The sequence below is a fragment of the Oncorhynchus gorbuscha genome, linkage group LG05 (genome assembly GCF_021184085.1).
Source record: "Oncorhynchus gorbuscha isolate QuinsamMale2020 ecotype Even-year linkage group LG05, OgorEven_v1.0, whole genome shotgun sequence".
In the NCBI taxonomy this organism is placed as follows: Eukaryota; Metazoa; Chordata; class Actinopteri; order Salmoniformes; family Salmonidae; genus Oncorhynchus; species Oncorhynchus gorbuscha.
In genome coordinates, this window is record NC_060177.1 from 80,240,534 (window position 1) to 80,310,905 (window position 70,372).

At 42.4% G+C, this 70,372-nt stretch overlaps 5 protein-coding genes across 9 annotated transcripts; 3 read left to right on the top strand and 2 right to left on the bottom strand.

Annotated features, from left to right (window-relative positions):
* The first annotated feature begins 21,442 nt into the window (after positions 1–21,442).
* prxl2c (peroxiredoxin like 2C) lies at positions 21,443–23,866 on the top strand. Its single transcript, XM_046351276.1, has 6 exons — positions 21,443–21,926; positions 22,263–22,331; positions 22,781–22,834; positions 22,945–23,050; positions 23,156–23,290; positions 23,525–23,866. Exons 1-6 carry the CDS (start codon positions 21,747–21,749, stop codon positions 23,653–23,655), a joined length of 675 nt encoding a protein of 224 aa, XP_046207232.1. The 5' UTR covers positions 21,443–21,746; the 3' UTR covers positions 23,656–23,866.
* Positions 23,867–24,203: 337 nt separating this feature from the next.
* On the top strand, positions 24,204–42,041 carry LOC124036556 (dual specificity protein phosphatase CDC14C-like). Of its 5 annotated transcripts, none has more exons than XM_046351269.1 (17): positions 24,204–24,471; positions 26,261–26,351; positions 27,099–27,174; positions 27,431–27,523; positions 27,683–27,759; positions 30,877–30,943; positions 31,076–31,138; positions 31,224–31,311; positions 31,638–31,868; positions 32,029–32,167; positions 32,415–32,577; positions 32,732–32,829; positions 38,125–38,172; positions 38,269–38,355; positions 38,638–38,806; positions 39,220–39,285; positions 39,565–42,041. In XM_046351269.1, the coding sequence occupies exons 1-17, from the start codon at positions 24,363–24,365 to the stop codon at positions 39,583–39,585; spliced, it is 1,686 nt and encodes a 561-aa protein (XP_046207225.1). In that variant the 5' UTR covers positions 24,204–24,362; the 3' UTR covers positions 39,586–42,041. The 5 variants fall into 5 exon arrangements, with proteins under 5 accessions (XP_046207225.1, XP_046207227.1, XP_046207229.1 ...); XM_046351270.1 differs by lacking the exon at positions 24,204–24,471 and adding an exon at positions 25,444–26,010; XM_046351271.1 differs by lacking the exon at positions 39,220–39,285.
* Positions 42,042–42,535: 494 nt separating this feature from the next.
* Positions 42,536–46,123, bottom strand: LOC124036557 (intracellular hyaluronan-binding protein 4-like). Its single transcript, XM_046351275.1, has 8 exons — positions 45,683–46,123; positions 44,430–44,571; positions 44,090–44,200; positions 43,921–43,998; positions 43,724–43,810; positions 43,423–43,594; positions 43,115–43,288; positions 42,536–42,847 (listed from the first exon to the last, which is right to left on the bottom strand). The coding sequence occupies exons 1-8, from the start codon at positions 45,951–45,953 to the stop codon at positions 42,782–42,784; spliced, it is 1,101 nt and encodes a 366-aa protein (XP_046207231.1). The 5' UTR covers positions 45,954–46,123; the 3' UTR covers positions 42,536–42,781.
* Positions 46,124–52,661: 6,538 nt separating this feature from the next.
* Positions 52,662–56,878, top strand: LOC124036559 (zinc finger protein 367-like). Its single transcript, XM_046351277.1, has 5 exons — positions 52,662–53,314; positions 54,077–54,239; positions 54,524–54,643; positions 54,889–55,027; positions 55,163–56,878. Exons 1-5 carry the CDS (start codon positions 53,036–53,038, stop codon positions 55,413–55,415), a joined length of 954 nt encoding a protein of 317 aa, XP_046207233.1. The 5' UTR covers positions 52,662–53,035; the 3' UTR covers positions 55,416–56,878.
* Positions 56,879–58,263: 1,385 nt separating this feature from the next.
* Positions 58,264–69,738, bottom strand: slc35d2 (solute carrier family 35 member D2). Its single transcript, XM_046351278.1, has 12 exons — positions 69,538–69,738; positions 62,805–62,838; positions 62,528–62,614; positions 62,268–62,335; positions 62,015–62,086; positions 61,837–61,905; positions 61,579–61,681; positions 60,926–61,018; positions 60,745–60,812; positions 60,319–60,397; positions 60,003–60,085; positions 58,264–59,891 (listed from the first exon to the last, which is right to left on the bottom strand). Exons 1-12 carry the CDS (start codon positions 69,693–69,695, stop codon positions 59,744–59,746), a joined length of 1,062 nt encoding a protein of 353 aa, XP_046207234.1. The 5' UTR covers positions 69,696–69,738; the 3' UTR covers positions 58,264–59,743.
* Positions 69,739–70,372: the final 634 nt, after the last annotated feature.

Here is a 70,372-nt window from a genome sequence, read left to right on the forward strand (position 1 = left end):
ATACACAGATCACTCACCGCATCGGACCACTTGTCTGGTTTTAACTACACTGTAATGTTCACAAGCTGTCAGCCTATCAGGGAGGGAGATGAGGTATCTGTGACCGACCAATGGCTAAACAGATGCCATTCCATGTCACACCTCATCACCCAGAGCGTTCTGTGGTCCGTGTTCTGAGGTCCGTGTTCTGAGGTCCGTGTTCTGTGGTCCGTGTTCTGAGGTCCGTGTTCTGTGGTCCGTGTTCTGTGGTCCGTGTTCTGAGGTCTGTGTTCTGTGGTCCGTGTTCTGTGGTCCGTGTTCTGTGGAATGTGTTCTGTGGTCCGTGTTCTGTGGTCTGTTCACACAAATATAGCCGTCACACTCCACCCTCTGACAAGCTGGGAGGATTAGCCAAGATGGACAGGTCTCAGGGAAAAAGGAGAGGAAAATTCACATTTGCGACTAATTAGATCTAAATTGAGGGCACACGGTAATCTATTGTAGGTCATCTCCAAATCCATTTACACTTACACACATTTAAGCTAATTGAAACTGTGTTTAATCAGAACCGTGTGTGTGTGTGTGTTCATATTCTATCACCTCAATGGAGAATTAAAACAAATGTGCTTTGATTCCACCAGGAAAGGAGAGGCGGGCGGGAAATTAAAAGAGAGAGAGAGAAAAGTGCCTATGTTGCAAAATGTTCCTAAAATTGCGATATACTCGTGTTTAATTTAAAGGACTAATGGAATAGAATTATTCAAGCAGAAGAATGGGTGTGATCTGTTGAGAAGATAGGCCTTGTCTGTATTACATTTATAAAACTCTCAGCTCAACTTCCAGGACGTCTCTCTCCTAGGACACATTAATATGATGATGAGGAGGAGTTTGGTATTCTGTAAGTCTTTATCCTCTGAGGTAGACAGAGAGAGAACAAGAATTTTGCAATTCAACAAGAGCTCAAAACAAGGTCTGAAAACGGACAACAACAAATAGCTACAACTCTGACAGAGTCTAACTATGAACAAGTCAAATAGGAGAACATAAACATCTCTTTAAAAACCCACTTTTTGAAAGTTCTCTTTCTTCTTCCCACGCGCAGCATAGCAGAGAGAAACGTTAATCCAGTTCAAACCAGCCAGTTCACCTTTTTATGTGTGGACACAGAGAACCGTCAGGGAGAAGAGAGAGAAAAAGAGAGCGTGGGTGCAGGAAAGAGAGAGAGAAATAGTGAGAGAAAAAGAGATAGAGACCCAAACATCAGAACTTCACCTGAGGAACTCAGAAATCACTGGAGCCCAAAAATAGCTGTTCTCTAAGTCTGTTCAGACTCCTGGCTAATCTGACAGGGAAGCGGAAGGTGAGAGCTGGCTAACCAGCTGAGATCTGACAGGGAAACGGAAGGTGGGAGCTGGTTAACAAATAGAGATCTGACAGGGAAACAGAAGGAGGGAGCTGGCTAACCAGTAGAGATCTGACAGGGAAACAGAAGGTGGGAGCTGGCTAACCAGCTGAGATCTGACAGGGAAACGGAAGGTGGGAGCTGGCTAACAAATAGAGATCTGACAGGGAAACAGAAGGAGGGAGCTGGCTAACCAGTAGAGATCTGACAGGGAAACAGAAGGTGGGAGCTGGCTAACCAGTAGAGATATGACAGGGAAACAGAAGGTGAGAGCTGGCAAACCAGTAGAGATCTGACAAGGAAAAAGAAGGTGAGAGCTGGCTAACCAGTAGAGATCTGACAAGGTAACAGGAGGTGAGAGCTGGCTAACCAGTAGAGATCTGACAAGGAAACAGAAGGTGAGAGCTGGCTAACCAGTAGAGATCGGACAAGGTAACAGAAGGTGAGAGCTGGCTAACCAGTAGAGATCTGACAAGGAAACAGAAGGTGAGAGCTGGCTAACCAGTAGAGATCGGACAAGGTAACAGAAGGTGAGAGCTGGCTAACCAGTAGAGATCTGACAAGGAAACAGAAGGTGAGAGCTGGCTAACCAGTAGAGATCTGACAAGGTAACAGGAGGTGAGAGCTGGCTAACCAGTAGAGATCTGACAAGGTAACAGAAGGTGAGAGCTGGCTCACCAGTAGAGATCTGACAAGGAAACAGAAGGTGAGAGCTTATTGTGGCAGACTCCCTTCATACAAATATTAAAGTTAAACACTTCCAGACTAGACACTGCATGTTCTGATGAGAGCAGGAAGCCTTGAGCCACACCACAAGCGGAGTATGATAGAGAGAGAGAGAGAGAGAGAGAGACAAGAGAGAGAAGAGAGAGAGAGAGAGAGAGAGAGAGAGAGAAACACTTCCAGAGAGAGACTGAGTTCTGATGAGAGAGAGAGAGAGAGAGAGAGAGAGAGAGAGAGAGATTGTGAAAGGAGACAGAGAGAAAGAGAGAGCAAGAAAGAGAGAGGAGAGAGACCGCCCAAAACATCCCCCAGCTTTTTAATTATTCAATAAGAAGAAAGCCAGAAGGGGAGGAGGAGGAACAGAGCGAGTGAAGGATCATCTCCATTCCTCATTGATTGAAAGAGAGAGACAGGATCCTGTTACATTACATTTGGGAGAAGAGAGTGGAGGCAAGAAAGGAGATGGGGAAAGGGAGGCATGAGAGAGAGCGAGAGAGAGACCGAGGGACCGAGAGACAGACAGAGGGACTGAGAGAGAGACAGGGGGAGCAAGAGAGAGACAGAGGGAGCGAGAGAGAGACAGAAGGAGCGAGAGAGACAGAGAGAGACAGAGAGAGACAGACAGGCTATGTGCTCACTGCCCACAAAATGAGGTGGAAACTGAGCTGCACTTCCTAACCTCTTGCCCAATGTATGACCATATTAGAGAGACATATTTCCCTCAGATTACACAGATCCACAAAGAATTTGAAAACAAATCCAATTTTGATAAACTCCCATATCTACTGGGTGAAATTCCACAGTGTGCCATCATAGCAGCAAGATTTGTGACCTGTTGCCACGAGAAAAGGGCAACCAGTGAAGAACAAACACCATTGTAAATACAACCCATATTTATATTTAGCGAGAAAGAGACAGAGGGAGCGAGAAAGAGACAGAGGGAGCGAGAGAGAGAGGGAGCGAGTGAGAGAGAGAGAGCGAGAGGGGGGAGCAAGAGAGAGAGGGAGGGAGAGAGAGAGGGAGCGAGCGAGAGAGAGAGATCGAGAGGGGGGGAGCAAGAGAGAGAGGGAGGGAGAGAAAGAGAGAGGGCGAGCAAGCGAGAGAGAGGGGAGAGGGGGAGCGAGAGAGAACGAAAGAGAGAGGGAGAGAGAGGGAGCGAGAGAGAAAGAGAGAGAGAGAGAGGAGCGAGAGAGCGAGCGAGGAGGAGCGAGAGAAAGAGAGAGGGGCGAGAGAGAGATAGGGAGAGCAAGAGAGAGAGGGAGCAAGAGAGAGGGGAAGTGAGAGAGAGAGAAAGAAAGAGAGAGGGAGAGAGAGGGAGTGAGAGAGAAAGAGAGAGAGAAGGAGCAAGAGAGCGAGGGAGGGAGCGAGAGCGAGAGGGAGCGAGAGGGAGTGAGAGAGAGAGGGAGAGAGAGAGCGAGAGGGAGGGAGAGGGAGCAAGAGGGAGCGAGAGGGAGCGAGAGCGAGAGGGAGCGAGAGCGAGAGGGAGTGAGAAAGAGAGGGAGAGAGAGAGAGCGAGAGGGAGTGAGAGAGAGAGAGACAGCGAGAGGGAGTGAGAGAGAGGGGGAGATAGAATGAGAGGGAGTGAGAGAGAGAGAAAGAAAGAGAGAAGGAGAAAGAGAGAGAGAAGGAGCGAGCGAGCGAGGAGGGAGCGAGTGCGAGAGGGAGCGAGAGCGAGAGGGAGTGAGAGAGAGAGGGAGAGAGAGAGCGAGAGGGAGGGAGTGAGAGAGAGAGAGCGAGCGAGGGAGCGAGAGAGAGAGAGAGGGAGCGAGAGCGAGAGGGAGCGAGAGCGAGAGGGAGCGAGAGGGAGCGAGAGGGAGCGAGAGTGAGCGAGAGGGAGTGAGAGAGAGAGGGAGAGAGAGAGAGCGAGAGGGAGTGAGAGAGAGAGAGAGAGCGAGAGGGAGTGAGTGAGAGAGAGGGGGAGAGAGAGAGCGAGAGGGAGTGAGAGAGAGAGGGACCGAGAAATGTCAAATGTATCTCAAGTCATCTATCAGCGCAGCCGATATCCCCTTATACACAAGCTAAGGTTAGGGTTATGCATAAGGTTAGCAGTGTGGTTAAGGTTAGAGTTAAGGGTTATGTTTAAAATCAGATTTGAAGAAGATAAATTGTAGAAATAGGCGTGGTTTATGACTTTGTGGCGCTGGTAACTAGTGACGACCCTACTTTGCAAACTGCAAGTGTAATTTTTAATTGGTTAGCCTAGGCTAATAACCCCCCTAAACATAGGCTCACTATTTTGCATATTTTATATCACAGTTCTTTTCTCTTGTTTTTACTATAAAATAGGTGTGTCTTGACTGTGATAAGGGTTCAGCAAATAACAGCAGTCTGCTAAATGAACAAAACAAGGCTGTCGACCATCAAGCACCACTGCTGAGGTTACTGCCTTTAAATAGATTGTGTTCCACAATATAATAGAACCAGTTAATATTACGATTTGAATTAAGGACTCTTAAAATGGCACTTGTTTTTTTATTCACCAAATATTTTTGGGGCAATTTAGCAATTATGATTCGTTATCTGTAATGGTTATGATAAATTAGACATTGTTGCACACTGTTGGCATATGGATATATCAGCACATATTTTTTCCCCAGCACGGGCCTTGTGTTAAAAAAATGAAAACCAGCAGCCTAACTCTAATCAAGAGATAAGGACACTTGTCCCTAGACCTACAAGACAATTGTAAATAATTCACCTTGCCCACTTTCCTTTTTAACGAGGTGAAATCAATGCTTTAATCTGGTCCTACATTTCTCATTAGAAAAGATATCGAGCTATTAAATTTGATTTCTCAAAACAGTTGGGGAGAGAAACCCCAGTGAGATAATGAGAGTCTTCTACAGAGAGGAGAGAGGGAAGTTTCCCTGGCCTTCTTAATAGCAGGCCAAATTAATGACAATATCAGGCCAACACAATGAGTGCGGCTAGACATAACAACTCCTAAAAATATTCACAACCCACTTCTCTCTGGCACAATATAAAGAGGAAGCCAGAAAACCTTCCAGCAGTCTAATGTCTGAAAAATGACTGTCTGAAATTGATCCCGCAACATTAGAAATATTATTAGCGCCGAAATTAATCTCTCACCTCACTATAATACCTATTTTCATAACTATTATGGTGATGAATGAGATTTTAACCAACTGAGCTACTGTTAAACAACTTTAAGTGGAACTAATTAATCAAGAGCATAACCAACCTGAGAGGAGAGAGAATATTTAGAGGAAAAGAAGGCAAATGCATTAGGTTAGAGAATAATGAGGATTATGATGCAATGCTGCAAGACCAAGATAGACTTGGAAACAGAAGTCAATTGCACATCTCAATACATACAGTACATATCCAGGAAAACTTTGCATGGAACTGCCAAATGTAGCGGATTCTAGCCGGCCACTGAGGCTTAGTTAAAATCATTTTTAAAATGATCTGACCCATGTATCAAGCCTCTCACAGAGTAAGACCTGTTGACTGTCCGCGTTCAGTAGTGGAGTAACAGTGACCTCCAGTGGTGGAGGAGAGACAGTGGCAGGGATATTTCAGAAATTACACTGCATTACTGCCGAGTGCCAAGGCAACATGTAAAACTGGGTAGGCTATAACAGTCCTCAAGTGTTCCAGTCGTTCCTAGTCTTTTTGATAGCCTTCTTTGGGAAAGAAGTGGACATAAACTTAAAATGGGGCCAGAGATTCAGGAAGTCAGGATGTCCAAATCCCCTGCAGAACAGGAACACAACCTCGACACTTGCAGAGTAATGGTGTCTAACGAAAGTGACCAAGACCCCACCACAACACAACCAGCTAACACGGGAAGCTAGAGATCACAGTGTGTGTGTGTGTGTGTGTGTGTGTGTGTGTGTGTGTGTGTGTGTGTGTGTGTGTGTGTGTGTGTGTGTGTGTGTGTGTGTGTGTGTGTGTGTGTGTGTGTGTGTGTGTGTGTGTGTGTGTGTGTGTGTGTGTGTGTGTGTGTGTGTGTGTGTGTGTGCGCGCGCACTAGGAGATGAATGTAAAATCACAACAGTAGATCCGGGGGGTATTCATTATAAAGCCTGCATTGTCAGCTGGCCTGGCACACAACCCCAGGGTGTTGAATATTCATCTTTACTTGTTGTGTTTATACAGACCCCCCATCCCCTGTCATCACACTGCACTCTAACAGGGACTGTCCCCAAAACACCCTGAAAGCACCAGCCCAAACACACAGCAACAATCATACACACATTTAGTCATGGCCAAAAGTGTAGAGAATGAGACAAGTATTAATTTTCACAAAGTCTGCTGCCTCAGTTTGTATGACGGAAATTTGCATATACTCCAGAATGTTATGAAGAGTGATCAGATTAATTGCAATTAATTGCAAAGTCCTTCTTTGTTATGCAAATGAACTGAATCCCCACAAAAACATTTCAGCCCTGACACAAATCAAATCAAAATCAAATCAAATGTATTTATATAGCCCTTCGTACATCAGCTGATCTCTCAAAATGCTGTACAGAAACCCAGCCTAAAACCCCAAATCGCAAGCAATGCAGGTGTAGAAGCACGGTGGCTAGGAAAAACTGCCTAGAAAGGCCAAAACCTAGGAAGAAACCTAGAGAGGAACCAGGCTATGTGGGGTAGCCAGTCCTATTCTAGCTGTGCCGGGTGGAGATTATAACAGAACATGGCCAAGATGTTCAAATGTTCATAAATGACCAGCATGGTCGTATAATAATAAGGCAGAACAGTTGAAACTGGAGCAGCAGCACGGTCAGGTGGACTGGGGACAGCAAGGAGTCATCATGTCAGGTAGTCCTGGGGCATGGTCCTAGGGCTCAGGTCCTCCGAGAGAGAGAAAGAAAGAGAGAATTAGAGAGAGCATATGTGGGGTGGTCAGTCCTCTTCTGGCTGTGCCGGGTGGAGATTATAACAGAACATGGCCAAGATGTTCAAATGATCACAGGAGCAGCTGACATCATGTCAGTGATTCTCTCATTAACACAGGTGTGAGTGTTGACGAGGACAAGGCTGGAGATCACTCTGTCATGCTGATTGAGTTTGAATAACAGACTGGAAGCTTCAAAGGGAGGCTGGTGCTTGGAATCATTGTTCTTCCTCTGTCAACCATGGTTACCTGCAAGGAAACACGTGCCCTCATCATTGCATAAAAAGGGCTCCACGGGCAAGGATATTGCTGCCAGTAACATTGCACCTAAATCAACCATTCATCGGATCATCAAGAACTTCAAGGAGAGCGGTTCAATTGTTGTGAGGAAGGCTTCAGGGCGCCCAAGAAAGTCCAGCAAGCGCCAGGACCGTCTCCTAAAGTTGATTCAGCTGCGGGATCGGGGCACCACCAGTACAGAGCTTGCTCAGGAATGGCAGCAGGCAGGTGTGAGTGCATCTGCACGCCCAGTGAGGCGAAGACTTTTGGAGGATGGCCTGGTGTCAAGAAGGGCAGCAAAGAAGCCACTTCTCTCTAGGAAAAACATGAGGGACAGACTGATATTCTGCTAAATGTTCAGGGATTGGACTGCTGAGGCCTGGGGTCAAGTCATTTTCTCTGATGAATCCCCTTTCCGATTGTTTGGGGCATTTGGAAAAAAGCTTGTCTGGAGAACACAAGGTGAGCGCTACCATCAGTCCTGTGTCATGCCAACAGTAAAGCATCCTGAGACCATTCATGTGTGGGGTTGCTTCTCAGCCAAGGGAGTGGGCTCACTCACAATTTTGCCTAAGAACACAGCCATGAATAAAGAATGGTACCAACACATCCTCCGAGAGCAACTTCTCCCAACCATCCAGGAACAGTTTGGTGACGAACAGTGCCTTTTCCAGCACGATGGAGTACCTTGCCATAAGGAAAAAGTGACAACTAAGTGGCTCGGGGAACAAAACATCGATATTTTGGGTCCATGGCCAGGAAACTCCCCATACCTTAATCCCATTGAGAACTTGTGGTCAATCCTCAAGAGGTGGGTGGACAAACAAAACCCCACAAATTCTGACGAACTCCAAGCATTGATTATGCAAGAATGGGCTTCCAGCAGTCAGGATGTGGCCCAGAAGGTCTTGAGAAAGAAGGGTCAACACTGTAAATATTGACTCTTTGCATCAACTTCATGTAATTGTCAATAAAAGCCTTTGACACTTATGAAATGCTTGTAATTATACTTCAGTATTCCATAGTAACATCTGACAAAAATATCTAAAGACACTGAAACAGCAAACTTTGTGGAAATTAATATTTGTGTCATTCTCAAAACTTTTGGCTACGACTGTACATGTCATCCAAAATGCACACAGTGCTCTCCCTTAGCCTGTGCCTCTTTGCATGTTTTCAACAGATTTTGTTTTGAGTTTGGGATTTGCGTTCCATTTGAAACAGATGTACCACGATCCCAACAGCAAAAATACCCCACCAACCCACACACAGTAAACACACATCCCAAATGAAGCTGTTACACGTCACGGAGACACCACTCAAAGTTTATCGAGCCTTTGGGACCTTCCAGAACATTTCCTATCCCTTTCATGGGTTAAAATTAAAATGTGAAGGCAACGTTTCCCCTACCACTACAGAGACAGAGCGTTGGTCTGCCAAGTTCTCCCATCTTGTGCCACGAGAGAGGGAGGGGAGGAGGAAGAGAAAAAGAGGGAAAGTAACACTTGTTAGCAACACTTGTTGTAAAACTTGGTTGATCGATTGAGTGGAGAGCGAGAGAGAGGAAATAAGGAGGAGGAGAGAGAACCTTTGAGTGCTTCGTCCATCAGTTTGTCCTGGTTGCCCACATGGACCTTGGCCAGCAGGGGGCAGTGTGAGGCCAGGGTGCTGAGAGACAGGTCACTCAGCTGTTTACAGTGTACCTCTGAAGGCCGGAGCAGTTTGGTTGCCAAGGAACACACACCGCGGTCCTGCACACCACAACAGTCTGAGATGGTCAACTCCGTCACATTTCACCAGGAGGTCATCATTTACCTGAGGGTGAGCAAGAGAGAGATATTATAGCTCAAGGTAAGGTTTGATGAGAAAGTGTTCCTTATATTTAAATAATAAACTTTTTATAAAATACATGAACATTACAAAAGAAGAGGTTTACAAACATTGTCTTGAAAATTCAATGTCACCTTAAAAAAATGCTCAAATATTCTACTCACTCGTTGTAGGCCACTGAGAACGATTTGCTTCCAGAACTGGAAGCCTAAGCAGAGGTCCCCGCCAGTACTTACAGACCAACGAGGCACACAGACAACGCTCCTTCACCAACAGGTGGGAGAACAGCTGAGATGAACAGAACACACAATAACATTTACAGATTGTGCATCCAACCCATTTCAATTGTGTTTTTAGACTAAAAGGATTTTGAAAGCATCTAATCAGGCCTCCAAAAAGAAACTGCACCCTAATGGTAACATCCTACTTTGAGCAGCATGGAGGAGGGGAGGCGGTTGACGCTGGATGTGTCAATCATGTCGCAGCCCCTTCCCTGGTAGTCGTCACAGTCATGTGGGCAGAAGGTTGAGGAGTCTGAAGCAAATCGCCATCGAGAGCCATCCCAGAGCAGCCCTCGGTAGTCGAGGAGGAGGAGGGCAGGGGACAGAAGTGGAGTGAGCAGTGGCCAGTCCCAGGGTTAGAGGAGTCATCCCCACCTCATCCTCTGTTCTCCAGCCCTCCCTCAGGGACGGGGAAGGCACATCGCGGCCGCTTACAGAAAGCACATCCGCACCTCCGAACACTTCCTCTTACACACCTAGGAGAGAAAGAAGGACCAGACACAGACCAACGAGAACCACATGAAGAGGGATTAGACAGATTATATTAGAAGCGACACCAGGACGTATTATGGTACTGGAGCAAACTGCTCAGACAGTGCCGGGTGATTTTCATCCTTCATCTCTAATCAGGGACTGATTTAAACCTGGGACATCAAGTCAATGAATACTCTGGCCAATCAATGACATAATTAAACAATTAACTAATTCAGCAGCACTATGAATAAACCCTTTGTAGTTTCTCACCATCTCAGCGTAGTCACTGTCACTACTAGCCACAGACATGGGCACAGCTACAGCTTGATCTGGAACGCCTGCACTCTGGAACAGCGCTGGTGGTGGGATCAGCTTAGCCAGCACAGCCGACAGTAGACTCCTCCCCTAGCCCGGCCCTCCCAGATAGCTAGTTCCCGTGGCGACAGCATGAATTTGGCACAGTGCTCAGGGGAAGTGAGAGCAGTGTATCGCCCGGTGAGCTCCGATGCGGCTGCCGCTCCAAATACAATATTTCAGATTCCTCCGCTTACGGTACCACTTGTGTTACTATGACAACGTCCTCCAATTCCGATGCCACCGTTGACGCCCGCTGTTGTTGTGGACGATGAAGCAGAGCATGCACAGCCCCTGGAGGAAGCAGTTCCTCCTCTTCTTCTTGTGGTGCAGCTTGCACATACTCTTCTTCAGGCGGTAACCATTTTTCGAGAGAAGATGGCCCATATAGATGAGACTCTGGGTCGGGAAAGAGAGAAGGGCATAAATGAACATAATTTAACACAACACTTTATATTAAACTGTACATATGATAGATATGTCTTGTGTGGAAGAGATCTAACACAGCTAAACACTGCAGCGCCACATAGGTATGAAAAAAACACTATAAAAGTGTTACCAAAGACTGTTACGAAGGTTGCTAAACCAAAATGTCTGCCTTTGAAATGTGACCCAGATGAATTTGGGCTATTCAGAGCCGGAACACCATCTACGGGGATAGAGAAGTGTGATTCCAGTGAGTCTTAATCGAGACCCAGAAACAGAATGCGTTGAGATGGAGTCAGGCAGCTCTTGTTCTATTTCCTATGAAGCCTAGAGACTGAGTATGGGAGACTAGAATGTATGCGTGTAACACTGCTTGCCCCCAGCCCGTCGAATGTAATAGCCAGTAGCTTGTGGGCATTCTGAATTCATAGACTTGGACGTGTTTGCCGAGGACACATAAATAAAGAACAGGGTGTCCAAGTCCCGACCCCTTCTCGGAACCAGGAAATACTGGCTGTACCAGCCATTCCAGATCCGACATAGACACCACTCGGATTGGCCTCATCTGGAGACTAGAAGTCAACCGATTATGATTTTTCAGCGCCGATACCGATTATTGGAGGATCAAAAAAGCCGATACCGACTAATCTGACAATTGTTTTTTTTTGTAATAATAACAATTACAACAATACCGAATGAACACTTATTTTAACTTAATATAATACATCAATAAATCAATTTAGCCTCAAATAAATAATGAAACATGTCCACTTTGGTTTAAATAATGCAAAACAAAGTGTTGAAGAAGAAATTAAAAGTGCAATATGTGCCATGTAAGAAAGCTAATGTTTAAGTTCATTGCTCAGAACATATGAAAGCTGGTGGTTCCTTTTAACATGAGTCTTCAATATTCCCAGGTAATAAGTTTTAGGTTGTAGTTATTATAGGAGTTATAGGACTATTTCTCTCTATACCATTTGTATTTCATTAACCTTTTACTATTGGATTTTCTTAGGGCCACTTTAGTATTGCCAGTGTAACAGTATAGCTTCCGTCCCGCTCCTCGCCACTACCTGGGCTCAAACCAGGAACACATCAACAACAGCCACCCTCAAAGCAGCGTTACCCATGCAGAGCAAGGGGAACAACTACTCCAAGTCTCAGAGCCAGTGACGTTTGAAACACTATTAGCGCGCACCCCGCTAACTAGCTAGCCATTTCACATCGTTTACACCAGCCTAATCTCGGGAGTTGATAGGCTTGAAGTCATAAACAGCGCAATGCTTGAAGCACAGCGAGGAGCTGCTGGCAAAATGCACAAAAGTGCTGTTTGAATGAATGCTTACGAGCCTGCTCCTGCCTACCACCGCTCAGTCAGACTGCTCTATCAAATCATAGACTTAATTATAACATAATAACACAAAGAAATATGAGCCTTGGGTCATTAATATGGTCGAATCCGGAAACTATCACCTCGAAAACAAGACGTTTATTCTTTCAGTGAAATACCGTTCCGTATTTTATCTAAAGGGTGGCATCCATAAGTCTAAATATTCCTGTTACATTGCACAACCTTCAATGTATGTCATAATTACGTACAATTCTGGCAAATTAGGCGGCCCAAACTGTTGCATATACACTGACTCTGCGTGCAATGAACGCAAGAGAAGTGACACAATTTCACCTGGTTAATATTGCCTGCTAACCTGGATTTATTTTAGCTATATATGCAGGTTTAAAAATATACACTTCTGTGTGTTGATTTTAAGAAAGGAATTGATGTTTCTGGTTAGGTACACATTGGAGCAACGACAGTCCTTTTTCACAAATACGCACCGCATCGATTATATGCAACGCAGGACACACTAGATAAACTAGTAATATCATCAACCATGTGCAGTTAACTAGTGATTATGATTGATTGATTGTTTTTTATAAGATAAGTTTAATGCTAGCTAGCAACTTACCTTGGCTTACTGCATTCTCCTCATGGAGTGCATTATAATCAGGTGGTTAGAGCGTTGGACAAGTTAACTGTAAGGTTGCAAGATTGAATCCCCGAGCTGACAAGGTAAAAATATGTCGTTCTGCCCCTGAACAAGGCAGTTAACCCACCGTTCCTAGGCCGTCATTGAAAATAAGAATGTGTTCTTAACTGACTTGCCTAGTTAAATAAAGATTCAATAAAGGTGTAAAAAAAAATCTGTGCACAACATATCGATTTCTGATTGTAATGAAAACTTGAAATCGGCCCTAATTAATCGCCCATTCCGATTAATCGGTCGACCTCTACTGGAGACAGGAGGATATTCCTTCTCTCAAAATGGGCACTGAGGCCTTGGTAACAGTTGACGTGAGGACACAGCAGAAGTGTGGGTGAAGCGCAACAAACTGTAGCCTGTACCCCAAATTCACTGTTCGAATGATCCAAAGAAACAGTGCGCATGTGTGCCATTGGTTGGAGCAGACACCGAGCCTCCAGTCAAGTGCCATCTGAAGATGTGTGACGCTACGTTGTGGACTGGGGGAGATTGGTTCTTTTTCCCATTCCACCACGTGTCTGAATGTGGAGAAAAGACACTTGACACTGTGGAACTTTGTTTTGACACAAGTGTGTTTATGCACCAAGGTTTGCCTAAAAAAAAGACCTATGAAAAGACTGCTATCATGAAGGTTATCATACCCAAAAGGCATAGGTACCGGTGCCACAACACCTTGCAACAATCAATCAATCAATCAATGTATTTATAAAACCCTTTTTACATTAGCAGATGTGACAAAGTGCTGTACAGAAACCCAGCCTAAAACCCCAAACCCCAAAACCCCAAACAGCAAGCATTGCAGATGTAGAAGCACGGTGGCTATGCACAGTGGCCTAGGCAGGAACCTAGGAAGAAACCTATAGAGGAACCAGGCTCTGATGGGTGGCTCTGAGGGGTGGCCAGTCCTCTTCTGGCTGTGCCGGGTGGAGATTGTAAGAGTACACGGCCATTAAGGCACTATTGTTCTTCAAGATGTTCAAATGTTCAAAGATGACCAGCAGGGTCAAATAACAATCACAGTGGTTGTAGAGGAGTAAATGTCAGTTGGCTTTTCATAGCCGAGCATTCAGAGGTTGAGATAGAGAGAGAGAGTCCAGGACAAGGTAGCACGTCCGGTGAACAGGTCAGAGTTCCATAGCTACAGGCAGAACAGTTGAAACTGGAGCAGCAGCACGACCAGGTGGACAGGGGGCAGCCAGGAGTCATCAGGCCAGATAGTCCTGAGGCATGGTCCTCTGGGAGGGGATGGAGAGGTAGAGAGGGAGAGAGAGACAATTACAGGGAGCATACTTAAATTCACACAGGACACCAGATAAGACTGGTGAATAACACCAGATATACCAGAGTGACCCTAGCCCCTGGCACATAGACTATTGCAGCATAGATACTGGAGGCTGAGACAGGGGGACGAGGTCAGGGGACACTGTGGCCCCGTCCAACGATACCCCTGGACAGGGCCAACCAGAATAAAACCCCACCCACTTTGCCAAAGCACAGCCCCCACACCACTGGAGGGATATCAACAGACCACTAACTTACTACACTAAGACAAGGCTGAGTATAGCCCACGGAGATCTCCTCCACCGCACAAGCCCAATGGGGTGCAAAACCGGACTTGAAGATCACGTCTGTGACTCAACCCACTCTTGTGACGCACCCCTCTGAGGGAAGGCATTGAAGAGCACGAGTAAGCAAGTGACTCAGCCCCCGTAATAGGGTCAGAGGCAGGGAATCCCAGTGGACAGGGGAGCCGGCCAGGCAGAGACAGCAAGGGCGGTTTGTCGCTCCAGTGCCTTGCTGTTCACCTTCACACCCCTGGGCCAGACTACACTCAATCATAGAACCTACTGAAGCGATGAGTCTTCAAAATATATCATCCAGGAGGATCCTCTTGATGGGGCTGTCCATATCAGCAGTCTGTGATATGGCCATTTCTTGGAAAGTTTGACAGTCCCCCCTCCAGGAGACTGTCAAACATGCAACACCTCCCCAACGTGTGTTGCTGGAAAGCTTCAATGCCGTGCTCTTATTTGTATCACTTTGCTTGGTGAGGTAGATTGCTGCTATAACTTGATGACCCTTCACATACCTAACTATTTCCTTGGCTCTCTTGTAGAGTGCATCCATTGTTTTCAGTGCCATGATGTCCTTGAGGAGCAGATTCAATGCATGAGCAGCACAGCCAATGGGTGTGATGTGAGGGTAGGACTACTCCACTTTAGTCCAAGCAGCCTTCATGTTCGCAGCATTGTCTGTCACCAGTGTAAATACCTTCTGTGGTCCAAGGTAATTGATGACTGCCTTCAGCTCATCTGCAATGTAGAGACCGGTGTGTCTGTGGTCCCTTGTGTCTGTGCTTTTGTAGAATATTGGTTAAGGGATGGAGATGACGTAGTTAATTATTCCTTGCCCATGAACATTCGACCACCCATCAGAGATGATTGCAATACAGTCTGCTTTCTCTATGATTTGCTTGACCTTCACTTGACCTCTGTTGAACTCTGCATCCAGCAAATGAGTAGATAAAGCATGTCTGGTTGGAGGGGTGTATACTGGGTGAAGAACATTCAGAAATCTCTTCCAATACACATTGCCTGTGAGCATCAGAGGTGAACCAGTTGCATACACAGCTCGAGCAATACATTCATCAGCATTTCTCTGGCTATGTTCCAGGAGGACCATGAGCTGTTGCTATCGATAAGTTGTCTGATTCATCGTTTTCACCTCAAATGGAAGTAGAGGGACTTTTGTCAGAGGTTGCTTGTTGTGAGCGCTGAGGGAACTTTATGCACTTGGCCAGATGATTCTGCATCTTTGTTCTTTGTTGCATTCTTCACATATTATTTGGCACAGTATTTGAAAATGTACACAGATTTTCCTTCTACATTTGCTGCAGTGAAACGTCTCCACACATCATATAGTGCCCGTGGCATTTTCCTATAAAGATTCAACAAAAAAATAGTAAAACAATATTTAAAAAATACAATTCCATGTACAGATAAATAGTTAAGAAGTTAGAATAAACAACTCCTTTGTAAGATAAATGGTTTCAAATTAAACATGTATGGAAACAGGTAAATTAACAGTTAGCAGGCTCAAGCAAGCTAAAACCCACACAGTAGCAAAAACTAACTAGCAGAAATTATTAACAACTAAGAAATGATTCAAACACAATTTGCTGTAGGCTACAATTTATTAGTTAACAAAATATGATGTATGTCATCAAATATATTCACCCCACCCAGTATTGTAATCAAAACTTACCAGAAAGCATGTAGTCCTCAGACAGTGTAGTAGTGTGGGCTCAATAGCATCTCATTAGTGTGCAAGATCTTGAGAATCAGCTGTACATGTGATGGAAGTGTGGGCTCAATAGCATGTGTGATGGAAAATGCACTGTGCATGCAGAGGGTTGCAATTCCATTGAATTGGGGATAGTTTAACAAAAATATGCCACAAGACCTAGAATTGCCTTATGTATCCCACAAAAAAAAGGTTCACAAAGGTTCACTATTATAAGCTAACTTTTTTGGATGAATTTAAGCTAAATTTCCCAAATTCCTGGACTTCCCATAGAAAATTACCGGAAAGTTTCCAACCCTTTTGCAATAGGCTACATGGTAAGATTGACTGATAGTAGACCGAGGTAAAGACAGTTTCAGGTTGGATATTCGACGGATATTCGCCTGTATTTTTCCTTACGTCCACCAACAGCAGCAGTGACAAATCAAATCTTTCTAATTTCAATAGCTCTTTAACCATTACTCCTAACACTTTCAAAACTGGTTGTAGCTAACCCGATGGCATAGACACACATTGCACACCCTTTAGTTTGTCCATTTTCATCTCACATGATTTTACATGAATTTTTCAAAATGTAGAATTTTAATAGCTCCTTGGTCATTTGACCTAGTGACTTCAAACAAGATTCAGAATATCCACTCAGTGGGCCTACACATTGCACACCCTTTAGTTTGTCTAATTTCATCTCACATGATTTTACATGAATTTTTCTACATGTAACATTTCAATAGCTCCTTGGTCATCTATGACAATAGAGAATGAATTGTAAGCACCAAAGTGTGTTTGTCAAAATAATATCTGAAAATGTCAGTTGTTGAATATAATACTTTGCCAGTTGAGAACAAGTTCTCATTTACAACTGTGGCCTGGCCAAGATAAAGCAAAGCAGTGAGACACAAACAACAACACAGAGTTACACATGGAAAAACAAACATACAGTCAATAACACAATACAAAAGGGAGGTAAGGCAATAAATAAGCCGTAGTTGCGAAATAATTACAATTTCGCAAAAAAACTCGGGAGTGATATGTGCAGAAGATGAATGTGCAAGAAGAGATACTGTGGTGCAAAGGAGCAAAAAAATATATATGTATATACAGTGCCTTGCGAAAGTATTCGGCCCCCTTGAACTTTGTGACGTTTTGCCACATTTCAGGCTTCAAACATAAAGATATAAAACTGTATTTTTTGTGAAGAATCAACAACAAGTGGGACACAATCATGAAGTGGAACGACATTTATTGGATATTTCAAACTTTTTTAACAAATCAAAAACTGAAAAATTGGGCGTGCAAAATTATTCAGCCCCTTTACTTTCAGAGCAGCAAACTCTCTCCAGAAGTTCAGTGAGGATCTCTGAATGATCCAATGTTGACCTAAATGACTAATGATGATAAATACAATCCACCTGTGTGTAATCAAGTCTCTGTATAAATGCACCTGCACTGTGATAGTCTCAGAGGTCCGTTAAAAGCGCAGAGAGCATCATGAAGAACAAGGAACACACCAGGCAGGTCCGAGATACTGTTGTGAAGAAGTTTAAAGCTGGATTTGGATACAAAAAGATTTCCCAAGCTTTAAACATCCCAAGGAGCACTGTGCAAGCGGTAATATTGAAATGGAAGGAGTATCAGACCACTGCAAATCTACCAAGACCTGGCCGTCCCTCTAAACTTCAGCTCATACAAGGAGAAGACTGATCAGAGATGCCGCCAAGAGGCCCATGATCACTCTGGATGAACTGCAGAGATCTACAGCTGAGGTGGGAGACTCTGTCCATAGGACAACAATCAGTCGTATATTGCACAAATCTGCCCTTTATGGAAGAGTGGCAAGGAGAAAGCCATTTCTTCAAGATATCCATAAAAAGTGTTGTTTAAAGTTTGCCACAAGCCACCTGGGAGACACACCAAACATGTGGAAGAAGGTGCTCTGGTCAGATGAAACCAAAATGGAACTTTTTGGCAACAATGCAAAACGTTATGTTTGGCGTAAAAGCAACACAGCACATCACCCTGAACACACCATCCCCACTGTCAAACATGGTGGTGGCAGCATCATGGTTTGGGCCTGCTTTTCTTCAGCAGGGACAGGGAAGATGGTTAAAATTGTTGGAAAGATGGATGGGGCCAAATACAGGACCATTCTGGAAGAAAACCTGATGGAGTCTGAGATTTGTCTTCCAACAAGACAATGATCCAAAACATAAAGCAAAATCTACAATGGAATGGTTCAAAAATAAACATATCCAGGTGTTAGAATGGCCAAGTCAAAGTCCAGACCTGAATCCAATCGAGAATCTGTGGAAAGAACTGAAAACTGCTGTTCACAAATGCTCTCCATCCAACCTCACTGAGCTCGAGCTGTTTTGCAAGGAGGAATGGGAAAAAATGTCAGTCTCTTGATGTGCAAAACTGATAGAGACATACCCCAAGCGACTTACAGCTGTAATCGCAGCAAAAGGTGGCGCTACAAAGTATTAACTTAAGGGGGCTGAATAATTTTGCACGCCCAATTTCTCAGTTTTTGATTTGTTAAAAAAGTTTGAAATATCCAATAAATGTTGTTCCACTTCATGATTGTGTCCCACTTGTTTTTGATTCTTCACAAAACAATACAGTTTTATATCTTTATGTTTGAAGCCTGAAATGTGGCAAAAGGTCGCAAAGCTCAAGGGGGCCGAAAACTTTCGCAAGGCACTGTAAATGACCCATATCACAACCTTCATACCTCTTCTCAAAAATGTACCTAAATCAATTTTGGAAAAAGGATTTTACTCACAAAAGACGTAGGAATTTATTTTCCCAGTTAGAAATGGTAGGCCATACATCAAATAACTATTTTCATCAGAATAACAAACCCTCAAATGCAATATTGCATTTTGTAAGTTGTCTGCGGGTGGCTTGTTGTGAATGCACTCAAATATCAAGTCATTATCAGTTTATGTAAACTGTGTTCTAATACTCAACGTAGAAGGATTTGTCTTAATGTACAGTATATGAAAGTGATGCTATGAAAAGGATTCTTTCACATTTTCAAGCTCACTGTGACTGATAAATCACTGCCTATTACTGTGATTAAAAAGAGCATATGAAGCAGTTTTTCATGAGGCCTACCTGTGACTGCTTGTTCAGCTTGCTAGCTAAGATTTGGAAGGTATGATATTGACATCAGTCTAATCAAAGCTACGGTAGATATCACGTGATTTGACATTATTTTGTCTGTGGCCAATGGCCTTACCTTCTTGGATGGCCTTCTTCTTCTAGTGTATCTCCATGGCAGCACCCAAGGGGTGTGAATTTTCAAGCTCTCCCCATAGATTTTGCAGTGACGTAGTGTCGCCATGAGTGACAAAATACTGAGCCAATCACAGCGCAGCTAGAGAACATTACCAACCCTACGCTCTGTATTTTCTGCTGCCTGCACCACCACCACAGAAAGCACTGAGTTAGGCTGAAACACCTGCATTTTGGAGCTGATTTACTCAAGAAAGCAAAAAAGAGACTATGTTTGTATGCAGTTTATTTTTGTATTTTTTTTACATTGTTTGCAAACTTATATGTGACACGTATTGATGCCAAAATAACATGCAAAACAGTTTTTATTTTTTAGCTAAACAGGTGGGGCTCACCACCTTCCCTGAATGACGGTTCACCACTGTTTTATATTATGATGTATTTATTTTGTATATCACATTTCGCCAACAAGTGTTATTAAATAGGAAATTGCCATATAAACACAGCTTCACTCCACTTAACACACGATATGGAATAATAATCATATTCACTTTTATTTATTTAACTAGGCAAGTCGGTTAAGAACAAATTAGGTCCTCTGTGAGGGGCCAAACCCGGACGACACTGGGCCAATTATGCGCCGCACGATGGGACTCCCAATCACGGCCGGATGTGATACAGCCTGGATTCCATCCAGGGACTGTAGTAACACCTCTTGCACTGAGATGCAGTGCCTTAGACTGCTGCGCCACTCAGGAGCATTTGAATGAACAAAAATATGTGGTCTGTTTTTTTACCTTTATTTAACTAGACAAGTCAGTTTAGAACAAATTCTTATTTACAATGACGGCCTACATCGGCCAAACCCGGACAACGCTGGGCCAATTGTGTGCCCCAAAAAAATATATTCAGATGTGTCTCCTTTTCTACCATCTTTATATAGTGAACAGAAATATAAACCCAACATGTAAAGTGTTGGTCCCATGTTTCATGAGCTGAAATAAAAGATCCCAGAAATGTTCCATACACACAACAAGCTAATTTTCTAAATTGTTGTGCACAAATTTGTTTCCCTGTTAGTCAGCATTTTTCCTTAGCCAATATAATACATCCACCTGACAGGTGTGGCATATCATGAAGCTGATTAAACATGATCATTACACAGGTGCACCTTGTACTTTGTCACACCACACAATGCCACAGGTCTTAATGTTTTTTATTTAAATTGACTGATTTCCTTTAAAAAACTGTAACACAGTAAAATCTTTGAAGTTGCTGCATCTTGCATTTATAATTTTGTTCAGTGTACATAATGACTGTTGTTTAGGGGATAAGAAGTATAACAAACATGTCAGACAAGTTATTTCCAAATAATTATTCCTACAACCGTTAATTCGAGAGGAATTATATCTGTCAAATGTTTGATGCATCTGTAACCAAGAAAACAAGAACAACATATTTGTCCTATACCACTGATGGCCAAAGAGAACCATTTTAAAATTCGACATATTTATTCATCAAATTAATTTTAAAGATTGAAATGCAATGTAGAGTGTAATGACTGTACATTTTGTGGGAATGACATTGAAACTACTAAACATATTCTATTTTGCTGTGATTGATCATATCACCTGTTTCTGGGTGGAGATATTTTCAAAGAATATGAATTTTGCCAATTTCACAGACAATGATGTCAAATTTGATTTATTTTAAGATGTCAATTATTTAAATTTCATAGACAGTAATGTCATAGTATTTGCCAAATTCTGTATATTCAAATGTAGATATTTGAAGACTATCTTATTATTGATAAGAGAGCTTTATATTTTTATGCAATCATTAAGATTTGTTCAAAACAAACATGCCCTGAAACGCAGTGCTGCCTTTGATACATACAAGCTGATATATATATATATATATATATATATAATGGTATGTATAGTATACAGTATAAGACCCCTGTGACGTTTGTAATATATATTATTATTTTTCTTAAACCTGTGTTCTTGGTTATGTTCTTTGCTAACATAACCAATGCATTTTGAATGTATAATTAAACTTCCGTATATGTTTGCACAGATTGACAAGTTTAATACAAATGAATCAAATGTGCCCAAATGTAGTATGGCTGACGCGCGACCAACTTCGAGCTGCTGGTGTGAGCCAGACGTGCCTAAATGAATATCTCCCCTAGACTTTGCACACAACGGTCATAGGAGGAAACCCCGTCACAGTTGTTTTCTCTCCTTCTATATGCTAGAAATTACACACAGAGAGACACAGGTAGGCCTATTCTTTTAGCCTTTCGGGTTGCCCAAATTGGTCCATATGCCTGCTTTGTTAAAAGTGGGCTATAAAATGAACATGTGTGGTGAAAGTCTAGCCTATGGGCAAATAAGAGACATTCGAGGCAAGACTGCACACGAAAATGGGCGTGAATAGTGTTCAGTAGCCTACTCCTGAACTGAAGCCAGATAACGCTTCAACGGCAAGTCCCAAAATAGCATGGGCAGGGCGGCCTTGGAAAAATGAAGCTACCATGAACTGCTGCGATGGCGACAGATCCACCTATAACGCAACAAATAACGAAGGATCATCGAGAGATCAAGAGACCACCCGTAAATGTTCGTCTTGAGGATGTAGAGGACTGTTTGATTTATGATCGACATGGAGTCTCAACTTTCTTCAAAGAGTTATACCAAGACAGGAAATCAGTCGTTATTTTTGTTCGGGTAGGGAATAGTAGGCTATTTTACGGTATTTTCACATTACACTTTACAAAACATTTAGACTATCCTACATAGCCTACACTCAGAGGTATTTATGCCGTTGGGCCTAGGTTTCTAAACCTTATATATTGATCTAATAGTTGAAAAAGCTAAATGCTTCTGGCAGCACTGCGCAGGCAACAAAGTAGCCTAGCTAGCGTACTGTTCAGCGCAGTCAGACGAGACAGATTTTGAGGACACGACATGCACAGGTGTTCACTGTTCAAAGAGGTGGAGACTATTAGAACGAATAACAGCAGACACGCTTCAAATTCCTAAAGAAACTCTGTATTTCGACAGAATTTCTTGTGCCACACCTGCAAAGAATATGTGGATGATTTGAGCAGAATACCCGCGGAAGTTCTAAAGGTGAGTGGTGAAGAGTTGTTTTTTCTTTGACGTTTTCAATTTCTAATAGGGACACGTTTCCAATTGCTACTTTCTTCAGTCTATAACTGTCTTTAATGAAAAACATTTGTAGTATTAGATAAACTATCATTTTAATCTAGATACTTTAATAATGTTTACATACTGTTTACCCACTATTCCCTACTCTGACATTTCACGTTCTGACATTCTTAATTTCTTTCTTTTTACTTTTTGGATTATGTGCATATTGTTTTTTATTGCTAGGTATTAGGCCTATTACTTCACTGTTGGAGCTAGAAAAACAATAATTTCGCTGCACATGCGATAACATCTCTGAATGTAACCAATAAACTTGGATTTGATTTCAGTGACAAATGTGACATAGCCAACAATATAGGCTATAACTTGTTATGTCTAACTTGATTAATATTTTCATATATTCAATGCAGGAAGCTGGTCTCAGACTGGTTGTTATTGGACAATCATCTCATCATCATATTGAGGTAGGCATATTCAATGTGTCATTCTGTAATTATGTCAATAATACTTGTAAGCGTCTTGTTTGTTGTGTTGTCGTGCAGTGTCTGACGTGTGTTTTCTCTGTGTGATGTAGTCATTCTGCTCACTGACTGGCTACCCTCATGACATATATGTCGACCCAGAGAGATGCATATACAAAAGACTGGGGATGAGGAGAGGAGAGATGTCTGTGGAATCAGGTGAGACATTCATTCTGTCTTTTGCTCTATTCCTGAAATAGCAATAGTCTACTCTACATAAAAGCTGTAATAAAATTAAATGTAAAATAATGTCTGTCTGTCTAGCCAAACCTAGCCCTCATGTGAAGTCAGGTATGCTGGTGGGCCATATGAAGAGCATGTGGAGGGCCATGACCAGCCCTATATTTGACTTCCAGGGAGATCCTCGACAGCAGGGTGGAGCCATAATAGTTGGCCCAGGTAACTGCATTGTGCTATTACAGTGTTGTTGATAGTATTAGCTATAGTTTACAAATAGCCTACTGTAGTACATGTGATTCACATCTTGGGCTATTCTGTAGGTTTTATGCACAGTGGTATATCCCTTTAAATTGTTTAATTTGTCTAAAATTGAGTTTGGTCAGTATCCAATATGGCATATGTTGTGAAGATTTTGCTCTGTCTATTAGTGTGCAAATCTATCGTTTTGCCCAGGCTCTGAGGTCCATTTTGCCCATTTTGATATGAACCGGCTGGACCACATGCCCATCAACTGGTTGCTACAGCTGTCCGGAGTACAACACACACTGGACCTCAGTGATAAGCCAAAGATCATTGTTGTGTAGCCCACTTGTGTATCTGTTGTGTATCCTGCTTATCTGTTGTGTATCCTGCTTTGTTTTTGTGCCATGATGAAAAACATTAATCTCATGTCAATAGTAAAAAAAATGTTTTGAATACAAAAAACAGTTAGCCACCCAGGCTTGACACTGTGTTGGAGATGCATGCTTAATTGTCTGATTATAATCATGTACATAAAAAATACTTTCTTTTTCACTGCTGCATCTTTGTCATAATTGTCATAATTCAATGGCTGACCAATAGGCTTAGGCTATATATCACCCCATCAGACATCAAGTCCTCTACATATTAATTCTACATCATTCTCTAAAACACCATTAAATAACCTTCTCAATAAAAGATTGTTATTACATTGTAATAACGTATCAGCCTATTCTATTTAGGCTATGCCAACCTTTATGTGTATTTTTGTTTTTTTTATAGTAGCCCAACTTCATTGTGTAGCACTAGTGACTAGTGAGGGGCTGGCAACCTCTTACGTCACAGAAGTGGGATTTAGAAACTGGCCCCGTTCACAGACGTCACCAGAGGAAAAACTGAGGGAGAACGAACAACTGTGTTTCGGATGACACTAGCTAAAGAGCAAAAGAGAGCATCAAATAAAGCACCGTAAACTAGGACAACCCCACTGCAACCAGGATATCTTATTGCGCGATTTGGAGATGCTGGCAGTGCATGCTTAAAAGCGAGAATGAAGCGCAAAAGCGAGAAGAGGCGACCCGAGTCAAGGAAAAAGCGTTTTGCAGCTCAAAGAGAGGAGGCGGAGCCAAAGTCAGATATTTACATTAGTATAATATCAGGTAAGAGACTGGGGGAATGGATCCCGTCGTAGGCTACTTACTCTGTTTAGAGCAAGCTTTGTGCAAATACAATAGGCTACCTGGCCTTGCGGTGTCTAAATGCAGATATTAAGATGTGGCTGACTGTTAGACCTACAATTGATTTTCCTGCAGCTGTTTTTGACCTAAAATGGCGACACCATCGGTTCCAAATCGCTAACGCATTGAAGTACAGTATTGACTACATATTATCGTTGGGACACTACGTTGTCCGCCTTTTGATGGCATGTCAGGCATGACAGCCTGAATGAAAAACAACTCATTTAGAGCTTCTATGATGCAGGCTATATTCCTCTTGTGACTTTTCCTAATCTACATTTGGATGCATTTTTATGGATGCATTTTTATGCTGCTGCGTAAATGCAGTGACCAATGCTGCAGTCAGATCACATATACCCCAATTTATTCATTTTCGTCTTGGCCTATTTCTATATTGACCATGAGCATCAGAAAAACCCAGAAACCGTTATGACCCCGAAATGAGAATAGGCTCAAATAAATCTGAATCAAAAGGCTGATAATTAGGCTGTTTTTATAAACCGAGCAGCACTAAATTAAGTTGTCTCACTTGTTATTTTTCATTGAGTTTCTTGCACATAGAAACAATACGTCAATTGTAGGCTATTTGTTAGTCTACCTCCTGCATGATAGGCTACAGTCCTGTAGAACCAACCAAACATTATTGTTCTGTTATAGCTTGGTATGAAAAATTGTTGCAATCAATTCAACACATCGCTTGATCTAACGTGCCCATTCCTCACTTGAGGACTAAGTTGGAAGTGTTCCGTCAAAGTAGGAAATATATTTCTATTGGCCAAGCGAAACTAATCTCCTAGCAACGGCTTGGGCAGCGTTCCAATTAGAATCTCAAATGAACTTTAAAAATCCTCAAGCTAGAATGTAGGATGATTGGCCTGCCAACCATGCAACTGTGTAGCGTTTACCGTTTCCTTGAACCAATAACGTTACGCGAGAGCGTTACATTGTTGCAGAGGGGGCGTTTATGAGTTTCCTTCGTAACTCGGTTTGAGCAGAGTACGTAGCACCTCTCCTATGCGGGCATTTATTTTTTCGTCGCTAAATCAGTTCACGTTTTATTTGTCATATCAGTATATATTGAGAGATTTCGTTAACTGAGACGGACGGTAGACACATTTATAGCCCTTGCCCAGCAAAGCATTATGCTAGGCTATTTAAAAAAAATTGTCACACTTTCTATGGTTTCTGAGTGGTAGTCTATACCACATGCAGTTCGCTTCAGTGGAGCGTTTTAATTTCACGAGATATAGAAAATATATTTTGTTTAACCTACTGAGTGTGTATGTTATTGTGCTGGTCTGTGCCTATGACAGACGTTTAAGTTATTATTTAGGTGCGTCTATAAAGTAAAGACAGCAAGCAATTGCCGTTGAACTTGATTTGGTAACTTATTGTTGGCTCAAGTCGCTATCAGAATGACCGAGGACAATGTCACAAGTAAAAGCATTGAAATCGTCAAAGGTAAGTGCTTTTCTGAAAGCAAACAAAACCTGCAGATTGCAGACATTAGTCCGTCGAGGCATTTCCGGGGGAATTTCAAATTCAAACTGACACGTGTGACGTGTAGGATGTGTTACATTTGTTTTGTCCATACATTGTCCCAATTAACATACATTCAGTCGTAGCTACGTTGTACGTTTGTTTGACTGTCCATATGCCAAGCAAAGCTATTTAAACCCCCTTTCTTGATGTATATTTTTTTTTTCTCAAGATCAACTGTATTTCGCCATACTGCAGCAGAAGATTAAAAGCACAGCTGACAGACATTTCTTCTGCATAGACGAAGAGCTGTCATATGAGAAGTGGGTACTTTATATTACAGGATGTTTGTAGACCATATCCAAAAGACTGTGCCATTTGCAGTTCACTAGTATATTGTTTTGAAATCTGCTCAGTCAGTTTTATAAGCAATTTCAGATGCATTATATATTAATATTTTTGATGTGTCTGTATTCTGTACTTCGGAGGTCATCTATAAAATAGACCTTGGTCTCAGTATGGCTCCCTGATGAAAGGGTTACATAAAACAAATATGTATTTATTTTTCAATCATGAAAGGGAGTTCATGTTGTCAATTGTAATTGTATCTTACCTTGGTCCCACTAATAGTAGGCATACTGTATTGTTTTTATGAGCTCTAATAAAACTTCACTATAAAAAGTTTAGAACACTGTCTGATAGAAGGTGTGGTGTATGAATGTTCATCAGCTAAGAGTGAAGTTCACATAGTGAAACAGGCTCTGAAATATGGTTATTGTCACAATAAATGTCTCCACCCATAGGTCTTCATCTGGGGCTTAATTTTGGGTAGTGGATTAATTGATTAAATCAGTTGGTTAAAAGACCGGTGCAACATTACAGAACACTCTCATATTAATATATAATGTAGATAAGGTATTGTCAAAGAGAATAGGTGGTCATGCAAAAAATAACAATTTTTCTATCTGTAACGTTCTCAATGTTTTGACTTTTTTGAATAGTCTCCAATGAAACTTGCCTTTAACAGTCAACCTAACCTGTCTGTGCCTTGTTCTCTCTATCTCTCCCAGCTTCTATGCAGACTTTGGCCCGCTCAACCTCGCCATGTTCTATCGCTTTTGTTGCAAACTCACTAAAAAGCTCAAGGTAAAGAAACTCAACCTCGACACACACGCTGACAGAGAAATGACAGTTAATAGTCAACAGTTCTCTCAGCCTAACCAAATAGAAGTTATGTCACACTAGTCAGAGAAGGGGTTAATGCTTGTATATTCTGAAGAGAATGTTGGCAGGGTTTTAGATGTCCAGGCCAAGTAGTGATAGTGATGTGTGTAGTGATGTGCAGAATTGTAAGCCTGGCTAACATTGTTATTTTGTTTTCGTTTCACCACATCTGGAGCAGTCATTCACACTAGCAAAGAAGAAGATAGTCTTCTATACCTGTGGAGATAACAAGAAACAAGCCAATGCTGCCTATCTTATTGGTTCATATGCAGTAAGTATTTCTCACTCAGCAGAGAAGTCATACCCGTTGATAGCCCTGAGTCATGATGTATTACATGTTACCGTACACTAAAAGTGCTTGTGTATCTTCTTTTAAAATGTTGCTATCCATTAGTAGTTTCTCCATAATACTTGGCCTGTTTGTTTCAAGGTGATGCATTTGCAGAAGACGCCAGAGGAAGCCTACAGTCTACTGGTGTCCAGGAACTCTACCTACCTGTCCTTCAGGTACACACACACACACACACACTGGAGGAGAACTTCTCAAGAGTACATGTTAGAAAGTAGTGTCTATGACAATTGATCAATGTCATTAAGCTTTTATCATGCTGTGTGGAGCTGTAATTTGATATGTATTTGTACCTTATAAATAGTGATGCACCGATATTACTTTTTTTGGCCGATATCCGATATTTTCCTTGTTTAAAAAAACGATGCCGATAACCGAAATGTACAATTTTATTGGCCTTTGAAGCATTCTAGTACAGTTAAATAGTTAAAAATCACACATGGACCACCGGTTTAAGGCACTGCATCTCAGTGCAAGAGGCATCACTACAGTCACTGGTTCAAATCCAGGCTGTATCACATCTGGCCGTGTGATAGGGTAGTCCGTCATTGTAAATAAGAGTTTGTTCTTAACTGACTTGCCTAGTTAAATAAAGGTTACACACACCACACTGACCAAAAAGTTATTTTGTTGGCATTTACGTATGTTCCCATTACCAGTAAAACATAATCAAAACTTATTTCTTTCACTTACTTGCTGTGCTGTTTCATTGTTCATTTGTTCAGTCATTTCATTTTCAACCAGGATTTCTATGGAACGCTGTTTGGGTCTTTGCTATGGAACGCCGTTGGGTCTTTACGTGTCAAAAAATATACAATTTAACACAATTTGATGTGTCAAATAAGCTTGTTGACCAATCAGGACCTGAATATAACTGCACGTTACATTATAATTTTAACGGGTTCATACATTTTTTACGTAGTTATTACACATTGATTACACTATCACTCGTATTTCATATGTCACAACGATTCATCGATACATATGCTGGTAAAGTTGTCTTGCGCACTTAGTGCTGGTCATTAAAAAAAAGCTAGCTTGCTTATGGATGCAAACAATGTTCTTCCCCAAAAAACATAGCAAAACGACAATCTGTTTCCATAGCTATAGTTAACTAGCTAACTATATAGCTAGGTATCATCTGAAATAACCCTAATTTATAAGACAGTTATTATTTGATTAATGGTGGTCGGACCCATCTATGTGAAGCTAGCCACAATAAGGATTAGCCACAATAGTAGCTAATCCAATCCAAAATTAAATCTAGAATCGGCTTCCTATTTCGCAACAAAGCCTCCTTCACTCACGCCGCCAAACATACCTTCTTAAAACGGACTATTCTACCGATCCTCAACTTCGGCGACGTCATTTACAAATTAGCCTCCAACACTCTACTCAGCAAACTGGATGCAGTCTATCACGGTGACATCCGTTTTGTCACCAAAGCCCCATATACCACCCACCACTGCGACCTGTATGCTCTTGTCTGCTGACCCTTGCTACATATTCATCGCCAGACCCACTGGCTCCAGGTCATCTATAAGTCTTTGCTAGGTAAGCTCCGCCTTACCTCAGCTCACTGGTCACGATAACAACATCCACCCATAGCACGCGCTCCATATCTCACTGGTCATCCCCAAAGCCAACACCTGCTTTGGCTTCCTTTCCTTCCAGTTCTCTGCTGCCAATGAATGGAATGAATTGCAAAAATCGCTGAAGTTGGAGACTTATCTCCCTCACCAACTTTAAACATCAGCTATCTGAGCAGCTAACCGATCGCTGCAGCTTTACACAGCCCATCTGTAAATAGCCCATCCAATCTACCTACCTCATCCCCATATTGTTTTTATTTACTTTTTTTGCACACCACTATTTCTACTTGTACATCATCTGCACATCTATCATTCCAGTGTAAATTTGGCCTATTTATTGCCTTACCACCTCATGCCATTTGCACAAACTGTATATAGACTTTTTTTCTGTTGTGTTATTGACTGTAGGCTTGTTTATTCCATGTGTAACTCTGTGTTGTTTGTGTCGCACTGCTTTGCTTTATCTTGGCCAGGTCACAGTTGTAAATGAGAACATGTTCTCAACTGGCCTACCTGGTTAAATAAAGGTAGAAAAAAATTGAAATTGTGGCCTTTGCGGTTAGCCTTAAAAATAAAAGTTGGGCATAATTCTACTATATGTAATAATTTGCATTACTGTCAATGACATACTTTTATTTTGAAAGCAAACTGCAAATTCCGCTTGTGCCTAATCCTTATTGTGGATATTTTCACAACACATAGCCTGGTGCGGTCAAGCCTCACTAGCCCGATGAAGCTAGCTGGCTGCTTATAACGTTATCTTTGGGCAACAGAGTTAAGTAGCTGGCTACATATTAATTTTTTAATGAACTCAAGTTCAATTTCAATAGGTGAACAACAAGTGGCAACCTAGCTAATACTTACTCACAACGGTTCCTTAATCATTGCTAAGAATAATGAAAATGACTGCAGGTTCTACTGATCATTGTTTTCAGGTTGGTTGTATTTGTGCTAACTAGGTACCAAGCTAAAGCGAGCTTCCCCAGAAGTTGCGGTCGAACAAGTTATACTTTATTACCAACGCGGTATTGTAAACACATGGTTTGTGTCCGGTGTTTGCAGACTTTTTTTGTACAGCTTTGACAGTGCTGCTGTATCTTTTTTGACACGCAAAGACCCAAACGGTGTTCCATAGTATGCATGTCGTGAAGCTAATAGCAGTGACGCTATTACTGTGTTAACTCCGGTAGGGAAACATCTGAAAAATAGAGCACTTGGTAGTGTGTACCGGTGCTTGACCAGTCGGTGAAAGCCAACATCTCCCACAACAGAGAATGGTTGATTGTCAAGGGCAATGAAATCCATTATCTTGGCTTTAATGGATTTAGCCTTTGAGTTGTCTCGTTGAAATTGTGTTACTCTTTCAAATGACTGCTCGATCCACACAGCAGACATTGTGGGCTAGGTTAGGAATGCTGTGTTGCACGTGTAGCGCATCATTTTCCGTGGCGTCATTACGTCATGTATGTACGTTATATAGGTCTGCACGTCAGCTTTGACATCGGTTTTGCACATCAGGGTGTTAAACTAGACATCGGCCAATACCGATGTTGGAATTTTTAGATAATATCGTCCGATTCCGATATGTTCACTGATATATCGTGCATCTCTACTTATAAATGTGGTATGAATGCTTTAAAAATATGGAGTTGATTTGGATTGTTTCTGGTTTGCTTTAAACAGAGATGCCTCTTTTGGAACATGTATGTACAATCTGAACATTCTAGACTGCCTGCGCGCCATATACAAGGTACACTGCTTCAGTCAGTCTGATGTTAGACTAACAAGTTAATTTGCAACTGCACAGTTATGACATTTAAGAAATATTGCGTTATTTTATTTGGAGCATTGAACTCTTAACTTCCATGAATTTTCTCTTCAGGCTCTGCAGTTTGGCTGGCTTGATTTCTCCCAGTTTGATGTGGAGGAATACGAGCATTATGAGGTACGTTTTCATTATCATACTTCAGAATGCAAGTTGAGTAAACATCAATAAGTGATTCATAATTCTGTCCACATCTCTTTTGCAGAGAGCAGAAAATGGAGATTTCAACTGGATTATTCCTGGGAAGTTCCTAGCGTTCAGCGGCCCTCATCCAAAAAGCAAAATAGAGAACGGTATGTGAAACCCTCCACATTAGCTTTCTGCAATCTGAGATTTAAGGACATGCTGCCAAATTGGGATATTTTCCCTACTGAGAATGACTGGGAAATGACCTCCCTTATACTGTGTAGAAGCCTATACTTGCAAAGTGGATATCGAATAACATGCAATATTTCAGTCACAGACCGTAATCAAATAATTGTTTGTTTTACAAGTATACACTGTTCGTACACTTCAGCTACACATCTGTGCACAAATATGTTACTTCAGGTGTACAGATTTTTTTGTATGTATCTTTTTTCAATTACATCTTTCTACAAAACCCTTGTTCTCTCTTCAGGTTACCCTCTCCATGCCCCCGAGGCCTACTTTCCTTATTTCAGGAAACATAACATCACAGCCATCGTCCGTCTCAACAAGAAGATGTACGATGCCAAGCGCTTCACTGACATGGGCTTCGAGCACCACGACCTCTTCTTCGTGGACGGAAGCACGCCAAATGACGCCATCGTCAGGAAGTTCCTCAACATCTGTGAGAATGCAGATGGAGCTATCGCTGTTCACTGCAAAGGTACAAGACCTCATTATGTTATCCTTTTATACCATCTGGAGTTGAGTGGAGGCCATATTTCCCCAAAAATGTGTAGGCCTCTGTCCCAAACGAATGGGAAAGATTTGCACGAAAAGTCTGATCAATAACTATGTATTTAACCAACGGCAAAATGTTTCAGCGGGTCTGGGACGAACAGGCACTCTGATAGGCTGTTACATGATGAAGCACTACCGCCTGACTGCGTCTGAGGCCATCGCCTGGATGAGGATCTGCCGGCCAGGATCAGTCATCGGACCACAACAAAACTTTGTGGAAGAGTATGTGTCTGATTTCTATCTAGATTCAATCCATTGTTGTGACGGATTTTACTGTATAGATCAGTGGTCACCAGGGGAGCCACAGGCAAGCTTTTGTTCCAACCCAGCACTAACGCGCCAGATTCAACTCAAGTGTTTCAGTTCTGGGAGCTCTTTGATTGAGTTGAGGGTCAATTGTTGATCAGTAACCAATTTGTTTGTAGGGAGATGTACAACTTGATTGCTGTTTTTTCTCACGATGCTGCAGTAAGCAGATCAGCTTGTGGTCGGAGGGAGATGTTTTCCGGGAGAAGATGAACGAGCAGGAGAACGGCAAGCTGGCTGTCACCAGAATCCTGTCGGGGGTTGATGATATCACTATCAACGGCAGCAACAAAAGCAGGATGTCCAAAAAGGAAGAGGCAGAACTGGTGAGAATTTTGGAAATCCTTTCTGGTTTTATTTGATGTGCAGAAATTGAATATACCTTCAAATAAAGAAGGAAGGGAATGGTAAGCAAATGTATTCGTCTCCGCTTCTTTTTTTACACTTTGAATGTTTATCTCCCTCTTCTATCTTCCTCAGTATAGTGACGATGAGGAGAGGAATGGCATCACCCAGGGTGATAAACTGCGAGCCCTGAAGAGCAAGAGGCAGGCGAGAACAACTACAGGTTCCCTTTCGTAAGTCTCTGATCTGCCTACAACTCCCACCATGCACCACACTGACTTGTTTCGGGGGGGATAGGAGCAGCCTGTGTAGTCAGTTTAGCCAAGTCATTTTGATGATTAGAGGAAGTTGAGGTTTCATCTGGATTATGACTTGATCCTTTGATATTGTTGTAGGGTGTCCTTTTTTCAGGTCATTTCATGCCCCACCATGCATTCTTGGGTGACAAGTATTTGATTTTTGCCTCAAGATAGCTGGCCCATTATACCCATCTACTATGGGTTTCTACACCGGTTTGGGATGAATGGAGTTTAGCTTAGTTTTACAGCTTTAATTACCTTAATATAACAGTCAGATTGTTCTGTTTGTGCCATGTATTTGGTCTAGTAATCATGGCTTATTTTCCACTGACTGCCTCAGAACCATATCATATAGCTGCCACTCAGGATCCTAACACGAATTGATTGTTGATTATACTGGCTATGTTGAATGACTGAAAGTAGTCATTCAAAGTATGCCTAGTAAAGTATGCCTAGCCCATGTGGGCTAGTATTTTAATGAGTGCCATATTTGCAATTTAAAGGGTCCCATGTTGGCACATCCAATGAGAATCCAAATGAGAATGTTGTTGTTGTGGAACATTTGGTGCCAACATGGACAGTTTGCAGGCAACTGTGTACACCTATGGCTGTGGGTTTTGTTATCCCGTGGCAGGCAAGCGGTAGTACATTGCTGGAGCCTCTTAGGCATCGTGTGGCCAGAGTGCTGTCTGGAGTGTCTGCATTTTAAAATGTAGCAGAGAGACAGAGGGTTGGAAAAAACACAGAGAGAGAGGAAGTGAGGTTTTGTATAATGGAGGTAAGTGCATGTCACTTCCTGTCTGACTAGCTTCCTCTTCCTGTATAAATTGTGCCATGCCAATGGATGTGTGGCTTTTGGGTGACCGCAGTAAGATAAGATAGGCAGTGGATGGATGCATAATGTGATTAATGATTTTGGTCACCTGTTCTGGCACGTGCTGCTTTGATCTGCACAGGCTGGCAAGGGTGAGAATCCACTGTAGGACTACTTGTACTATTGATGTGAGACAGAATGTGGTTTCTCCATCATGGACACACCAATATGCTCTGAGATGCTGTGAATCGCAGGCCAAACCTTAAACTCCTTATAAACTGAATCATAATCTAGCTACCTATTTTTTTAAATATTTTTTTCCCCTCTGTGAAAGGGACTAAAATGCACAATGCAACATTGACTGTGGGCATGTGTGATCTGTTTTTTTTACCAATGCACGACTAAAAGCATGATGTAACCTTTGACATGCATGGCCTCTGTATTGTATGTGTGTAATATGTATTAAGTGTTGGGCCGGGTTGAGTATAAAATGCTGCAAATGTATATTTTTCCATTGTGTTTGTGACTGGGCACTGACGGGGGAACTGTTCAAGCCTGGCTTCCTCCTGCTTAAAAGTCCTCTATTGAACCAAGCTCACATCTGTCTTGGAAGAATCCCTCGGACTCTTGTGGTAGTAAAGGTTCGAGCACCATAGGCTACTTCTGTCCCTTGTACTCTTGTACTCTTGTCTTTGGAATTATATTGCTCTTATTGCCAGTAAGTCTCAATTTATATCCTTAATTGACCACAATGTATATCCTTAATTGACCACTATCTGCCACAGGTACCTTTACAGACTTATGAGAGTAGCCTACATGTGATTGTGACATGCCCTTGGTGTTCTCTGTGGGACAACATTTGGCAGATTTTTATTTATTACTTTAATAAAAAATAATTAGGTGATTTGTATTCTCACACACATTGTGAAGCCAATCTGAAGGTGTGTAGGCCTATATATATCTCAGCAAAAAAAGAAACGTCCTCATAACATAACAAGATTCAACAACTGAGACATAAATTGAACAAGTTTCACAGACATGTGACTAACAGAAATGGAATAATATGTCCCTGAACAAAGGGGGGGGGGGTCAAAATCTAAAGTAACAGTCAGTATCTGGTGTGGCCACCAGCTGCATTAAGTACTGCAGTGTATCTCCTCCTCATGGACTGTACCAGATTTGCCAGTTTTGCTGTGAGATGTTACCCCACACTCATTCCATTGACGATAAATGCGAATCCGACCATCACCCCTGGTGAGACAAAACCGTGACTCATCAGTGAAGAGAAACTTTCTGCCAGTCCTGTCTGGTCCAGCAACGGTGGGTTTGTGCCCATAGTTTTGGCAAGTAGGTCAGAACATCTACTTTGTGCATGGCACAAGTAATTTTTCCAACAATTGTTTACAGACAGATTATTTCACTTACATTTCACTGTGTCACAATTCCAGTGGGTCAGAAGTTTACATGCACTAAGGTGACTGCCTTTAAACAGCTTGGAAAATTCCAGAAAATTATGTCATGTCTTTCGAAGCTTCTGATAGGCTAATTGACATAATTTGAGTCAATTGGAGGTGTACCTGTGGCTGTATTTCAAGGCCTTCCTTCAAACTCAGTGCCTCTTTGCTTGCATCATGGGAAAATCCAAAGAAATCAGCCAAGACCTCAGGAAAATAAAATATAGACCTCCACAAGTCTGGTTCATCCTTGGGAGCAATTTCCAAACGCCTGAAGGTACCACGCTCATCTGTACAAACTATAGTACGCAAGTATAAACGCCACGGGACCACGCAGCCGTCATACCGCTCGGGAAGGAGACGCGTTATGTCTCCTAGAGATGAACGTACTTTGGTGTGAAAAGTGCAAATCAATCCCAGAACAACAGCAAAGGACCTTGTGAAGATGCTGGAGGAAACGGGTACAAAAGTATCTATATCCACAGTAAAACAAGTCCTATATCGACATAACCTGAAAGGCCACTCCTCAATGAAGCAGCCACTACTCCAATACTGCCATTAAAAAAGCCAGACCACGGTTTGCAACTGCACATGGGGACAAAAATTGTACTTTTTGGAGAAATGTCCTCTGGTTTACTGAAACAAAAATAGAACTGTTTGGCCATAATGACCATCGTTATGTTTGGAGGAAAAGGGGGAGGCTTGCAAGCTGAAGAACACCATCCCAACCATGATGTTGTGGGGGTGCTTTGCTGCAGGAGGTACTGGTGCACTTCACAAAATAGATGGCATCATGAGAAAGGAAAATTGTGGATATATTGAAGCAACATCTCAAGAGATCAGTCAGGAAGTTAAAGCTTGGTCGCAAATGGGTCTTCCAAATGGACAATGACCCCAGGCATACTTCCAAAGTTGTGGCAAAATGGCTTAAGGAGAACAAAGTCATGGTATTGGAGTGGCCATCACAAAGCCCTGACCTTAATCCTATAGAACATTTGCGGGCAGAACTGAAAAAGCATATGCGAGCAAGGAGGCCCATAAACCTGACTCAGTTACACGAGCTCTGTCAGGAGGAATGGGCCAAAATGCACCCAACCTATTGTGGAAGGCTACCTGAAATATTTGACCCAAGTTAAACAATGTAAAGGCAATGCTACCAAAAACCATTTGAGTGTATGTAAACTTCTGACCCACTGGGAATGTGATGAAAGAAATAAAACATTCTCTCTACTGTTCTGACATTTCACATTCTTAAAATAGGTGGTGATCCTAACTGACCTAAGACAGGGAATTTTTGCTAGGATTAAATGTCAGGAATTGTGAAAAACAGTTTTTAAATATATTTTGCTATGGTGTATGTAAACTTCCGACTTCAACTGTGTGTGTGTGTGTGTGTGTGTGTGTGTGTGTGTGTGTGTGTGTGTGTGTGTGTGTATGAAGCTATGACTAGGCCTATATATGCATAGTGTCTTTTGAATTCAGTCTTACAGAACTAGAAGCAAGCTTTCATGTTTCCCCAGTTTTAAACCACTCTTAGGCCTATACCTCTGCAATTATAGAAGATGGTAGACTCTGAAAGGTGCTATTATCACTGCATAGTGTCAAAGGCCCAGTCCACCGTTTGGGAAACACTTTTAGCATGCTGTGGAAAACAAGTTGTCTAAAATCAATGACAGAACTTAGGTGAGACTTGAGTAGTTAGTAAAAACCTTGCAGGTACCCCTTTCTGCTGTGGTGTAATGTGAAAAGGCTTTACTTGTTAGCCTGGTTCTGCTAGTGAATATGTAGCCTGGGTGCCTAACAGTTTCAGCATGTAATAATACCACTTTCTTACTTTTGTCAAGCAAGACAATCAGATGGCTTTAGTAGAAAGGGTCTGTCACCCAGGCTAGTGGATGTGTAGGACTCATGACGGGGCATTTCTGTTGGCTGTGCCTGACCCAGTCCGTGGGGAGGAGAAAAAGTGAGATTCTGTCTATCCTTCCTTTCTCTCTGTCATGTTTTTGTTTCTGTTCTGTTTGTTGGATGTTTTCCCCCTCCTCCTTTTAGATGGTTGGTAGCCATGCTGCTCTCGTCCCTGTGTAGCCTTGCCCTGTGGTGGATTGTGTATGGCTTCCCTTCTTCCATCCTGCATTTCTGTATAGACGGGTTAGGATTTCACTGAGCTCTCCTGCCAGTCTGTCCCCCAAACCCTTCCCCCTTCCGGAGTCTAACTGAGAATGCTGTAAGTGTATCCCTTCCTTTCTTTACCCCCTCCTCAACACCAGTTTATGTGCCTGGCCCTGTCTCCCGCCCACCATCCTCACCTAACTTTACACTTCTAAACCGGCTACACGTTTGTCACCCCCTGGCTGCAAAGGAGGTTTATGTTTTTGAAAATGAGGAGGGCAGGAATCACGTTACGATGTGATTCTTGGCTGACAATGGTTGTCCTGAGGTTTAACTTTAGGTACGACAAGTAATAACCATAGCCTTTACATTTCACTCCTTGAATCTCTGTTTTGGAATAATGGTTCCCTTCGCTGCAAAGCCAATGCAAATCCCTTACACACACCACTAAATGTTGCACTTCAATTAATTTATCAAAGGAGATATTTATCAAATTAATAATTAAGTGCCCTAATAAATCAACTAGCTAATATTTTACCTCTCAGGCCTCCAGAACCTGAGCAAACAACAATGCTATTATTGCCTCACATTCCACTTGCTTTGCATCAAACTTTTAAAGTTGGGGATAACTAATTTGAACCTCTCAGAGCCTTAGGTTAATGAATGAGGGTCCATTGCATTAGAAGAATAATTAAATGTACATGGATCAATGATCTTATAATTCTGGAATATTCTGCAGTTGCTGCCTGTTTGCTCTCTCCCTCCCACCTTCAGTCTTGGCATCTCCTCCTGTCTTTCCCCCTCGCTTGCTGTTGGTGTTGAAATATTGTGTGTGTTTGTGTTTATTTACAGACAAGAAGAGAACAAGATTCACACCAGGTCCTCATCACAGTCTTTAAGGTACTTAAACACATCCTGAATGTCTCACACACTCACTTTTTAAATACATGCCCGTTGAGCATCACCATTAAAGTGTGAGTTGTGTGTCTGCTTCAGGATTCTCCTGCAGTCTAGTGGGCCTGATGCCTCAGACAATAGGAAGAGAACCAGAACCTCGCTGCCTGCCAACAGTGTGGGGGGCAGGTTAGTGGCAATGTCTCCAATGAGCCGTCCTAGAGAATTCGAACTACTACTTTCATTGACATGATTTATGTGAAAGTTAATATTGGGGGTGTGTAACTTAAGTTTTGGCTCGGGCACTATTTCTCATATTTACTAGCTGTATATTCATATTAAATGGCTTGCATTGCAACTCTTTGTTTACTCAGTCATACAGAAAAGAGTTGACACGTGTGTAAAGTAAACTGGACAGAACCAGCCATAGCCATTCATGGTTCCAATAACCCCTTCCCTCCTCTCCGCCAGCTCCCTGTGCAGCACCAGACTAGCCAGGTCTCTAGGCAGCATGCATGTAGTGGCCAGCGACAGAGAGCCAGTGTGCTGTGAGTCCAGTGGCTGCCATAGAGACACAGCCAGCAACACAGGCAGCACAGGCAACCTGCCCAACCTAAACATGCTGCAGGCCCCTCAGAAGGCAAGCCCACCTAGCCTCTCCTCAGTCTCTTTCTCTGGGCTCAACCTCATTCTCTCCTACTCCGTTGGTCCTCCACATACCAAGGTCTGCTTAACTGAGCCTTTGCATTTCACATGACCTTCCAAAAACGTTCAAGCTCTCAACGCTCCAGCTCAAGCACTTGGAATACTCTCTGCAGCGCTTCACACTCCCTATGGCTCCGTGCATGTTCTATTAGAATGGCTGATCCAGAAGTATGACTGGCTATAGCTTCTTCTGGACTTTACTGCTCACACGGCCTCCTTGCTTTCAGACACTGGCATCCTGTCATAACCTGTTTGGGATTCTGCTGACATGAATCATTGTTCTACAAGGGGAATCACGTGTCCCTTTCCTTTCCCTTGTTTTCTTCTTTGTAATTTCCCTCTTAACAGACGCACTGTGTCCAGAGGACGGAAAACTCGATGTTCTTTACAATCAATGCGCTTTACGAGACTATGGTATCTATTTCCTTTTTCTATCCTCGTCTCACTGCTCTGTTCTATGCTATTGTTAGTGTGCAAAATGTCTCCAGTCAACCTCTTCTCCTTTTCATTTAGTCCTTTATTACTATTATAATGGAAAGACTGCATGCATAGTCAAATCTGGCACATTTTTGTTTACCCCTAGGGTCTAATGAATAGAAGCTAATGGAGTGTTATTGAGCATTTTGAGGTGTATGATTTGTATGTCCCATTTCTCTCTTCCTGGGTGTAATTGTGTGCTTTCTGTCCCTTCAGTCACTCCATACCCAAAGCTAGAGCTCCTCTACTGCGCTGAGCCTGAGGTTCTGGAATTCTAAGGGAGTACAGTCTACCTGCAGCTCCTGCAAATGGAGATTTTTGTTTTCATTTCTTAAGAGGGACTGGGTTTATTTTACTTGAACCAGTCCAGTCAATTGCTGATTTTAAGGGATGTTGATGAGGAAATGTGATGTCTCAGTTTTTCTTCCCATTCAATCAGATGTAAACCATGTTCAGTTAGTTTGAAATTAATTTGCCATCCCTTTTTATTACTATATATATGTATGTATGTATATATTTCACTGTTTATATCATGAAACAAAACTGTGTCCTGGCCATAAGTAGTGGGAATAGTGCCATTTCAAATGTAACTGCCAAAATAAAGGAAACCTTAAGTAACTGAGGGATTCAAAGTATATTGAAAGGGGGGCAGCTAGCTTCAGTTTGCTTCACATTCCAGCTCACAGGCAGACTACAATGCTTGCGTCGCAAAATAAATGTAGAAATCTATATTATTCAATTATTGCACCCACACTGCTCACGAGCATCTGCGTTGCCATGGGTTAAAATAGAAGTCAGTTCTATTTGTGACGCAGATTGCGCTGCAAGTCCTGCCTCTCCCATCTCCTGATTGGTTTATAGAAGCAGGTACCCATGTACCATCTCATTAGATATACCCACGTGACTGAAAGACTAACGTTAATGCGCCTAATTTATGAACGTTGCCAATCGCAATATAAAGTCAAAAAAAGCCTAGGAGGAGAGATGACTCAACTATTCAGTTGACCGTTTTGTGTGGATTAATTGTCGGAGTAGACCTTGTGCATTTCAGGTAAAATTAGGACAAATTAGCTAGCAAGCTAAATTGCCATAAATGTTTAATGCTTTTGACCTGTCCCCAAATTTTATGTAATTGGTTCAGTGTTTTGATATTTTAACAAGTGTGTCGTGATCGCGTTTGGTGTGGGGGGACAAAATACATTTATGCACGATGGCGCAGGCGCGCATCCGGTTTGGGTTCCGTGTTAGCCGTGCAGTAGCGTGCGTGGGTAAATTCACTGAGGAAGCCAAGCCAGGGAAAAAAAGCCATATTACAACCTATGTTGTGATAATTGTGTTTGCTTTTAACCTATTCGTTCATTAGGCTACCCTGAGGCGACAGGGTAGCCTAGTGGTTAGAGCGTTGGACCCCCGAGTTCAAACCCCCGAGCTGACAAGGTACAAATGTCGTTCTGCTCCTGAACAGGCAGTTAACCCAGGCCGTCATTGAAAATAAGAATTTGTTCTTAACCGACTTGCCTAGTTAAATATATATATTTTTTAAATACACCACCGTGATACAGTGCATTTGGAAATAATTAAGACCCCTTCACTTTATCCACATTTCATTAGGCTATTCAAATCTACACCCAATACCCCATAAGGTATTAATTACATAAGTATTCAGACCCTTTACTGTGAGACTCAAAATTGAGCTCAGGTGCATCCTGTTTTGCTGCGCTAATCCTTTAACAAACATTTATCAAGGGAGGCCAAATGCTTGCTGGCATCAAATTATAAAAATACATGAAATTTTCTTTTTGGGGGGGTCAAACATTTGGGGAAGCCTGGCATTCATGAATTATAAAGGTGATGACGCAATGTTTGGGGGGAATCTATTTCATTGGTCCTAAACTTGAGGCTCAGACAAGTATTAGTGGAGTTGAGTCATTCATTGCAGCATAAAGTGCCTGGCTAAAAGATGAGCCACTTCTGGTTATCCCGAGTTGGAAGTTACCTCAACTCCTCAAACCAGGCATGTAGTATACGCCTCAGGTTTGAGGCAATTTAAATACCCAGTGATTTTGAAAGAGGGGTCTCAGCGGGTGTGCGTGTCTGTCACCAGCTCCACTCTTGTAGAATCTATGCCCAGGCACATTGACACCATTTGGGTGGTCCTATAAAACACTTGAGGTTCCTTTATTTTGGAAGTTACCAGTACATAAGCGTTGCCTGCTTGTTTACGTTGAATGTTGCCACAGCAATCCCGAACTGCCAGACTAACGTCTTATTTGCTTGTTGACAAAGGTCCGTCAGTGCTAGGCACCGCTCAGATTGAACCTTTAATAAGTTGTGAAAAGCCTAGCTCAAGTCAATTTGTTCAAGAGGGCTGTCTAGTTTAGGCGGTATCTTTCTGAATGTTGCATATAGAAATGTAACTACAGTGCCACCCTGAATCTGATTTGCCTGCATTTCTATGCCCTTCTACCCAGTGAAGCGTTTCATCTGTATTTTTGTTGAGATGCTGTACTTAACTGTAAATAAGTCACATTTGATATCCTGAAAACATTTGATTTGTAAAATATTTTTGTACTTGTGAACCATACAATCAGAAGTATTACAGAAAAATAAGTCCTAAATGGACACCTCATTCGTGATTATCATGCACATGGCGTATACCAGCTTTGAAATAAAATCCAACCACTTGTACTCACCATTGTCTTATTCTATAAATTACATGTGACAAACTGAACTCTATTGGACACCCATTACGAGTGCCATTCATGGTTTTCCAAGCTTTGTACTTAAAATCTTACACTTAATTGTGCTAGACAAAAGCAGAGAACAGGTGTAGATAGTTCATCACAGGAGAGAATTGTTCAGTGTGTGCTGTGAAGGTTCTGAACAGTGTCTGCAGCTGTAGATCATAAAGTACATTTACATTTAAGTCATTTAGCAGACGCTCTTAAAGTCACCACAGAACACCCTTAACTGGTAAGATGCAAGTGTGTAAAGTACAAGACAGATTAACAGGAACAGTCTGCCGTTCAGTAAGTCACACCTGGGTGTCGAACAGTAGCTATTGAAAATGTAGAATCATTGGAAAATTGTAAGAAAATGGACTGCCAATATTCTGTCTGGGGCAGGACACCCCTACTGTTGGGCTGTTGTGTCCTTAAGAGGAACAGAGTAAGACAAGACACAAGCCATCAGTGCATTCATCACAGGTCTTATTGAACATTGCTTCAGTCAGAATCCAAGCCAGGAGAAAAAACAAATGTACACAAGACCAGTGTGTTGTCATAGCAACAAACCAAACAGTGCTTATTAGAGAGCAACCCATTTCACCAGGAGGCAAATGTAAACAGGGAATTCCTTGTAATACAATTAATCTCAAGGATGAATTGTATTACAAGGAGTTCCCTATATATAAAAAGGCACACTAAATAGTAACCTATCTCCCCACAGTCAATGCAGGGAAGTCGTCAGGGTCTTCTGGGTTTGGGGCTAGGACGTAAGCCTGGAGAGAAGCACAACAGGACATTAATACAAGTGGGACAGGATAAATTGTTTCATGCTTCTGAAGTCAATTATTACAAATAAATAATCTGACCATTTTGTTATCAGTCATTGTATTTCATTTTAAAAATTGTGTTTTTACCAGTAAATGGTCAAACTTTTGCCAGCAGCTTTCACTTCAAAATAAAACTGGTCTGTATAGAACTCAAACCCCCCCTGCCCTAATGTAACGGTTTCCAGCATCTTGTCTAAAGGAGAGAAGACTTACCCTTTCAGTCACCCCCTCTCTCTCCCCCCTGCCTTGTCCCTTCCCCCCTCGGCTGGGACGCAGCAGGCTGTCAAAGTTGAACTCCACGTGGGAAGTGATGTCATTGGCAGACCTGCGCAGACTGGAGAAGTGACAGTCCTCTTCCTGTTCCTCCACAGACACCGCCTTCAAGTTCTAGGAGAGGAAATGCCAAATGTAGACAACAGAAACACGTCAACTTTAACAGAAATAAATGCCAAATTGTTTATGAATGTACGGGTCCTGCCAAAGGTCAAGATCCACAGCTCTAATGTGAAGTGGTCATTCACCTCAATGCGTTTGGACTTGTGTATTACTCTGGCCTTGGAGGGCACCTTGCAGTCCAGTTTACGGAGGTTAAACTCCACCTTGGGGCGACGCCGCTCCTGCAGGTCCTTCCACTCGTCCAGAGACATCTCCATGGCAACTTGGACCACCACATCCCCCTCCACGTCTGATAGGCTGTGATGAATGGCAGGGATAAATAAAACTGCTAAAAACAAATAAACCTGTTGCACTGTGCATCTTCCCAGTATCTATCAATGTTGTTATCACCCCCAAAAGTTGAGTTGTGGAGGTGCGGTGACTCACTGATTCTCTCCCGCCATCTCTGCTGGCTGTTGGCCGGCCTCAGGTGGGATGCCTCCTGCATCAGGCTTCACATTCACCCCTACATCACTATAGATAAGATCGTAACCATGCTAAACCATCCATCGCTAGGATTTATAATGTAAAAGAGTCAATAACAGGTTTACTATTGTAACTTCTCCATGTGGTAGTAAACGCACCCCATGGAAATAGGGTCTTGAACACAGCCCCTGTTCCAGGACCCACGTCCTCCTCTCTTCTCCTCAAGGGAGACAACTCTGAAAGACAAGAAAACTTCACATTTACCATGTGGTAAACAATGACATTACTTTTACACAAGTCTCATTTGCAACATTGATAAGCACTCACGTTCCACTGTGGCGTTCATATTCTCTCTTGCCCCTCAGGTTGAAGCTACCGGTAGTATCCATGTTTCTGTAGCCACCTCCTTGAACTTGGCCATAAGCATAATGAGCTGGCCTGGGAGAACATAAGTGGAGAAAGTTAATTAAGGTCCTAATGATGGCCATATGTAAACATAAAAATAAAAAATTCACAAAGTAATGAAATAAAGTTTCATTTGAGCATGGCATTTGTAGTATCAAAATTGTAGGCTTCTTTGGCCAAGCTCATAGGATAGCCACACCAGGAAGGCGATGGAACAAGAGAATGTTCCATTTGTCACGTCTCCACAGAAAGGGGGACCCACTTCTGGATGGAGTACTCCGGTGGGTGTTCCTCTTGGTTGGTCCTGCATTCCCCAAGAACACCTCGCCTTGTGCCACGCTCAGCCTCCACCAACCTTCTGGTCTCATTCTGGACCCCTCCCCCTCGGGCAGACCACTTACCACCTGAAAACAGATTGAAATTGAATTGTCAAATTTGTCATGCATCATCTAAGGCAAATGTACTGTAGACGGTTTCTGAGTGGACAATAACATTGTATGCCAATATAGCGTATGCCAATATATCTAGTCTACTGAAACATACCAATTGTTCTGCCACTCATTCTGAATGACATTGCCGCATCAGCACAGTGCTGAAAGCACCTAAATCAACTGAAAGATGGATTTACACAATTTAGAAATAGGACTAGGCAGGCCTGACTGCCAGAATTACGCAGTGGCATTAAGTTATTTTCAGGGTAGAATCATAGCGCCCTCTGCTCGTCAATGCAACCATACGGGTGGTATAACTTGTGGAACGGTCAAACAGGAATCTGTTAAAAAACGCATACAAAGTTGTAAAGCGGCCGAATAATAAACTGCCATTTCATAATTCACTCACCACGTTTATTCTGAAAAATGTCTGTCCTCACTCTGGTAGCCTATGGACAAGCATTAAGAATAAGCTACGAGGGGAGTTGATGCCTATTCGGCAGCTAGTTGGCTAGGTGAATTGATCTTGCTACTTTGTGTGCGTTTTTGTCGGCAACCTTGTACCTTACGAAGTTTTTGGAACAGATTCCTGTTGGAACCTTACACATTATACCCACCCCAACCATACGACAGGAGAGACTTGCAGTAGGGTGCATCTCTATAGTTTGCTGCAGCGGCATCCTTTCCCTCATCTTCGGGGCGGCAGGGAAGCCTAGTGGTTAGAGCGTTGGACTAGTAACCTGAAGGTTGCGAGTTCAAACCCCGAGCTGACAAGGTACAAATCTGTCGTTCTGCCCCTGAACAGGCAGTTAACCCACTGTTCCCAGGCATAATTTGTTATTAACCGACTTGCCTGGTTATATAAAGGTAAAATTAAATTAAATAAAAATTCATTGACGTGAAAGAACTCTGAACCAGGCTTTACCAAGTACTTTCTTTGGTGTCGAGCTAGTAGCCATTTCATTAAATGAATCCATGTGCACTACACACAATTTCCTTTTGACAGAACAGACGCAAGCGCTTTCATTAGCTAGCCAATTAGGCAGTGCCAGCCATTAGTTAACTTTGCTAACTAGCCACCTGCCTGTTTCATTTCCTGGCAGGTTGTCTTCTCGGTCGGCTAAAACGGTGACCCGCCGATCTTTCTGGGACTCCCTCTGTCCAGGTTTTTTAGGCTTCACTATCATTTGGTTTGCTTTCTTTTTCTTCTCCTTCCGTACCTCGGCATGTTTTATAAAGTCGAACGGGTCGGCATCGTCATCCACAAGCTGACAGAAACGATTCGCCACCATACAACCGTAGTCGTCCGGGAGCATTGCTGCATTTTCGGATACGCCAATCAACTTCAAAGCCATGGAAATGTAGCTTGCTAATTTAGCTACAACACAGTACTCATAAAGTAGCGAATATAGTTAAACTGCTGAAGTCAACCCACACGTTGTTAAGGTATAACGAGCATTTTACACGAACTTGCTAAACACCAAGTAGGCTCATATAGTTTGGTCGTGAGTTTAAATGGTTTCACGTGGGGAACGAGAAGAAACCTCGCCCATGTCTGTTTAATATTCATGACTCTTAAAGGAGAAGTATTCTTTTTTTTTACAACCATCTCTATTTCTCCAGAGAGGACAATAATCAAATAAATAATTCGTAATCTCAACACAATAATGATCTCATGATCACAACATAACAAAAGTTGTTTTATCAAGATCATGAGATAAACTATAAATAGGAGTGGACATATTGATGACAGTAGTGTCATAGTCACTGTGTTGCCCAAAGTCGGTCCTGGGCACCCTAGATGCAACATTTTGGTTTTACCCAAAGACTACACAGCTGATTCAAATAACCAACTCATCATCAAGCTTTGATTATTTGAATCAGCTGTGTAGTGCTATGGCAAGAAAACGAAATGTGCACCCAGGGAGGCCCCAGGACAGAGTTTGGGGAATCCTGGATTGGGGCACATAAACTCATCAAAAAAAGAAACGTCCCTTTTTCAGGACCCTGCCTTTCAACGATAATTCGTAAAAATCCAAATAACTTCACAGATCTTCACTGTAAAGGGTTTAAACACTGTTTCCCATGTTCAACGAACCATAAAATATTCATGAACATGCACCTGTGTAACGGTCGTTAAGACAATAACAGGTTACAGACGTTTGGCAATTAAGGTCACAGTTATGAAAACTTAGGACACCAGAGGCCTTTCTACTGATTCTGAAAAACACAAAAAGAAAGATGCCCAGGGTTCCTGCTCATCTGTGTGAACGTGCCTTATACATGCTGCAAGGATGCATGAGGACTACCGATTTGGCCAGAGCAATACATTGCAATGTCCGTACTGTGAGACACCTAAGACAGAGCTACAGGGAGACAGGACAGACCGCTGATTGTCCTCGCAGCGGCAAACCACGTGTAACAACACCTGCACAGGATCGGTACATCCGAACATCACACCTGCGGGACAGGTACAGGATGGCAACAACAACTGCCTGAGTTACACCAGGAACGCACAATCCCTCCATCAATGCTCAGACTGTCCGCAAAATGCTGAGAGAGGCTGGACTGAGAGCTTGTAGGCCTGTTGTAAGGTAGGTCCTCACCAGACATCACCGGCAACAACGTCGCCCATGGGCACAAACCCACTGTAGCTGGACCAGACAAGACTGTCAAAAAGTGCTCTCCACTGACAAGTCGCGTTTTTGTCTCACCAACGATGATGGTCAGATTCGCGTTTATCATCAAAGGAATACCGAGGCCTGTACCCTGGAGCGGGATCGATATGGAAGGTCCGTCATGGTCTGGGGCGGTGTGTCACAGCATCATCGGTCATTGCATTCAATCTCAATGCTGTGCGTTACAGGGAAAACATCCTCCTCCCTCATGTGGTACCCTTCCTGCAGGCTCATCCTGACATGACCCTCCAGCATGACAATGCCACCAGCCCTACTGCTCGTTCTGTGCGTGATTTCCTGCAAGAGCGCAATGTCAGTGTCCTGCCAGCGACGAGCCGGGATCTCAAGAACTGGCAAATCTGGTGCAGTCCATGAGGAGGAGGTGCACTGCAGTGCTTAATGCAGCTGGTGGCCAAACCAGCTACTGACTGTTACTTTTGATTTTTGATTTTGACCCCCCCCCCCCCCCCTTTGTTCAGGGACACATTATTCCATTTCTGTTTGTCACATGTCCGTGGAACTTGTTCAATTTATGTCTCAGTTGTTGAATCTTGGTATGTTCATACAAATATTTACACATGTTACATTTGCTGAAAAATAAACGCACTTGACAGTGAGAGGGCGTTTCTTTTTTTTGCTGAGTTTGTTCTAAGTAGCCATGTGCTTAAAGGCCTGGGCCTTCTTATCAAAGCTCCAGCAATACAATGGCAAAATGAGGAATTACAAACTGCAAAATAGTTTACAAACTAAGTTACCTGCTGCAGTATACAGTCTCTCCAAATTCTGTGCTCAGCTCTTTTGCCGCCAGTTGCTCTCGGTGTATCATACAATACATCCATATGGCAGAGCGAGGTCTCTACATTACTCCCTTTTTGTTTACAAGGCCCTACTTCATAAACTTCTGTCTCATCTTACTTTGCTGTTGAAGTATAGACACTTGAATTATCTAACCCGTTCACAGGATTGGTTAACTCTTGAGCTTCCTAGGGTCTCCACTGAGCTAGGTAAATCTGCTTTTAGTTTTAATGTACCATATTGCTGGAACAAAATTCAAAATACATTTCATGTTGATGTTCTGGGGCAGTTTGGGCAATTAAAAGCATTGACTGGGGACTTATTTGTGGAGGAATATAAATGTTTTCTGATTGATTTGTGATATTTTATTTTTGCTTCCCATGACTGTATTTTTGTATTTTATTGTATTTGTTTCCTACTAAATATTTGCCAACTTTAGCAATGCCATCGTATTCCCATGCCACTATGAGAAACAGCATGGGTCAAAGTAGATTTGATTTCTTACTAGTAGGGGAATTTAATTAATTTCATATGATCTCTGTGGGCCTAGTAAAAGTTTATCATATCACTTTTAACATGTATTTGTCACGCCTTGATCTGTTTCACCTATCCTTGTGCTTGTCTCCACCCTCTTCCAGGTGTCGCCCATCTTCCCCATTATACCCTGGGTACTTTTATCTGTGTTCTCGGTTTGTCTGTTGCCAGTTCGTCTTGTTTGTCAAGTCAACCAGCGTTTTGTCTCAGCTCTTGGTTTTCCCCAGTCGCTCTTTTTCTCGCTCTCCTGGTTTTGACCTTAGCCTGCTCTGACTCTGAGCCCATAGCCTGCCATCCTGTGCCTTTATCAACCCCTGCCTGCCTTGACCTGCCGTTTGCCTGCCCCTGTTGCTGTAATAAACATTGTTACTTCAACACAGTCTGCATTTGTGTCTTACCTGAAACGTGATAGTATTAGCTTTTACAGTGGCATAAACACAACCAGCCATGTTTTAATCTGATTGTCAAACAATCACTTCAAAATGGCGCTCCTGTAGGCTACCGGCCCATGTTTTTCCACTCACAAAATAATTCTAGCATCCAAACTGAGCTGTGCACTCGCAATTTGATGAATAGAAAGAGATATGTGTTACAAAACACCTAAACATGTATTGTTATTCTGCGATTGTCGTTAGCAGGCCTACAATTGTAGTCTGAATTGATGCTTTCACTGCTGTCTCCATGTCTCGGTCTCGTCTCAGCCACTCATCTTCGCCTTGGCAAAATGTCAAACCACAACACAATTTGGAGCGTATACCAGTCGGTTTCAAGCCATCTCGCTCATTTTTCATGCGGCTGACAGGCGGTAATGTTTAAATAATGGTGTAGTAGCCTATAGCTTTCTAGGCATTTTGTGTTAATTATTGTGATAGGCTCACGTTTTACCAGTACGGCGTACCTCACTATTTATTTTGCCAGCAAGCCGTCCCGGACCGGATTGACTTACTTTCACCCCTGTGAAACAGTCACATTCGCCTCGAGGAGCAAACCATGTCTAGGGCACAAATAAATGCTTTATTCAGCTATGGTGGTACTAGCTAACTCGTTACTACAACAGTGTACATACTAGCAGCAACAAACCCAAACTAATCCAGGGCCAAAGTAAAACATATCACAATTGGTTACCCGGCCTGAATCCAATCTGGAGCCATTCAGTCTACATCTATAAAGCATAGAATTAGCTGCCAAATGAGATTACGTTATTTCTCAAGCTATGTTTATAATTGAGGGTTGATGACAATCGTTGATCCAATTTTTTTGATGAACAAAGTGCACAGTTGGTTGTCAGACTGATCCCTTGGTCATGAACGGATGCCTGGACCTACCAGAAGGAGCAAAGGTGGGTATCATAACATGTCCACCAATCTGATTGCAATGGTTTAGCGACCTCCAAAAATGCAGCTTTGAAAGTCCCCAAGAACACAGTGGCCTCCATCATTCTTAAATGGAAGAAGTTTGGAACCACCAAGACACTTCCTAAAAGGCACATGATAGCCAGCTTGGAGATGTCAAATGGCACCTAAAGACTCTCAGACCATGAGAAAGATTCTCTGGTCTTCTGAAACCAAAATTGAACTCTTTGGCCTGAATACCAAGAGTCACGTCTGGAGGAAACCTGGCCTCATCCCTACGGTGAAGCATGGTGGCAGCATCATGCTGTGGGGATGTTTTTCAGTGGCAAGGACTGGGAGACTATTGAGGGAAAGATGAACGGGGCAAAGTACAGAGAGATCCTTGATGAAATCCTGCTCCAGAGCACTCAGGACCTCAGGCTGTGGCGAAGGTTCACCTTCCAACAGGACAACGACCCTAAGCACACATCCAACAAAATGCAGGAGTGGCTTCGGAACAAGTCTCTGAATGTCCTTGATTGGCCCAGCCAGAGCCTGGACTTGAACATCTGTGGAGAGACCAGAAAATAGCTGTGCAGCAATGCTCCCCATCCAACCTGACAGAGCTTGAGAGGTTCTACAGAGAAGAATGGGAGAAACTCTCTAAATACAGGTGTGTCAAACTTGTAGCATCATACCCAAGAAGATTCGAGGCTGTAATCGCTGCCAAAGGTGCATCAACAAAGTACTGAGTAAAAGGTCTGACTACTTATGAAATGTGATATTCCAGAATTTTGTTTTCCATAAATTTGCTAAAATATCTAAATCTGATTTTTGCTTTGTCGTTATGGGGTATTGTGTGTAGATTGATGAGGAGGAAAAAAATATTTAATCCATTTTAGAATACGGCTATAATGTAACAAAATGTGGAAAAAGTAAGTTCAGCAATTGAATTATTTTAATATTACTCTTTAGGCTACTCTGTGCAAGAAGAGTGCCGTCCTTCTGCATTGCCTATAATTATTTACCCATGAGGCAAACTCTGTCATATCCAGGATGTCATTCATATACCTCCTGCCCCCTGACTAGAATCTGTAATATATTATATATATGGAAGGGACTTCATCACCCACTGGAGACTTGAAGACAGAACCTCACCCAAGAGAGCTGTGCATGTCAGTGTGTTAGACAGCCAAATCCATAGATTTGGGCAAATAGAAGATATAAATAGAAATGCCATTCTAGTTCTGATTAAACTGCTGAAGTTGTACTCTACACACACCTGATTTTGATTTGTTTCAGTGAAGTGTAGGCATACATTTGTTATAAGCACATCAATATGATATTTACAGCAGAAAATGTTTTGACTTTTTAAGACAAACAAATCCATCGTTCTTTTTGTTGATGTATCTACACTCAAGCTGGGTGATGTTTGTGCAGGGATATTAGTTCTGGGATTGGTCTCCCAGGAAAGATCTAACAGCGGACATAAGGAGAGACGAGACGAGACCAAACTAGCCAGTTATAGAATATTGTGTTGTTGGAAAGCTGAGGTGACTGAAGACCGTGCATTCAACTCACAGTAATTGATATTGTTTACACAATAAAATGTATTTACATGAGGTGATCATTAAAACTAAGTAAGAATGAGTGTCTTGGTGTAACGGATGTGAAACGGCTAGCTTAGTTAGCTGTGGTGCGCGCTAAATAGCGTTTCAATCGGTGACATCACTTGCTCTGAGACCTTGAAGTAGTGGTTCCCTTTGCTCTGCAAGGGCCGCAGTTTTTGTGGAGCGATGGGTAACGATGCTCGTTGTTGATGTGTGCAGAGGGTCCCTGGTTCGCGCCCGGGTATGGGCAAGGGGACGGTCTAAAGTTATACTGTTACATTGATGCTGTTCCTCATGGCGACTGGCAAAATGTCCCCACTTGTCCGAATGTTCCTTGTTTTTACTATCCTTGTGAGGACTTCTGGTATCAACAAGGATGGTTAAACACACACACACACAGGTGAGTACCATTACCTATTGAACTATAATGATTTACTCCTCCATTACACAAAACATGTCCACAGATAAGGACAAGGCAATGTGCAATATGCACCCAGGGTAAAGGCATTCAATGGTTTTCTGTATATTTTTTAAAATGTTACAATGCCAGTCTTCTTACATAGGACAAAATGTATACTCCTCTGATAAATAAAATATAACTTTAATTATATAGGCCCAGTGTATTAATATAGTAATAACAACTGTACTGTAGTGCATAGGTTAAATGACTGACTGCAACCTTTGTTTCAGTATCGTTTCTCTTTCTGGCGGTTTGATTACGTAACTTCGGCGCCATTGACTCAACCTTTCCCTTTAAATCGTCCCAAAAACGTAATATATTAACATAGGCTGCTGTATGCGCGGGAGAGGCTTTTGATCGACAGTGGTCCAATCCCAGTCTACTGTCAAATGAACCGCCCTTTAGTACCATTGGTTGTTTCGTCCAATATACGTAGCGGATTCATTTGCGTTGTCTACATTGGTTCAATCTGCTGTCAGTCCGGAAAGGCGCGCTCAACAACGTTTAAAACTCATTGGATAAAAAGTACCAACCAATCAGCGTACTTTCAATGTTCCGATGATGACCATTGGTTACTGTGTTGCGCTCGTTCGGGTTGACCTCATGCTTTGGCTCTTATAATAGGTTATTTCCCATACATGTGGTAAAAGGATTTATGAACCGCCCAGGCGCGATTTGCAACGCGGGAAATACTTGCAAAAATAGGAGCACACATTGTATCCACATTGACAGTGTGAACACAATTTTTGTAAATTCATGAATTTTTGTGCCATATTTTTTATAAGGAATTGTGGCACGGTTTTCTACGTCTTTGGAAATGAATCCTATTTTCACTCCTGATTGAATAGCTGAATTTTGTGGGACACTTTCGGTCTTATAGCTGCCGAACCCAACTTTTTGCTAAAGTTAGGTTACTTGATAGCAAAGCTGGGTAAATATCTATTTCTTTAGATGGCAAGTGATTCCTGAGCATTGTGATACAATTTGAGATTTGATCAGCTTTTGACACATTCGTCTTTCATCTCAACGATGGCCGAGAACAAGCATCCTCAAGTTATTTTTTGCAACGACTCTCCAAAGAGGGTCCTGGTGTCTGTGATCAAAACCACCCCGATCAAGCCCAGGAAGAACGAATCTCTGATAGCGACCAGCCCTGGATTCAGCGACTTCATGGTGTACCCGTGGAAGTGGGGAGAGAACGCCCATAATGTGAGCCTGAGCCCGGGCTCCGTAAACGGGGCTGCCTCCCCTACCGGGACCAACACTGCCAGCGAGGCGGACATGGGTGCCTCCCCTGACCAGATGAAGGTAGGATAATTTTGAGGTTGTTTTTCATGTTGTTTAGCCTAATAGTATTGTGTTGTGTTGAAGTTTAAATCCTATCCGGTAGGCTTCTTTAGACCGTGCATGAATTATGTGTCTGATATGACGCCGTAATAACTGAAACATTCGCATTTATTTGCATGTAACTCTCAATTATTTGTTGTGTTAAATAGTCTTGCAATGAATAATGAGATTATCGGTTACATTGCTTCAACTTTAGAATCTTAGTGATCATGTTACATTCAGAGGATTCCTAGGTCACTGGCCAGCTAAAAGTTAACTTTACACTACATCATTGAATGATGCAATCTAGTGGCAATCTGAATAGCTGTTCAAGTTTTTTAAAGAGTCCTTATCTTTGAGTGCTTGCAACAAAAATAAGTGTTTTGAGTGAAACTGAAGCTCTGAAAAGTGTATTTAAAAAAACGCCCGCGCTCACTGTGTGACATGATGGATTTTAAACCCCAGGCAGCTGTCATACGTGACGTAGCGTCGCCCGCCAAAAATGTTTCCGGATGTGCTTGGAATAAATTAATACCTGCACCTTGCGGCACCATTAATTGAACAAAATATAATGTAGCAATTATTTGATATAGGACTGGACAAGAATTGAACAGTCACATGTCACCATGCATTAGAATGAATTCTAAGCAGTTGTAAGCCTACCTACATTCACTATTCAGAATGTAAATAAAGCTGCATTTATTAATATAACTGTAGGTAACTTTGTTTCCACTTGGTTTTCAGGACAGTAAAGAGGACGCTATTCGGCGTGGCCGCCCGCGTGCTGACACTGTCCGTGAGTTGATTAACGAGGGGGAGAGTTCCTCCAGCCGCATCCGCTGTAACATCTGCAACCGTGTGTTTCCTAGAGAGAAATCCCTACAGGCCCACAAGAGAACACACACAGGTGAGAAAAGTCTCTACGGGCCCACAAGAGAACACACACAGGTGAGAAAAGTCTCTACGGGCCCACAAGAGAACACACACAGGTGAGAAAAGTCTCTACGGGCCCACAAGAGAACACACACGTGAAAGCAGAGCACAGATGGCCCTGACACATTGACACCCAAACTACCAGGACACTATGCAGTTCCCTGTGTTACAACACCAACACACTGCTCACTTTTATAGGCATCTGCTAGAAAAATAGAACAATTACAAACAAATAACTCTCCCTGTGTTCTCTCCCAGGGGAGAGGCCTTACCCTTGTGACTATCCTGACTGTGGCAAGGCTTTTGTCCAGAGTGGCCAGCTAAAGACTCACCAGCGCCTTCACACCGGAGAGAAGCCCTTTGTCTGCTCTGAGAAAGGTGAGCACACAACTAGACCTTCCATTTTGAGATTAATACCATAAGGCCCTTCATTTATTTATTGATCCTTTATTTAACTAGGCAAGTCAGTTAAGAACAAATTGTTATTTACAATAACGGCCTGCTTTACAATGACCGTCTACCAAATATAGGTGGTACCTTTAGACCTTTCTCATAGGAGGGGTGCAGAATCCACCATATAGAAAAGAATGACACTAACTCTGATATCATTGTTCTCTCCCAAGCCTGCGGGAGTCGCTTTACCCACGCTAACCGGCACTGCCCAAAGCATCCATATGCCCGTTTGAAGAGAGAAGACCCCAAGGAGGGACCAAACAAGGCCCAGTCTGTAGACAACAAGGCTGTGGCAGAGTGGCTGGCAAAGTGAGTGGCTCTGGAGGGAGGTGGATAGGCAGATCAGATGGATAGTAAAACAAGTAAAGCAATTGAGGGATCTTACCTTATTCTGCACACCCCAATTCTCACCATATCCCCCTTTGACTCTCTGTGTTGTGGCAGGTACTGGCAGACCCGTGAGCAGCGTGCCCCTGTGCCCACCAAGGGGAAACCCCAGGGCAAGGGCGGGGTGGAGGACCAGGAGCAACAGGACCCCCGGGAGTTTCTCCAATCAGATGAGGAGGAAGAGGAGGAGCCAATGGAGGAAGAGAAGTGCAACGGGGGTGGGGCTGCCAAACGGAGTCTCCAAGAGCAACGGGAGCGTCTCCATGGTGCCCTGGCGCTCATTGAGCTGGCTAACAACCTGTCTGCCTGAAACCCTACCCATATCCCAGTGTTGAAACCCTCCCCAGTCACTCCCCTTCTGCCTCCCTGCACAATGTGTTCTGGGTAGAAGTTGTCTGTAGGGAAACATCTAGGATAAGCTTACCCTCCCCAAATACTTAACCATTAATGGGGGGAAATTCTAAGCGGAACTTAGATCAGTATCTGGGGTTCTTCTCCATGTGCAGTGTGGGGCAGGCACAAGCTAAAAGCACCTTATCCAGCTTCCAATTGTATCCTTATTAGGCTGCTAAGATTGTAGATCACAGGTGGCTGGTGGCACCTTAGTTGGGGAGGACGGGTTCATAATAATGGCTGGAATGCAATAAATGGAACATTCCATTCTCTACATTCCAGCCATTATTATGAGCCTCCCCTCACCAGCCTCCTGTGTTGTAGATGTCAATATATGAAGAACGTTTCACTTTCCTCTGCCTTCTAAAGACTGGAGGAGATGACCTTTTAATGTTTAGTTTGTTTTGTTTGCACTTTGGTGGTAACGAGTTATTTGTTATGTCTTTTACTTTTGTCGATAAAGTATATTGTGTGAGTATGTTTATATAATGGAAGTCTATGTAGATTTAGCTCAGATGGATGGAGTGATACAGGGTGCGGTCAGTCATAGGACAGTTTAGGTGTATCTAAATACTGGAAAGTGGATTCCTCTCCTGATTCTCTGATCTGGACTGTGGCACGATAGGTGAAAATGCAATGTGGTGGAAGCCTATCAGGGGATTTCGCTTCCACCTGTCTAGTTCTTTCAGATCAGTGCAGGTGAAGGAGAGTAGATGAGGGGAGGAAGTCACTGTAGAGACTATTGAGATGCAACCCATTGCAAGCCTAATCTACAGTAGTGGCTAGCCACAAGCTTTCACAAAAATTCAAGCTCCAACCCCTTCACCTATTAAATGTATCACACCCAGAACTGTAGCTATAACCCTGGAGGGACAACTCTTGTCCTGGAGAGCCGCAGAGTGAGCAGCCGCAGCTCCATATCAGCCCTTAACAAACCTGATCTAGATGATCATCTTATCACGGAGATTTAGACCACAGTTAGTTGGGTCAGGTGTGTTAGAGCTGGGCTGGAACAAAAGCCTGCCCATGCTATGGCTGTGCAGGCCTGGCGTTGGCCTTCTCCACTCTAACCAAATGACATGGCCAGACATACGGAAGAGGAGTATTTAAAGTCATTAGTGTCGCCACCTTTTATATTAAAAGATGCTGGCTGATTGTAGATACGGACTTGTAGCCCCATTGGTGGTGTATGTACAAGTCTTCTCTATAATCAACATTTCATAGGTATTTATTTCATCATGTTTTTTTGTCCTTTTTGTTAACTATCTGCTATCACAAGCTGTCTCCGAGTACTGACATATAGTTCCATTGAAGAATATATTGATCATCGCCTCCCTAAAATGATTTAGTATCTATCGACGTCAACTTCTAGCCGTTAGAATTGTATCTGCTACTAAGTTTTGCATTTATGGATTAAGCTTGCAATGTAACATGTTTCCACCTATTAGACCAGTCTAGAGAAATGGGACATGTTTCTACCTATTAGACCAGTCTAGAGAAATGGGACACGTTAGACCAGTCTAGAGAAATGGGACATGTTAGACCAGTCTAGAGAAATGGGACATGTTTCCACCTATTAGACCAGTCTAGAGAAATGGGACATGTTAGACCAGTCTGGGAAAATGGGACATGTTAGACCAGTCTAGAGAAATGGGACATGTTTCTACCTATTAGACCAGTCTAGAGAAATGGGACATGTTTCTACCTATTAGACCAGTCTAGAGAAATGGGACATGTTTCTACCTATTAGACCAGTCTAGAGAAATGGGACATGTTTCTACCTATTAGACCAGTCTAGAGAAATGGGACATGTTAGACCAGTCTAGAGAAATGGGACATGTTTCTACATAAAGGAGGGTGTAATGAATACTTGGCGTTGGCAATGTTTTATTATTTGTTAGCAACACTACATCTCTTAACATTGTGTAAATTGCCAATTGTTTTTATATATATGTTTTTGTTGTTTTCATTAGGTTTGTGCTTCCTGCAACACCCAGATGCTTTGTTGGCCATATGTGATTAAGTGTTGTATCCCACTGGGCACATACTGGTTGAATCTACGTTGTTTCCAAGGCATAAAAAAAACGATGTTATGACATTGAATCAACGTGCAAAACTGATTAGATTTAGGGAATATTTGTCTATTTCACCCAGCTTTTAACCAAAACAACATGGTTCAAATGTTTGTTGATATTACGTTTCTTGACAACTCAATCGAATATAAATCTAAACTAAACTCAGCAACAACAAAAAACGTCCTCTCACTGTCAACTGCGTTTATTTTCAGCAAACTTAACATGTGCAAATATTTCTATGAACAGAACAACATCCACAGACATGTGACTAACAGAAATGGAATAATGTGTCACTGAACAAAGGGCGGGGGGAATCAAAATCTAACATATCAGTCAGTATCTCCCCCTTGTGGACTGCATCATATTTGCCAGGTCTTGCTGTGAGATGTTACCCCACCCTTCCGGTGATGTCTGGTGAGAACCTACCTTACAACAGGCCTACAAGCCCTCAGTCCAGCCTCTCTCAGCCTATAGCGGACAGTCTGAGCACTGATGGAGGGAGTGTGCGTTCCTGGTGTAACTCGGGCAGTTGTTGCCATCCTGTATCTGTCCCGCAGGTGTGATGTTCAGATGTACCGATCCTGTGCAGGTGTTTTACACGTGGTCTTCCACTGCGAGGACGATCATCTGTCCAGCCTGTCTCCCTGTAGTGCCCTAATGTACAGACATTGAAATGTATTGCCCTGGCCACATCTGTAGTCCGCATGCCTCCTTGCAGCATGCCTAAGGCACGTTCACGCAGATGAGCAGGGACCCAGGGCATCTTTCCTTTTGTGTTTTTCAGGGTCAGTTGGAAGGCCTTTTTACTGTCCCAAGTTTTCATAACTGTGACCTTAATTGCCTACTGTCTGTAAGCTGTTAGTGTCTTAACGAACGTTCCACAGGTGCATGTTCATTAATTGTTTATGGTTCATTGAACAAGCATGGGAAACAGTGTTTAAACCCTTTACAATGAAGATCTGTGAAGTTGTTTGGATCTTTACAAATTATCTTTGAAAGACGGGTTCCTGAAAAGAGGACATTTCTTTTTTTTGCTGAGTTTAGATGTTGAATTGACATCTGTGTCCAGTGGGATGACATGTCCAATATATCTTTTTGATAGAGCACAGGCTAAACTGGAACTTAGTTAATAATCAAAACAACCCAAGTGTAGTGTATATATCTTGATGTATTTTGAACACTTTGTTGATTATTTGGTTAAAAAGTTAAGTTTTGGCAGTTAATATATTCCACAACTTGTTTGTTTGAAAAAGAGAAAACAAATCTCCTGCACACAATCTACAGTACAAGTGCTTTGAAGTTGATGTTTAAATGATGATGAAATTCACTCTCCCTCACACCATGTTAACAGACCATAGCATTGTGCGTTTTAGGCTTTAATATGAAATGTTCTGACTTGCTTTGTAGAGATGACATTGTTGATGTTTAAAACAGTTTCTCTTTATAGGCAGTCCACACTGTTGGTACTTGTTGGTCTTCAATAAACACCATCAATGATCATGATCCAGGAGACGGGTTCATTCCTTCTAGTTTATTGCTGTGCTAATGGTTGGTAAGAGCTTCATCATCACTACACTGCAGTTTAGTTGTCCTTGAACATACAGCTCAATACACTATAGTATGTTTCTCAGTACACACATTGGTTTCACGGGTTGCTTAGTAACCACTAGTGGCCATTGCTATTTACACATGTACTAGTATGTATGTATGTATGTATGTATGTATGTATGTATGTATGTATGTATGTATGTATGTATGTATGTATGTATGTATGTATGTATGTATGTATGTATGTATGTATGTATGTATGTATGTATGTATGTATGTATGTATGTATGTATGTATGTATGTATGTATGTATAGTATAACACCACTTGTCTTGACAACACAATTAAAATTCCAGGTTTCAACTTGCAACACAAATAAACATTGTCAAGTATGATCATAATTTTTCATAAAGTTACATTAAAACATAAAATGTAAGAACGTCTGCTACAATATGGAGCCGTTAAAGGGTTGTGCTTACAGTACAGAAAATAAACTATGGCATCATGACCAGTTGTATCGCAGGTGTATTCACTTACAAATTGTGTTCACGCAGAGCTCCCTTCAAAAAGAGGCCTTGGTCTCAATGGGACCCTGATCAAATAAAAGGTGAAATAAAGATAACTTATTTTACAAGGAGTCTGTCTGTGGAATCTTCCATAATGGGAATCTTCAGCTGATCCTGTTTTTTCTGGATTCTGCTTCCATTGCATTGGGATGGTTTGCTGCTGCTGTGGAACGTCAGGTAGGAATACACAAGTCCCCCTGATATACTGACGAGAAGAGAGAACTACAGAGTTGGACATTGGCAAAAACAGAATAGAAATGGTATAGCAACAGGTTTCTTTTGCTAATGTGTGAATAAAACATTCATCTATTCTTACCAAATATTCAAGCCCAGGAAGTTTGTCCATGAAAAGAGGTAATCTCCACCTAAAAACATACCGATGTAGGCCACAGCAACATTCTGAGGAAAACAATTGATACACTATATAGTTGACTTGACATGATATTCATGGGTATGTGGACTCATGAGATGGAAATGATCAGAATACGATTCCCCACAGACATTCGCATCAGGGTTGCATTTGAAAACACGTCTTTCCCCTTTTGTGCTCACTGACCCTGCTGTGTCAATATAACCCTAAATGTTAGGAACAAACATATTGATCCGCATGTTACTGGTCCAGTTGTTCTTACCTTAATTGCTCCCACCACTGTGGTGGTGAGTGCTGAGTTGTAGTGGCTACACAGCACTATTGAATACATCAGCACAAACCTGAAACAGAGAGAAGCACAAGATCTTCTTATTAAGAAGGCCATCACCACCCTCTACTGGGGGTATATTTAATGTTCTGATATGTCCTGAGAATTGTTAGAGGAAGTTGTCGGCAACAATGGAGCCCAGTGGGACCACGCCAAGTCTAAGATGGGGCGTGTCTCAGTGTTCTGCTCTGCCTCTGGTTGGTAAGGAAGTATATCCTCATTCAGTCTACACTTCATTGCTCTTACAATTTTGAACATAAACATACTATACTGCCTAGTTTAGGTGGAACAATGCCTCTTTAACAGCCATAGAGAAAGGGATATGCTGGCAGTTTCTCTTTCAGTAATGTGTACACTCACCCCATGATGCAGGACATAAGGAAGCAAGAAACAAAGGGGGTGTTCAACCAGTGTTCATATGTAATGGCCTGTCAACACAAAACCACACACACAGGCAAGGTCAAACAGACAGGGATTAGCTGATCCTAGATCTGGGCCTAAAAATCAACGTATATCTGGAGAAAAAGGGAAATGCATTTACCTTGTGTAAATCCCCAGTGAAAGCACTAGCCAAAAGAGTTGGAATGAAAATGATGAATGCATTGTAAAATAAGATCCCATATTTTCCAAGACCCTTTAAAAAAAATTTTGAAAATACAATTTTACGTGAGTCAGTATTACACAAAACAGTTAGCTATTCAACTTCTCAACTATAAGAGGAGAGTGTTGCTGGAGCTTAAAGGTAAAATGATCAACCATGGTAGGCATACTGCACTGTTTACTTTACCAGTGTGCATCCTAACAAATTAATCAACATCACTTAACCTGGCCACAATTAGGTCATTATCATGCAAATTCAGACCCTACACAATGCAACCAATAGAGCTCAGGTCAGCAATACCTCACCTCCTCACCTTTCCTCACATGGCTGGAACGTAAACATACATGATGTCTGGATTCATCCAAGCTGCCTTAGAAATATGTATGCAGTCTCCTGTGTCTGTTAAATAATATCTTCATCTGAAAACTGGAAGTATCTACCTGTAAAGAGAATCTAGTATCAGGTGCTTGGTATTTTCAAAGTATCCAGAACCATTCTGGGATTTTATTAGAAAAAATCAAATAAAACAAGTTTACGTGCTCAAATCAAGGTGTTATCTCTTATTATTATAGTGTGGCAAGAATGTGTCCTACCTCAGTTCCCAGTTTCTTCTTGGTGTACACACCACTGGCAGCAGTGAAGACATCATTAAGCAGAATGAATGTGTAGCCCTCGGCATCAAAGGCCAAGTCAGAGCTATAGGAGAAAATAAAGGGAACATTTTATTCATAATGGTAATGAAGACTTCCTTCAAAGTATCTTCAATGTTTTCAGAAGTAATATCAAGCAGAGAAGAGTATCTCATTCAACAGGAATTTGTTAACAGTGTGAACATTTGAGTTGCAACTTACCTTGCTGCCACCAATGCTCCAAAAACGATGGCCAAAACACTGTAGATCAGACGACTAGGGATTTGTTTTCTGGAGAGGATATTGAAATTCACATGTTAATACTATAAGGCTGAACTGAACTGTAAATTAGCAGTTGATGACAATAAAATATACAGATGTGAAAAAAATGGCCACAAACTTCAATATCCTTGCTTCCATGATCATTGTCATCAATATGGTGAACTTCCTTAAGACTGTGAACATGGGTAAACTGTAAAGGATTACATTGATCAATCACATTTGTCTGCTTTTTTATAAATGCATTTGTCAGAGTGCTTGGCAACACTGGTCTAAGTCCCTATGAGTGGTGTTTAAGTTGTACATAGTGTAATTGAGAGGATATCTGAAACTAATGCATTAAGTTTCACTCTTGAATTTAGACTCCATTGTACCTTAACTTCTTTGTACCCGCCAGTCCTGTTATGTGGTTTCCAACATACAGCAGAGGTAGAGGGAAGATCTGTATAGAAATCATTAATTTAATGAATGAATTCAAGATGTTATATTGATGGCAAACTGCAAAAATACATCTTGGAACATCTGACTATTTTTGAGACTTATTGTGGTTCACCTTTTGTTGTATGCATCTGTGACAGACAGGCATAGGATTGAAACAAGAATAGAACACACTTCACTTAATAAAAACACTTACTTTGATGAAAATGCTTCTGTCAAAGTCTTGAAAGTGAACTGTTTGGTTAATTTTAGCAGCATAGAGAATGATGATTGTAGTGGCCATCTGGAAAAAGGGGGAAATCAAGAGGGGGTTCGATATTTATGAGAAGATGGCAATTTTGCGTTACTGACATTGAATCAGATATTTTTTACATCAACAATTTGGTTTGTTGGTTATGATGATATGAAGGTAATCTGAGGGTATATCTGTTGTGCAACTTCTACCTCGAGAATCCTGAATTGAGGTATATTACCTGTCCAATTCCTAGAAACATGTACGAGGGAAATCTAAGAGAGAGAAAAGAGATGTTATTGGTCAATAAAGAAGACGTTTTAATAAACTGTAACAACCCCATAACAACTGTCTGCCTGTTGGAGCTTCAAGTTCAGTGTTGCCTGGGGAAGTAGGTATACTCTAATTTTGCTCAAATATTCCAAACGGCCAACCCAGCGAAGGAACGGCACCCTATGTGAAGAAAAATTATATGACAAATTGTGACATACACTCTTAATAACCTAAAAAGATCAGATACCTTTGCTTCCATATTGGTCTTGGTAGGCTAATAGTAGGCATATTATTGAAACAGATAAATGGAGATAAATGGAGACTCAACTGAGACAGAAATTCACAGGTTTCAAATTTCCACCATTCTTTTCAGGTTATTTTCCCAATCGGTCACACTTTTTAAATTAGAACAAGAACAAAATTGGATGTTCTAAGTCCACAACAATCCTTAGATCACATCAGCAGACCACTTTTGAGGTCAAGGAAAAATCTAAGAGTTGTAGGTTTGAGTGAAGTTACCTTTTAATTCTAGCACTGCTCGTTTGGTTACTGGTGTTTGTAGCACACATGATACGGAGCTAAACAAATGCCCACTGGATTGGTGAAAATAATCATAGAATTCTGCCAGATAGCCACAGGCTACTTTGTAGCTATGCTGAACAAAAATATAAAACGCAACATGTAAAGTGTTGGTCCCATGTTTCATGGGGTGGGAAATAATTTATGGAAACTTTCAACAGGAATCTGTTGCAAAAACGTTGTAAAATAACAATTCTGCCAACAAACAACGCATACGAAAGTTGTATAACGGCAGAATAAGATACCGGATAGGGGGCGGGCTATTTCATTACGTTTTTCACTCCCATCGTTTATTCTGAAAAATGTCTGTCCGCACTCTGGTAGCCTATGGACAAACATTAAGAATAAGCTACGTGGTGAGTTGATACCTACGTTGTGTACGTTGTTTGTTGGCAACGTTGTACTTTATGAAGTTTTTGTTACAGATTCCTGTTGGAACGTGACACAAATTATACCCACCCTATTTTATGAGCGGAAATAAAAGATCCTGGAAATTTTCCATACGCACATAAAGCTTATTTCTCTCAAATTTTGGCAACAACTATGTTTACATCCCTGTTAGTGAGCATTTCTCCTTTACAATCCATCCACCTGACAGGTGTGGCATAACAAGAAGCTGATTAAACAGCATGATCATCACACAGGTGCACCTTGTTCTGGGGACAATAAAAGGACACTAAAATGGGACAATGCCACAGATGTCTCAAGTTGAGGAAGCATGCAATTGGCATGCTGACTGCAGGAATGTCCACCAGAGCTGTTGCCAAAGAATTGAATGTTCTACAACATCCTCCAACATCGTTTTAGAGAACTTGTGTAGAGACCACGTGTAACCACACCAGCCCAGGACCTGCATATCCTGCTGGAGACTGAGACCAGCCACCCAGACAGCTGATGAAACAGTTTGTACAATCAAAGAATTTCTGCACAAACTATCAAATCTAATTTTATTTGTCACATACACATGGTTAGCAGATGTTAATGCGAGTGTAGCAAAATGCTTGTGCTTCTAGTTCTGACAATGCAGTAATAACCCATGAGTAATCTAACCTAACAATTCCACAACTATTACCTTATACAAACAAGTGTAAAGGGATAAAGAATATGTACATATAGAAATATGAATGAGCGATGGTACAGAACGGCATAGGCAAGATGCAGTAGATGGTATCGAGTACAGTATATACATATGAGATGAGTAATGTAGGGTATGTAAACATTATATGAAGTGGCACTGTTTAAAGTGGCTAGTGATACATTTTTTAAAACATTTTTCCAATATTAAAGTGGCTGGAGTTGAGTCAGTATGATGGCAGCAGCCACTCAATGTTAGTGGTGGCTGTTTAACAGGCCTTGAGATAGAAGCTGTTTTTCAGTCTCTCTGTCCCTGCGTTGATGCACCTGTACTGACCTCGCCTTCTGGATGATAGCGTGGCGAACAGGCAGTGTCTCGGGTTGTTGTTGTCCTTGATGTTCTTTATGGCCTTCCTGTGACATCAGGTGGAGTAGGTGTCCTGGAGGGCAGGTCATTTGCCCCCGGTGATGCATTGTGCAGACCTCACTACCCTATGGAGAGCCTTACGGTTGTGGGCGGAGCAGTTGCCGTACCAGGTGGTGATACAGCCCGACAGGATGCTCTCGATTGTGCATCTGTAAAAGTTTGTGAGTGCTTTTAGTGACAAGCCAAATTTCTTCAGCCTCCTGAGGTTGAAGAGGCGCTGCTGCGCCTTTTTCACCACGCTGTCTGTGTGGGTGGACCAATTCAGTTTGTCCGTGATGTGTACGCCGAGGAACTTCAAAATTACTACCCTCTCCACTACAGTCCCGTCGATGTGGATAGGGGGGTGCGCCCTCTGCTGAAGTCCACGATCATCTCCTTTGTTTTGTTGACATTGAGTGAGAGGTTATTTTCCTGACACCACACTCCGAGGGCCCTCACCTCCTCCCTGTAGGCTGTCTCGTTGTTGATGGTAATCAAGCCTACCACTATAGTGTCATCTACAAACTTGATGATTGAGTTGGAGGCATGCATGGCCACGCAGTCGTGGGTGAACAGGGAGTACAGGAGAGGGCTCAGAACACACCCTTGTGGGGCCCCAGTGTTGAGGATCAGCGGGGTGGAGATGTTGTTACCTACCCTCACCACCTTGGGGCAGCCTGTCAGGAAGTCCAGTACCCAGTTGGGCAGGGCGGGCTCGAGACTGCTTGATGACGAGTTTGGAGGGTACTATGGTGTTAAATGCTGAGCTGTAGTACAGCATTCTCACATAGGTATTCCTCTTGTCCAGATGGGTTAGGACAGTGCGATTGTGTTGTCTGTGGACCTATTGGGGCGGTAAGCAAATTGTAGTGGGTCTAGGGTGTCAGGTAGGGTGCAGGTGATATGGTCCTTGACTAGTCTCTCAAAATACTTCATGATGACGGACGTGAGTGCTACGGGGCAGGAGTCGTTTAGCTCAGTTACTTTATCTTTCTTGGGAACAGGAACAATGGTGGCCCTCTTGAAGCATGTGGGAACAGCAGATTGGGATAAGGATTGATTGAATATGTCCGTAAACACACCAGCCAGCTGGTCTGCACATGATCTGAGGACGCGGCTGGGGATGCCTTCTGGGCCTGCAGCCTTGCGAGGGTTAACACTTTTAAATATTTTACTCACGTCGGCTGCAGTGAAGGAGAGTCTACAGGTTTTGGTAGTGGGCCGTGTCAGTGGCGCTGTATTGTCCTCAAAGCGAGCAAAGAAGTTGTTTAGTCTGTCTGGGAGCAAGACATCCTGGTCTGCGACGGGGCTGGTTTTCATTTTGTAATCCGTGATTGACTGTAGATCCTGCCACATACCTCGTGTCTGAGCCGTTGAATTGCGACTCTACTTTGTCTCTATACTGACGCTTAGCTTGTTAGATTGCCTTGCGGAGGAAATAGCTACACTGTTTGTATTCGGTCATGTTTCCGGTCACCTTACCCTGGTTAAAAGGAGTGGTTTGCTCTTTCAGTTTCACGCGAATGCTGCCATCAATCCACGGTTTCTGGTTTGGGAATGTTTTAATAGTTGCTGTGGGTACGACATCACCAATGCACTTGCTAATAAACTCGCTCACCAAATCAGCGTATTTGTCAATGTTGTTGTTTGACGCAATGCGGAACATATCCCAATCCACGTGATTGAAGCAATCTTGAAGCGTGGAATCAGATTGGTCAGACCAGCGTTGAAGAGACTGGAGCGCGGGAGCTTCCTGTTAAAGTCTGTGTCTATAGGCTAGGAGCAACAAAATGGAGTCGTGGTCAGCTTTTCCGAAAGGAGGGCAGGGGGAGGGCCTTATATGCATCGCGGAAGTTAGAATAACAATGTTCCAGGGTTTTACCAGCCCTGGTAGCACAATCGATATGCTGATAGAATTTAGGGAGTCTTGTTTTCAGATTAGCCTTGTTAAAATCCTAGCTACAATTAATGCAGCCTCAGGATATGTGGTTTCCAGTTTACATAGTCAAATAAAGTTTGTTCAGGGCCATCGATACATCTGTTTGGGGGAAATATATGCGGCTTTGATTATAATCAAAGAGAATTCTCTTGGTAGATAATGCGGTCGACATTTGATTATGAGGAATTCTAAGTCAGGTGAACAGAAGGACTTGAGTTCCTGTATGTTGTTATGATAACACCACGTCTTGTTAATCATAAGGCATATACCCCCGCCCCTCTTCTTACCAGAAAGATGTTTGTTTCTGTTGGCGCGATGCCGGAAGAAACCAGCTGGCTGTACCGACTCCAATAGCGTGTCTCGAGTGAGCCATGTTTCCGTGAAGAAAATAAAGTTGCAGTCTCTTATGTTTCTCTGGAATGCTACCCTTGCTCGGATTTCATCAACCTTGTTGTCAAGAGACTGGACATTGGCAAGTAGTATCCTCGGGAGCGGTGCGCGATAGGCCTGTCTCAGGGAAGCTGTATGCTCGTTGTTCTCCCCAGGGTATTGCCCTGACTGCAGTTCGGCATTGTAACCAACTTCAGTGGGTAAATGCTCACCTTCGATAGCCACTGGCATGCTGGAGAAGTGTGCTCTTCACGGATGAATCCTGGTTTCAACTGTGCCGGGCAGATGGTAAACGTGGTGTGGGTGAGCGGTTTTCTGATGTCAACGTTGTGAATACAGTGCCCCATGGTGGCGATAGGGTTATGGTATGGGCAGGCATAAGCTACAGAAAACGGACACAATGAATTGTATCTATGGCAATTTGAATACACAGAGATACTGTGATGAGATCCTGAGGCCCATTGTTGTACCATTCATCCGCTGCCATCACCTCATGTTTCAGCATGATAATACACAGCCTCATGTCACAAGATTCTGTACACAATTCCTGGAAGCTGAAAATGTCCCAGTTCTTCCATGGCCTGCATAATCACGAGACATGTCACCCATTGAGAACGTCTTGGATGCTCTGGATCGACGTGTACGACAGTGTGTTCCAGTTCCTGCCAATATCTAGCAAATTCGCACAGCTATTAAATAGGAGTGGGACAACATTCCACAGGCCACAATCAACAGCCTGATCAACTCTATGTGAAGGAGATGTGCAATCAACAGCCTGACCAACTCCATGTGAAGGAGATGTGCAATCAACAGCCTAATCAACTCCATGTGAAGGAGATGTGCAATCGACAGCCTAATCAACTCCATGTGAAGGAGATGTGCAATCGACAGCCTAATCAACTCCATGTGAAGGAGATGTGCAATCGACAGCCTAATCAACTCCATGTGAAGGAGATGTGCAATCGACAGCCTAATCAACTCCATGTGAAGGAGATGTGCAATCGACAGCCTAATCAACTCCATGTGAAGGAGATGTGCAATCGACAGCCTAATCAACTCCATGTGAAGGAGATGTGCAATCAACAGCCTAATCAACTCCATGTGAAGGAGATGTGCAATCGACAGCCTAATCAACTCCATGTGAAGGAGATGTGCAATCGACAGCCTGATCAACTCCATGTGAAGGAGATGTGCAATCGACAGCCTAATCAACTCCATGTGAAGGAGATGTTCAATCCACAGCCTGATCAACTCCATGTGAAGGAGATGTGCAATCGACAGCCTGATCAACTCCATGTGAAGGAGATGTGCAATCGACAGCCTGATCAACTCCATGTGAAGGAGATGTGCAATCGACAGCCTAATCAACTCCATGTGAAGGAGATGTGCAATCGACAGCCTGATCAACTCCATGTGAAGGAGATGTGCAATCGACAGCCTGATCAACTCCATGTGAAGGAGATGTGCAATCAACAGCCTGATCAACTCCATGTGAAGATGTGTAATCAACAGCCTGATCAATGTTTCGCTGCATGAGGCTAATGGTCAAATCAGAAACGTTCTAATTTTCTGATCCGACACTACCTTTTTTAAAGGTATCTGTGACCAACAGATGTATATCTGTATTCCCAGTCATGTGAAATCTATAGATTAGGGCCTAATACCAACCCATGATAGCTGTTGTTTCTTTAGATCACCCCTCTTTCTAAATTTCTAAGGGATATTTCCATCTCTGTCCACTAAAGCGCTGGTATGTATTTTGGAACATTTGCTCGTAGGCCTACCGATGTGTGCACACTGGCACAATTAAAATGTTAAGAAATCATCGTTTATCAACAATTTAAGATAAACATTATGATCTGTTCCTTCAGCCTTATTAATTGATACGGTGTATACCTCCACTACACTTCTTTGATACGCATGGTGAGGATTAAGACGTGGAGTATAGGCAATGGCCACAGAAAAAGTGGATATACGGCGTATATCCAACCACTGCACCGCACCAGCTGCTATGCTCATGCCGCGTTAAAAACCCATGGGAACTCGGAAATATCGGAGTTCCCACTACATGCGTTCAGGACCACTGGGAACTAGGAAAGAAAAAAGATTTGAACGGTCATCCAACTCGAAATGCCAAGTCGGGAACTCGGGCCTCTTTCTGGAGTTACGACCTTCCCGACCTAAAGATCACTTACGTCATGATTTACCCTCGATTGTTTTCGAGTTCCCAGTTGTCTTGAAAGCACCACTTGCAAAGGATTTCTAGCGAGTGACCTCTGCACAGTAAGTACTGCAGTGACGAAACGATCTTACCTGTAGTTTGTGAGAATCGTTTTGTTAACAACAATGATCAAGAATGAACTGACGGCGTAGAACGCAGCAGAGAGAAACTTCAACAACCCGGAATGTTCGGCTTCTGGCAAGTTAGCTGAGGTAGACATTACTTCAAGAATAGTTGTAATCGTCAACATATGAAATGATCTCCGCTGCTTTCACTTTGGCTTTGTCACGATCGTGTGGAGGAAGTGTTTATTAGACTGGGCGGGGATTGTTCAAACAGGCAGCGATTCTTTTTCGTATTTGTTTTATTTTTTGTCACATACACCGTATAGTTGCTGTGAAAAAGTGTTAAGGAAATGTGTACAATTGCATAATTCTGGAAGATTATAAGCAATAGGCCTATCTGTACTTTTACTTTTTGCATAGAAGGGAGGAGAAATACATATAGTACCAAATAGACGTAATGTCATTTTGCTGAATCATATGGACCGCTGCATGATTATTCACAATTCATTTCCAGTGATGGTCAACTTCTAGGCTATAATATAGACCTAATCTTTTGTTTGTAGAATGACATGTCATTTGAATTTCTCCTGTAAATCGCTCAGCTAAATGACCAAAAGGTAAGTCCATTAGAGGATGCCATTGTGGAATTTGTTTAACAACTTGATCTGTTCCCAGGATAGATCAAACTGTATTTAGCTGTGTATCTGTGAATATGTTTGTTTGTCTGTCTTGAGTCCACACAGGTCACATTCTCCCTGCTGGAAGTCACTGCTCTTGGAGCCAAAATTATATTTAGTGAATGTAACTGGATAATACAATTAGAACAGTTCCTCATATGTGTACTTGGCTGCTTTTATGACAA

What these genes read in the sequence shown, in the direction of transcription:
- prxl2c (XM_046351276.1), top strand. Translation starts at nt 21,747, where the DNA reads ATGGCGACAGATCCACCTATAACGCAACAAATAACGAAGGATCATCGA. An exon ending in CAGTCGTTATTTTTGTTCGG is followed by an intron (nt 21,927 to 22,262) that starts GTAGGGAATAGT and finishes GTATTTCGACAG; the next exon opens with AATTTCTTGTGCCACACCTG. An exon ending in AGAGATGTCTGTGGAATCAG is followed by an intron (nt 23,051 to 23,155) that starts GTGAGACATTCA and finishes CTGTCTGTCTAG; the next exon opens with CCAAACCTAGCCCTCATGTG.
- LOC124036556 (XM_046351269.1), top strand. Translation starts at nt 24,363, where the DNA reads ATGAAGCGCAAAAGCGAGAAGAGGCGACCCGAGTCAAGGAAAAAGCGT. An exon ending in GAAGAGCTGTCATATGAGAA is followed by an intron (nt 26,352 to 27,098) that starts GTGGGTACTTTA and finishes TATCTCTCCCAG; the next exon opens with CTTCTATGCAGACTTTGGCC. An exon ending in TGCTGCAGGCCCCTCAGAAG is followed by an intron (nt 38,807 to 39,219) that starts GCAAGCCCACCT and finishes CCCTCTTAACAG; the next exon opens with ACGCACTGTGTCCAGAGGAC.
- LOC124036557 (XM_046351275.1), bottom strand. Translation starts at nt 45,953, where the DNA reads ATGGCTTTGAAGTTGATTGGCGTATCCGAAAATGCAGCAATGCTCCCG. An exon ending in TATGAACGCCACAGTGGAAC is followed by an intron (nt 43,999 to 44,089) that starts GTGAGTGCTTAT and finishes CTTGTCTTTCAG; the next exon opens with AGTTGTCTCCCTTGAGGAGA. An exon ending in ACAAGTCCAAACGCATTGAG is followed by an intron (nt 43,289 to 43,422) that starts GTGAATGACCAC and finishes TTCCTCTCCTAG; the next exon opens with AACTTGAAGGCGGTGTCTGT.
- LOC124036559 (XM_046351277.1), top strand. Translation starts at nt 53,036, where the DNA reads ATGGCCGAGAACAAGCATCCTCAAGTTATTTTTTGCAACGACTCTCCA. An exon ending in CCTCCCCTGACCAGATGAAG is followed by an intron (nt 53,315 to 54,076) that starts GTAGGATAATTT and finishes CTTGGTTTTCAG; the next exon opens with GACAGTAAAGAGGACGCTAT. An exon ending in CCACAAGAGAACACACACAG is followed by an intron (nt 54,240 to 54,523) that starts GTGAGAAAAGTC and finishes GTTCTCTCCCAG; the next exon opens with GGGAGAGGCCTTACCCTTGT.
- slc35d2 (XM_046351278.1), bottom strand. Translation starts at nt 69,695, where the DNA reads ATGTTGACGATTACAACTATTCTTGAAGTAATGTCTACCTCAGCTAAC. An exon ending in CAGTGGTGGGAGCAATTAAG is followed by an intron (nt 60,086 to 60,318) that starts GTAAGAACAACT and finishes TGTTTTCCTCAG; the next exon opens with AATGTTGCTGTGGCCTACAT. An exon ending in TTCCTGGGCTTGAATATTTG is followed by an intron (nt 59,892 to 60,002) that starts GTAAGAATAGAT and finishes TCTTCTCGTCAG; the next exon opens with TATATCAGGGGGACTTGTGT.